We start from the raw sequence: 72089 nt of genomic DNA, 5'->3' as shown, positions 1-72089 counted from the left end.
TTGCAAGAGTATCCTGCGATATGGGGTCCTCCAATAATAGTTAGGATGTTGCGAGGTATTCTGGAGCCACTCGCATTTTGGTTTTCTCCTTTGTCATCTGCTTGGGGATGACTTTCCTCGCCCTTCTTATACTTGTCGAACTTTCCTCTCCGAATTAGCTCCTCGATTTCATCCTGCAAGACCCAACATTCTAAGGTAGTATGACCAATGTCCTTGTGGTACTTACAGAATTTTTTGGGGTCTCTTCTGTCGCGATTTCCCCTGATGGGGGGCGGCTTCTTGAAGACTCCGTTTCTTTCTTCGATTGCGTAGATATGGTCTCGGGGGACTGCGAGTTCAGTATAGTTGACGAAACGAGGTCCACCTTTCCTTTTCGGCGAGGATTCCTTCATTGGAGGAGACTTGGCCAACTTCAGACTTCGCTGTCTCCGCGGGCTACGTCTCCTTGGGCTTCAGCCCCTGGAGTTCTTCCCTCGAGGACTGCGAGATCGTGAACGCAGTATTGGTGATTGGCGTTTGTCTTTTCCCTTCTCTAACTCTGCCAGAGAATTCTCGATTCTCTTGTGGGGTTCGGCCATGGCGAAGAATTCGACTAAGGATTCGGGCCTTCGAGCTTGTAACTCCTTCCAAAAGTCGGTCCTCGGCAAGATACCTGTTATCAGCATGCAAACAAGCGAAGACTCGGGAGCCTTCTCGACTTTTGTTACTTCTGCATTAAACCGTTTAAAATAGTCTTGTAAAGACTCACCAGGTTCTTGTTTGATGTTGGCCAAAGTCGTATAAGGTGGCCTATAGGTCATTGTGGCCTGGAAATGTGTGAGGAATAAGTCGACGAAGGTTTCCCATGTCGATATCGACGCCTCAGGCAATTGGGTAAACCAATCGTGGGTGTTCTCCTCGAGTGTTGCCGCAAGAATGCGGCATTTTGCGAGCTGTGGTACCTGATCCACTTCCATTATAGTATTGAATTTTTCAAGATAATCTATTAGGTTAGAAGTACCTTTATACTTGAGGGATTCGGATAGACGAAACCCCTTTGGAAGTTGAGCTTGTCGCACTTCTGTAGTGAAGGGCGAGGAACCATGCAACTTGTATATGGGCTTCCGTTGCTGCTCGAGCATTTTCAAAGCCTGCAGAAGCATGCTCTGGTCGATCCCTCCAATCGCAGGAGTCGGGGCTGCTACGACCGCGGGAGTCGCAACTACTGCGGCGAGATTTGCCGGGACATTGATCCCAGTGGTTGCGATCGGCGCGGTAGGCAGGTTATTGTAAGTGTTGACACCCTGATCGTCCGCATGGGGATCATGGAGTGTCTCTATATTATGAGGGGCGCGAGAATGCGCTCTAAAAACTGCGTTGAGGTGATCACGCAGATCACCCCGATGTACCTGGTAATGTCCTCCCTGTTGCGTCTGTACAGAGCTGGACCTTGTATATCTACTTGGTGTACGACCGTGCGATGACGAAGAGGCTGATTCTGCGTCGTTGTCTCTTGATGGTCGACTGCGAGGATTGCCTCGTTCAGGGTCTTCATCAACATGCGTGCTTTGGTTTGGATAGCTTGCGGATTGATCCCTCGACGTTGGATGGTTCAGGTCCAAACCTTCAGGGTTGGTTCTCCGTTCCCTGCGTACATGATTAGTATGACGTCTAGAATTTGTTACCTGAGGGTTATCTGCGCGAGTAGTAGGAACTCGAGGGGGGCGTTGGGCCCAGTTTTGTCCATCTACTTCGGCCTGTAGCGCGCACAGTTGATCCTGAATCGCAGTATATTGATCAGTGGTGAGTTGGATGATTCCCTCGGATACCACTGCCGAAGTGACAGGGGGAAAATGCATGGTTGCTGGTGGTGTGGATGTGTCCCCGACTTGAGGGTCAGTCGTTTCTGGGAACAAGTTGAGAGGTCTGATATTGCCTCTCCCAACTCCGCCGTTAATGACGTCCACAGGTGGCATTCCAGTTCCAGATTACGGTACGTTCATCGTCCCAATGTTGATGGACCCGTTGTTAGCTCCTCCGTTTGTGTGATTTCCAGCCATGATGGTATTTTTTCTTCGAAATGAATAAAATCTTAGTCGTTTCCCACAAACGGCGCCAAATGTTGTCGAGTGAATTTCGCAACACCAAATTATGTAATATTATTAGTAACAAGAAGAAATTTACGTGGAAAGACAAATGCGAGTATTCAACCTAGAGTGGCGAGTACTCGACTGGGGATGAGAAATAATCAACGAAAGCTGGAAAATAATAACAAGACAGAGAATTATAGTGGTTCAGTCAGATTATGGTCTTCTTAGTCCACTATAGCAAGAGATTCGTAGGTGTCATTTCATGGTGGATCACCCCTTTATATACAAAGCAGGTGTCCAATCGGTTACACAAGGATCACATTCATTGTTAATACATATTGAATTGCAATAATTAAACCCAAGCAACGTTAACATTAATAAATGAATGACAGTTACTAAGTCCATTAACGGATGCGTCTTCCGCATCTGCGAGTTGACTGTTCATGTTCCGTTGTTGAGCTCGCAGGGTTATCATTACGTTTGGGATGTCTGCGTCCTTAGGTAATCGCCTCTTGTAGACATCGCATGTCGAGCTGATAGAACCTAGACATGCGAGTCTATATCGGTTTATCAAGGCTATTGGGTCGTCGGGACCAAATCACATTATAGAGAGTTGATCTCTATGCTTTTACAGAAGTATAGAGAGGATACTCGTATATGTCCCGACACATGCGAGTTGGATCCATCCTCTCATCTTGCATAATGCGAGTTACAGTTATGCGATCCGACTTTGGTCGTACTCGTAGTATCTCGCTGGCTTTATCCTGGGCGAGGTTTAAACTTCGAGGAGTCTCTCATGGACATTTCAGCTTCCATTGGAAATCTGAATATACGTGTCCTCTAAATAGGAGTCTTGTCTAGAGTTTCTAGGTGAGAGAAATCTCACTATAACAATTGTGTTGGTGATTAGTTGGTTTTATCAATTTATGGAATTTTAACTCAAAGCTATGGTTTTTAAGGAAATAATGGAATCTGTTGCTGCACTTGTTGTTGATGCTTGCTGTTGTTTTCAGAAGTTATTTTATGCATATTTAGGTAGATTTGAGCTGGTTTGGATGCATGTTTGTTAGATTTAACCAAGTTTGAGTTTTGAACTCAAAGCTTGGAGCTTTAATGGTGGATTTTGATTTTATGCATGAAGCTTTGTTTGGTTGCTTGAAATATGTTTATTGGGGTCTAATTAGCAGGTCTGGAAAGTTTGGTTGAGTTTGGAAACGTTTTGGTTGGGGATTTGATCTTTGTTGGTTTTCTGGGTAAAACCGGCTAACCTGTTTTACACTGCCTGTAAAACCGGTTACCCGGATTTTGCAGTAGGGTGTGAAACCGGTTTTTCTCAACTTGTCGTTTCATGCTAGTTTCGGGTTTTTGGGCAGTTTGTTCCCTACTAGTTTGGGGTATTTTTGTATTAAGTTACAGTAGGTTAAGATTGGTTTTAAAACCTTTGTCCCGGTTGTGATTTATTGTGTCACTTATCGGTGTTGTGATTGTTACGGTTTAGGAGCCTGTAATTCGCCGAGCAGATCGTTCCACTCAGGTTGACCGGCACACCTAAATTCGGAATTGAGGTAAGATTAGTATAATAGTATGCATATATATTACATGTTAAGCGTGCATGTTAGGAAGCCTGTTAGATTACATTAGATATGTATGTTGGCTTCGTACCATCTGACCATATCACATCGGTTAGGCTAGAGTATGACTAGCAGCTGGAGTATGACGAGTGAACCGAGTATAGACTGATTCTAGGGTTATTTGACTGTGTCACATCGGTTAGGCTAGAGTATGACTAGTGAACCGAGTATAGGTTGATACTGTAACACATCGGTACAGGCTAGAGTATGACTAGCAGCTGGAGTATGACCAGTGTACTGAGTATAGGCTGTTACTTGTCAATAGTACCGTCGTACGAACGTTCGGGACTCAGTATTGTGTGGGACACGACAGATAGGGTTATGGTCAGGGGTATGGGCGTCTGATCATAACCCGGGATTTATGTATGTTTTATGATATATGCTTTTCTTACTGAGTTTGTCGACTCACAGTGCTATGTTTATGTGTAGGTAAGGGCAAGGCCAAGGCTGAGGAACCGTGAGTACGAGCCGGTGAAGATTGTACATGTCGGGGCGGTTAGGCCTGGAGTGCACGATCCTCGGGCCATCAGCGCTTTTGTAGTTAGTCGCTAGGCGACAAGTATTTTGTATTAGACAGTAAAACTTTTGTAAAGTATTTTGTAATCGGGATCCCGAGTATTTTTGTATGAAATATTTTATAAGTTTAATTAAAAAGAAAAAATTTTAATTCATCACAATTTCCATAAACCTCGTTGATTAGCAACGAGCTGCCCAGTACGTTTAAAAATCACGTAATACGCCTATGCTAGTTAGGGTGTTATACTATAGATTCCATATCTATGATCAGCGCTCCCACTCAATTGAACTACCATGTCCTTAATCTGTATGTCACGAGAAGATCCAATTGGTCGACTTTAACGAAAAAATTGAAGAACATAAATAATACAACTAAGTTGAACCTAACCATATCAGGATTAAGATCCATAGACTTAAGATCAACCATTGATATTGACTTAGAATGATATAACGGTAACTTTATGATATCTTATCTAAGATCAATATCGGTCTCTTCCAATGCATACTCCATACATCCGATACTGGTAAACTTTGCCAATGCCTTGGAAAGGACATAAAACTTATCCAAGGTGTAAGTATACCCTATCGCTGATTATCATGTCAGTCTAAATCCACTAAACTGACAAATCATGGGAATTAAACTTTTGAACATATAATCATGATTATATTCCATTGTGCTTAAGACACTATAATCATGAACAAATATATATTTATATATGTTTTGGACTTAATAGAATTTATACATTAAACATAATCATGAAATAAATCATGTGAACCATGCAACATAAAATGCAATTTTTGATCTTTATTAATTAGTAAATCTGATTATATTGAAATGAGTTTTATTTAGGGCACCAAACCCAATAAACTCCCACTTACACTAATATTAAACAAAAAGTGCATTTTTCAAATAATATCAACACCTTGATATCCAGATCAAGTGTAGTATGTAGTATTCTCTCCGTAATAGGATCTGACAGGTTGTATTAAATACAACCTTTCCTCCACCATTACATTTCGTTAATCACAAAATCTTTGATATTGTGAAATTCCTCTCTATATATCTACTCCTCTAAGGATACTGAATTCTTTACTTTTTGGCAACTACTTCTGTGTTAGTCAGGAAGTAACACTAGTAGTTAATAAATTATTGGTACAATGCCAAAAACTGTATAGAACTTTCCATAGACTGAATAAGTGTCTTTCCTACAACTTTAACATTCAGTCTCATTGGTAGAGTTAGAGACTTCAGATCGGTTTTTACACTTCTCCAAAATCACTGCTCCACCACAGAGTAATCAACATCTCATCAGTAGACTTTCTAGCATCAATACAAGTCTAGAAACTTGATTTGGTGTAGTCTAAGAGTATCAAATACCACCCTTATCGACTAACATACAATTCCTCTTCTTGATCTTAAGATTCACTTGATTATCTTCCAATGTTCCTTTCCTGGATTAATTTGATACCTACTCATTACTCCCACTAAACAGTAGGTGTCTGGTCTAATGCATTGCAAAGTATATCTAAGACCTCTCACTGTTGATCCTAAGGAATTCTTTCATTGACCTTTATCTTTTCTGGAATAGTTGAAATTTTTCTTTAGATAAGTAAAATCTATGTCTAGAAGTCAAAAAGCTTCTATAGAGTGTCATTAGAAAAATGCTCCAGCATCTTACAAAAGTAAGTTGCTTGCACTGGAGTAAGTAAATTACCAGGTATACCACAAGCTATAGGTTTAGATAATCTCAAACTTTTAACACTAGGAACAGGAAGTTTTGCTAAGTCCACTGAATAGACTTACTATCAAAATTTCATTTCTTGTCCTTGTAACAGAAAACCTTTGATTACTCCATATGAATGGTTTTAACCATAGTTCTCTTGGCTTTGCTTCTAAGTTCCTTATTATGACTATCCATTACATGTATAAACTAACAATGGATTTTGTCACTAGTGTCTTTCAAGTCATAACAGGGTGAGTTCCTTGAAACCCTCCCACTACGATAAGGTATCGTGACTACCTGTCTAAGAACACTAAATGGTATTGTCCTCATCGGTTGTGTCAATACAACAGAGGCAGTGGGACCATCTTATATAGAATAAGATGATAGAACACTTTGGAATCAAGAAAAAAACATATCTCCTATACTCTGCTACTTTGTTTTCAGACTTAGTCATTTTCTTAGAAAAGCAGTATTTGTTGAAACAAACACTTACTTATCTTAATGATCATGGGATGGTCCACCCCTAATCACTTAGAATAGCTATCAAACATGAAAATCTCAGTTAACAGTTCTATCTTTCTTAAGGTCACGATCAGGACATCCATGAATCTAGTAATGGTTTACACTAAGTACACAACCATTCCATCATTCTGAAATTTTCCTATCACTAGGGTATATCCCTAGAAGGACTCAGGCAGCTACTAGTAACTAATCATAAACCTTATACTATCATCAATATGCAAATCAAATTTTTGGGGAGGTAAGTTTGGATACAATTCAAAAATTCAACTTAATGATCTTTGAACTGCATATCCAATTATTTCTCTACACCTATCAGTTCGCAAGATCTTTAACCACTTAACTTAATGTTTTTCAACATTGCTAGAAATTCATGAAATTTCTCAAACATTTCAAATTTCTTTGCTTAAGGTAAAATTTAGAGTGACCGTCTAAAGAATTCAACGATAACTCATATTCACCCCTGAATGTACATCCATATATCAAATATAGATGATCCTACTTTCAAGTAGATATAGGCATATTTTCTCTTTGCAGAGAATGATCTTGTCAAAACCACTTTGAACAAGATGCAAATTCCATAGATATCTTAGAATGTGGTTGTGGTCTTTTGATGAAAAAGTTTTAGTCATAATAAAGAGTTCTTAGAATAGTCCAAGTGGATCCTGGTCACATAATACTAAACTCATATTCCATACATTAACATATAGTTTGAATCCATTGACAGAAAATGGATATTAATAACTTGTGAAAGTCATGCTGTATTGTCCAATGTATTCTAGGAAACTGAAATTTAAAATTTCTATTTGAAATCTAAAATTTAAAGTCAAAGACTTAAATTTATACCAGATATACATGAGTAATTATTCTATCTTGGACCACCACTACTAATCTAACTCTAAGTTTAGATTGCCTAAAGTAAACACATACAAGTAGGAGATTTCTAAGATCGAGGATTTATATCATTTCAGGATAGAATATCAAGAATATAGTCATCTGCACCATTCAATTTCATAGAAGAAAGTAGAGTGACATCATAAGCAGATGATTTATAAACAATTTATCCAATGATATACTATTAAGCAAATTCAAAATGAAAAAGCTAAGAGGAAAATTAAAGGATAATTTCGATTTAAAATAAGAATCCAACGATGTCCCGGTAGGCGAGAGTCAAAGTTATTCTTATTTTATAAATCTCTTCATTGTTTCATATTGTAAATACTAGTCTAAGTTGTCATCTTTGGATGTACAACTAGATGTTGCATTTACAAATACTTATCTATCGAGATCTAACACTATTATGTTGTCTAATGGATGACAATCCTTTGAGATTTGTCGCATTAAAAATAACAAGGTAAGTTATACCAACAATGAAGATTCGAAATTATAGTACAATTAATAACAAAAAATAACATGGTTCAATATAAATTTATACACAATTCAGAAATTATTAAGTATTTAGCAAGTAACAAAGACATGTGAAAATATTAAACTATCATATCTTAATTAATTTCTAAGGTTTCCAACAAACTAATACAGTGTCTCGGTAGGCGAGAGTCAAAGTAATCATTCATTGAATAGAGTAGTCAACTCATCTAAAATAGACACCATTCTAGCAACCTTTTATTCGATCAAAATAAGAATCCAATATTATCCCAGTAGACGAGAATCAAGATTATTCTTATTTTATGAGCTTCCACCATTGTTTCATACTTCGTAAATTTATCGTTACGATGTCAAATGCTTCAACGAATAACCATCCATAAGGGGGACGAAGCGTCTCGAGGTTATATTGAAAACAATTAACCATGTAGGATCAACAATGGAGATCGAATATTCTTATAACTAAAGCTCATTATTTTAAAGTGTTGTATTTTCATTTGATACTTATTTTAACATATATTTATTAAAATTACAAATTTAGATAAATCTAAATATAAATTTTAATTTAATATTTATAAAATTATACTATAGGAAGATCTGAAAGATAAAATTTATTTTTCATTCTTAGTATTAATGTTTCCATTAAATATTATGAAAATTACTTAATTTCAGTTGGTCCAAATTAATTAAATTAATTTTCAACTCAAATTTAATTTTCTATAAATATATATGATAGAATTCGAAATCCAATGTATTAAAGCAATAAATTTTCGAAATTACACTTAAAATAAAATAAAATAAACTTTGAAAAAATAATATAATTTATGTTGCTCTAAAATTAAATAAATTAATTTTCAACATAAATATAATTTTTCTATTTAATTAAATATTTTAAGAAAAATATCAAATATTTAAGTGTCTAGAACAAATCAACTTAAATATTAATTTTCTATTTAATTAAATATATCTAGAAAAATACCAAAAGTCTACCTAAAAAATATCTATCTAGATAATTCATAAACTAATTACTTATTTTCTAATTAAAATATATTTTAGTCTGTTTATTTTAAATAAATTATTAATGAAAATTACTTGATTTAAGTTGATCTAAAATTAATTAACAAATTAATTTTTAACTTTAATCTAATTTTCAAAATTGAATTTTTTTGAAATATCTACATTTAAAGAAATATATTTCGAAATTGTATGTGGGAAATGATTATTAAAATAAAATAAAATATATTTTAAAAATTATTCTAATTTAAGTTGATCTGAGATTGAAAAATTTCCAGCTTAAACATAATTTTCTATTTAATCAAATTCATTAAAATATAAATAATTAAGTATCTAGAATAAAATCAACTTAATTATTAATTCTAATTTAATATCAAAGAAAAATATTCTAATTTAAGTTGGTCTAAAATTAATTAACAAATTAATTTTGAACTTAAATATATTTTCTAATTTAATTAAATTTCATGAAATAGAAACAAATAATTAAGTATCTTGAATAAAATCAACTTAATTATTAATTCTATTTAAGTTCTAAGAAAAATATCCTAATTTAAGTTGGTCTAAAATTAATTAACATTAATTTTCAACTTAAATATATTAATCTGTTTAATTAAATATTAGAAAAATGTAAATTAGTTACTAGAAATTATTATCTAGAAAATTTCATTAAAATAAGTGTATTTACCTAAATTAATTTTAAAATAATCCAATGAAAAATTAATTTTATTTATTTTAAAATTAATTATGCTGCTAATTCAATTTTAATTATGTTAAACTAATATAATTAGCCTAATACAATTATTTAAATAAGGCAAATGAACATTCACAATTGGGGTTGTTCATGATGTGAGGGAGGCCTGGGTTCAGTATGTCGTATCCACTACTAATGGCCCCCTAACTCTCATAGAAGGCCCAAAGGAGAGGAATTTAACCTTTCATTAAATAATTGTTATTCATTGAATAAGCCCAATACTAATTGGGCCTAAATAAACTTATCAAAAGTGATATTTTATTTTAGCAACCTAGTCCATTTAAATATCTAGAAATAAATGGGCTTCCTATATGCAACTAAGCCCAAAAGCAAACATATAGGCTCACACAGGTCAAATTGATTTGGATGGGTCCTATCATGTTTCTAGATTTACACAGGTGAAAGAAGTACAAAATTTACATGTTACAAATTATTTATAAGATCTATTGATAATTGGACTATGATTAAAATCAGATCATTGGATCTGTCAACAAGTTAATAATAGCAATTTAGATCAAATAAATAACAAGTTTGTTAAAAAAATTTGAATAAACAATATAAATAAAACAAACAATGTCCATGTAACAAATGTGAAATAAGATATTAATATAATTAAATTATTATTTTAACTAACCAACCAAATTTTAAAAATTTACGGTGTTAAAAAAACCTTAAATATCTCATCAAAATTTAAAATTCAAAAATGAAGCTAACTTTAAAATATCTAAGTTTTATTTGAATTATTTTATCAAATTAAATTTAATATCTAATAAGATAAATGATTTGAAAATAACTAAATAGATATTTTCAATATCATTTTCTAATCTTATAATTTAATAAAATTAAAATATTAAAATAAATTAATTTTAAAATAGATATGGTTAGGTAATTATTATTTTAGGAATAAAATAATAAACAAATAATGATTATCCTAATCATATGTCAAAATATCTAAAATTAAGAATTTTTCAAATTTCTACAAATATATCTAGATTATTTAAATATTTAAAATACTATTTATAAATTTCTAATTAGTAAAATGATATAAAATATCATTTTTCTAACTTATAATTTATAAATAATTAAATATTTAACTAAATAACCAATTTTAAATTTGAAAATATTATAGTTAGAATATTTATAAAAATATCTAAGTTAATTTCAAATTTATTAATTATTTAATTTGTCTTATAAGATAATTTTAATATAATATTTTAAATTAAAAGGATAAAGTTATCTTTTAATTTAAAATATGGCTATTAAAATATCTAATCTTATAATAAAATAATATATAAAATATTAAAGAAATTAACAAATTTTTAAAATCTGACCATAATTTAAGAATAAAATAATCAATTTTTAATTTAAACCTCAAAATATCAAAGAATTAATATTAATCTATTAAAAATTATATATTATTAATTTAAAATTGATATTTAAGTTTAAATATATTAAAAATAATATTTTATTTTGAAATTAGGATTTGAAAATCAGAAAAATTCAAAATTTGGGAAAAAATCCCACAAAAATTAGATTTTTGGGTGTGCTGCCTAGGAGGGCTACACGTACAGCCACAATAGGCTGCAAACAGCCCTGTCCGCGCGCGCATGGTGAGTGTTCCAGGGTCATATGGGCAGCAATCCTCGGCGCATGCACGATCTCCCTCGGGGTGCATGCAGCCTCTCATGTCTGAAGACACGGGCATGACACGCCTTCAGACAAGGGATTGTCCCCCATTCCATGCGCGTATTGGTGTCTTGTCCGAACACCTGGTGCGTGCGAGCACCATGCTCGACACCTTGGACCAAATTTTTTCAAACTTTCACAAATTTCTCAATTTTTATCGAAATCAAGTTCCGTAAAAACAAAAATCGCTTAATTTTTCACAAGGAATCTAAATATAATATTTTCAGAATGAAAATAAAATTATTTTCATGGAAAAATTTCGTAAATCATAAACATTCATCAAATAACACATAAGCCAATATGAACACATCCAAATCAATACAATAACAATATTCATGGTTTAAATCCATATTTCATAAAAGTAAATCATTACCATGGCTCTCAGGCCAGTTGTTGGGAATATTTTACTAGAATCTAAATTTACTAACAAGTATGTTGAATTAACATCCCAAATATGAATTCTCTAAAATAATGAAAATAAACACATAAGGGTTTAAGAAAATATTATATTGATTGCACCGGAATATAATGATTCCTTTCGTTCAAGATCTCTAGCCCTTGATTCCTTTCTGTAGCAGAGCATTATTAAAATCTGAACCTAGATCTCTTTCTCTCCTTCGTGTTTGGCTACCAGCGTCTTACTCAGTATGATTGAGTACTTGACTTGCTATGGGTGGGCATGACACTCATTCACTATGGGTTTCGAATATGAAGAACAATGAAGGAGGTTGAAATCACTAAGGAAGGAACTCTCTCATCTAGGTTAGTTGAATAGTCAAGTTGACATTAGTTGACAAATTGTCGAGCAAGAGGATGAGATGAGAGCATCGTGTTCCTTTTATAGTGTTTCAACTAGGGCTTAAGGCTGAATTATATGGATTAAAAAAGAATAAAATATTGGGTAAAAATTCACATCATGGCCATACACTATAGTGGACCAGCTTCTAGTTAGAATTTTGCCACATTATTTCTACCACTTATTCTTCTTTTTAATAATGCCATATTTTCCAATTCACTCCTATAAATGCAAAAACTATTTATTTAATAATTATAATTAATTACTAAATATAATTATCATCTATGTAATTTATTAATTAGATCATACAAAGTCTCTTAAATAACAAATTGACCCCAAAACCTATTTCCTTCACAATTAAGCCATTGCTTAGTGAAAATTCATAAATAAGACATAGTCTAATTTAAGAATTATAATTGATTAAATAAAATTAATTAACTGAGTCTGCAAGCAGTATTATCTCAACTAGTGAGGGGACTATGGGCCTATATAACTGAGCTTTCAATAAGTAGATCTAGAATTCACCAAGTAAATTCTCAACTTATTAATTCTGCCTTGCTCCACTATAGATTTGGAATTGAATAGTACTCTCAATTATATAGAACACTCTATATGTACCACGATATAGGTACGTTATGATTATCCATTGTTACAATCCTAATAGTCAAAGATCCTCTATAGATGGTCTACACTGAATAGGGACAAATTTACCGTTCTACCCTTCAATGTATTTTATCCTTAAAACACTTAGCTACCTATAAATGATACTTCAGTAAACTAATATAATTACTGAAATGAGGCCTCAATCATTTATCTCTATTCAGTCAAGCTCGAAGGAGTTTCACTTCTAAATACCTATAGAAGCTATAGATTCCATATCTATGATCAGCGCTCCCACTCAATTGAACTACCATGTCCATAATTTGTATGTCACTAGAAGATCTAATTGGTCGACTTTAACGAACAAATTGAAGAACATAAATAATACAACTAAGTTGAACCTAACCGTATCAGGATTAAGATCCATAGACCTAAGATCAACCATTGATATTGACTTAGAAAGATATAACGGTAAGTTTATGATATCTTATCTAAGATCAATATCGGTCTCTTCCAATGTATACTCTATACATCCGATACTGGTAAACTTTGCCAATGCCTTGGAAAGAACATAACACTTATCTAAGGTGTAAGTATACCTTATCGCTGATTATCATGTATGTCTAAATCCACTAAACTAAAAAATCATGGGAATTAAACTTTTGAACATATAATCATGATTATATTCCACTGTGCTGACGACACTATAATCATGAACAAATATATATTTATATATGTTCCGGACTTAATAGAATTTATATATTAAACATAATCATGAAATAAATCATGTGAACCATGCAACATAAAATGTAATTTTTGATCTTTATTAATTAGTAAATCTGATTATATTGAAATGGGTTTTTATTTCGGGCACAAAACCCAATACCTTCCCTGAAGCTGATGCTTGGTACATAAAAATTCAATATCACTCTCGCATGATCGTTGTTTTTCGTCCAAGAAAGATCACTGGGGGTACAATACGTCTTCAACCATCCTTCCTGGATTGGAAGGACTACTTGAAGATTATCATACCCTCCGTGATGCTTTCCCTTTGATCCTTCAAGCGAAGTCTAAGCTTGAATTTTTATACAACTTTAGCCTTCTTCCCGAAAGCTGAAGCTTGTTACATAAAAATTAAACGTGACTCTTCAATGCACGTTGTTTTTTGTGCAAGAAAGATCACTAGGGGTACGGTACGTCTTCAACCTTCCTTCCCAGATCGGAAGGACTGCTTGAAGTCTATCCTACCTTTCGTGATGCTTTCCTTTTAATCCTTTCAAGCAAATTCTAAGCTTGAATTTTCATACAACTTCAGCCTTCCTTCCAGAAAGCCGAAGCTTGTTACAACAAAATTCAACATGACTCTCACATGCATGCTGTTTTTTGTTCAAGAAAGATCACTAGGGGTACGGTACTTCTTCAACCCTCCTTCCTGGATTGGAAGGAATGCTTAAAGTTTATCCTACCCTCCATGATGCTTTCGCTTTGATCCTTTCAAGCGAAGTCTAAGCTTCAATTTTTATACAACTTCATCCTTCCTTCCCAAAAGCCAAAGCTTGTTATATAAAAATTCAACATGACTCTCGCATGCACATTGTTTTTCGTGCAAGAAAGCTCACTGGGGGTACGGTTCGTCTTAAACCCTCCTCCTTAGATTGGAAGGACTGCTTGAAGTCTATCCAACCCTTTGTGATGCTTTCCCTTTGATCCTTTCAAGCAATGTCTAAGTTTGAATTTTTATACAACTTCAACCTTCCTTCCCAAAAGCCGAAGCTTGTTACATAAAAATTCAACATGACTCTCGCATGCCCGTTGTTTTTCGTGCAAGAAAGAATACTGGGGGTACAATACGTCTCAAACCCTCCTTCTCGGATTAGAGGGACTGCTTGAAGTCTATCCTACCCTTCATGATGCTTTCCCTTTGATCCTTTCAAGCAATGTCTAAGCTTGAATTTTTATACAACTTCAGCCTTCCTTCTTAGAAGTCGAAGCTTGTTACATAAAAATTCAACATGACTCTTGCATGCACGTTGTTTTTTGTGCAAGAAAGATCACCAGGGGTGCGATACATCTTCAACCCTCCTTCCTGGATTGGAAGGACTGCTTGAAGTCTATCCTACTCTCTGTGATGCTTTCCCTTTTATCCTTTAAAGCAAAGTCTAAGCTTGAATTTTCATACAATTTCAGCCTTCTTGCAAACTGAAGCTTGTTACATAAAAGTTCAACATGACTCTCGCATGCACGTTGTTTTTTGTGAAAGAAAGGTCACTGGGGGTACGGTACCTCTTCAACCCTCCTTTCCAGATTGGAAGGACTGCTTTAAATCTATCTTACCCGCCGTGATGCTTTCCCTTTGATCCTTTCAAGTGAAGTCTAAGCTTAAATTTTAATAGAACTTCAGCCTTCCTTCCCAGAAGCCGAAGCTTGTTACATAAAAATTTAACATGACTCTCATGACACGTTTTTTTTCGTGCAAAAAAGATCACTGGGGGTACAGTACGTCTTCAATCCTCCTTCCCGGATTTGAAGGACTGCTTGAAGTCTATCCTACTCTCGTAAACCCAATGATACTTTACCCTGCGGCATTTGCAAGCAAATTTAATGTTTGAAATGTTTGGTTTTATGCCCTAAATAAAACTCTATTTCAATGTAATCTCTAATATTTAAATATCAATAAAGAGACAGAAGTATTTTCATCACTTATTTAATGTGTCATTTGGTTCGTGTTATCATTTATGTATTTATTTCATTTATAAATTCATCCAAACCCTTATCACATTAATATTCTTATTTGTTGTGTCGTCAACATAGTGTAAAGTAATCAAGATTGTGTGATTAAATATACATTCCTAGATTTATCAGTACACATGGTTTAACTGATATGATAATCTACAACATAGTTTACTTGCACCTTGGATAAGTGCTGTGTCCTTTCCAGGGCATTGGTTAAAGTAAAGCTTGGGTTGGATGCATGAAGTATGCATCGGAAGGGACCGATATTGAACTTTGAATCAGATATGATAAATTTACCGTAATATCTATTCAATTCAATATCACCTAGTTGATCCTAGATCAAATGATCTTAATTCTGACATGGTTAGGTTCGATCTCAAGAGTATTATACATGTTCTTTGATTTGTTAGTTAAGCCTACTTTTTGGTCAGGGTGATACGTACATTTTGGGAACATGGTAGTGCAATTGAGTGGGAGCGCTAAACATAGATATGGAATCTATAGCTTCTATCAGGACATAGAAGTGAAATGATGATTTCCTTCGAGCTTGGCTAAACAGAGATAAATGGTTGAGTACTCATTTCAGTGATTATATTTAGTTCACTGAAATATCATTTATAGGTGGCTAAGTGTTTTAAGAATAAAATACATTGAAGGGTGTAACGGTAGATTAATCCCTATACAATGTAAATTATCTATAGAAGATCATTGATTATTGGGATTATAACAATGGATAACTAATAGCGTATCTATATCGTGGAACATATAAAGCGTTCTATATAACTGAGAGTGCAATTCCAAGTTCTATGGTGGATGCAACAAGGAATTAATAAGTCAATGAATTTACTTGGTAAATTCCAGATCTGCTTATTGGAAGCTCAGATATATAGGCCCATGGTCCCCATACTAGTTGAGACAATACTATTTGTAAGACTCAGTTAATTGATTTTGATTAATAAATTATAATTCTAAAATTAGACTATGTCTAGTTTACGAATTTTCACTAAGCAAGGGCTATATTGTGAAGAAAAGAGTTTCTAGGGTTTATTTGTTAGTTAAGATACTTTGATAAGTCTAATTAATAAATATATTAAATGACAATATTATTTAATAATTAATTTTTAGCTATTAAATAATTTGTTTTGGCATTTAAGTGGTTAAATTGAAAATTGGTATTTTTGAGAAAATAAGAAGGAAAATGAGAAAAATGGCAAAAGTGCAAAGTGGGGCCCAATACCGATCCATGGCCGGCCACTGCACAAGGATTTTTACCATTTACTTTTCTATTATTTTAATGCTAATTAAATCTAACCTAACCCTAAGTGGTTTCCTTAGGGAAAAAGATGATGCATCTCATTCCTTCTGTTAAAATTTGAGCCTCTCTTCCTATACCTAGCCGAAACCACTCTCTCTCTCTTCCTCTCTTCTAAAACAATCCCTATAGTGAAAGAGTGAGTGCCCACACACATCAAGTGGTACTCAATCATAGTGTGTCAGGCTGTGAAGAATCCAGTTTCAAGAGAAGGAGATTCGGACTCAGATCTTGTTGATGCTCTGCTACAGAAAGGATACAAGGGTTAGAGATCTGAGTCGAAGGAGACATTATATTCCGCTGCAACCACTGTAAGGTTTCTAATACTTTATATGTGTTTATTTCATATCGTTTTAGAAGTTCATATTTAGGATGTTAATAACATGTTAGTAAATCTAGATCCTGGTAAAATAATTCCAACATGAAGTCCTTGCTTACTCTTAGTCTTTCTTAGTGAAAGTCGAAAGTTGGCTGCTATGGGATTCGACATGATCTTTGCCTAAAAAAACCCCTACGCTACTTCAAGATGATGACAATGTAAGTTAAATTCTTTACTAATTCATTCATATAGTATTTTAAATGTGTGTCTAATCTAATAGAATGAGATGCATTATGAATGAAAGGAAAGGCATGCAGTAAAGATGGTATAGTTTACTTTAATGTGGTTTTGAGTATTTTTTTTATTTTTATTGATGAATTGATGCTCGAACACTTAAAGGCCTAATTGTTCATCTTTGTTTTTCAACAGTCACAATTTCACATGTCTTTTACTTTCACCATTTAAATATTTACAATACTTGTCTGTTTTAGTTCATAGATTGCAACCTTGATTATTTGGGGGTATTTTCGTTTTTCTTATTTAGTGTATCATTTTTTTTGATGAATTAGTGAAGTTGTATTGCTCACAAATAAGATTTTTACAAACTAATTGCACCCCTCAAAGGCCAAGAATAACTATACAATTATCATCTATCAATATCTATCAATCTTACTCTTATTTACAATCTTTTTTACAACTTTTGAAACCATTCTTTGTCTTTTTCTTTCACACGTTTTGGCCAACAAAGTGAAATACGTTGCTTCACTGTATTCTTGACTTGTTGAATCAAAAGCTCTGAATGTACCTGTTCTTGGCTCCAAATTTTAGCATTTCGGGCTCTCCATAGTATGTACACTAAACCAGTAATGCAGGCAGCATAGGTTTGCTTCCGGAACTTGCTCATTTTTGCTCTTCTTATCCACCTAATTAATCTAGGCATAGCAGTATCTTGTATCATTTTTAACAAGATATAAAAATTAGAAAATTATATACACTTTTTAAAAATTCTCACAGGTTGCTAAGTAATTATTTTTATTATTATTTGATTCATATCTTATATATCTTTTTGAGTATTATATTTTAATTTCTTACTTTGTATGTGTCTGATCTTTTCTCTATTTGTAGTGTATAAAACACCTTTACAACATGGTTGACACTCTCACTAATAACTTCAGACAGGTAAATTTTACACCCACATTTATTTTGCATACATTTTTTTGCCATCTCATAATAGTTTTAAGAATGGATTATATAACTATATTTGCTTTGCATGTTTTTTTTCTTCTCATCTCATAATAATTACTTTAATTATATAATATTTTAACTCTTTTGAAAATTTAGGCCACAAAGCAATGACCTGAAATACAAACTAATACCTCATATTAAAAGGGGTCAAACTAATTGGACAGCCAATCGTAGTTGAAAAAACTCCTCCACGCCAATTGAAAAACTCTATCAAATATCAGAATTTGCTTCTAATTGATCCACAAGTAAAAACCTATTAATATATTTTTATTTTAGTTAATGCCTATTAATATTTATTGACCTATATTATATATATAATTTTTGTAGGGAACCCATATCGAAGCAACTATTTATCAAGCTGATATTCAAGCCCTGCATCAGACATTGCACATGACAAAAGCATACACAATTTCTAATGCTAATGTCAAAGATTGCAAACTGGACTACAAAAAATATAGAGATCTCCAATGGGTCATAACTGGAAAAACTAAAATTAAAGAGCACCAAGAAAATTTTGATGATCTGTTAATGTCTACTTACAACTTTGTGCCTTTTAGTAATGTACAACAGTATATTGATCTTCCATCTAAAAAAATTAGTAAGTTTCCACACTTAGCTCCCTTTTTTACAATATTACACACTTTTACTAATTATAATTTTGGTTCTTCTTAGATTTGATGGCTGCTGTCATAGACATTCATCCTAAACGTGAAATACACAATCGTCATGGAAAAGCTACAATCCTAGAACTTGTTCTTGTGGATAATGAGTAAATTATTTCAAATTTTTTTTATTATATAATATTAATATATTACTTTATTAAATTTTATTATTTACTTTGTAGGTTTAACATAGCTACACTTATAATGTGGAATAATTTTGTTGACAACGAATGTGCTGCAATCTCAAGCATCATTCATAAGAAACCAATTATGATTGGAACACGCCTCAAAGTGGTTTGCTACAATGGTAATCATATAATTATTACTTTTTTAAGCAAAAAAGTTCAAATCAAATTATTCTAAAACAAATTTAATCTTGTAGGCATGTCAATATCCACAAAAACTCAAGCTGCTTTATAATTGAACCTCAGTTGGAAGTTTCTAAAGATCTTCGTGCCTGGTAAGATATAAATCTATCATATGCTTTCCTAATGCTTTCATATAATCACTATTACCTTACTAATGTATTTTTTTATGTTTTAAAAATTAGGATAACTCGAAACAACTGCATCCTCAATGAGAGGATCACTCAAAAAGCATATCTTCTTTCTGCAACAAATCTTTCACCTCCTTCTTCTGATCAAATTACTGATATAAGCAAGATACATGACATGTTAAACATGGTAAACTCCTTTTAACTTCTCCTTTTTTATTATTTTTATTTTGTTCTTTTATTATTTTCTCAATCAGATAACATTACAATGCAATCTTCCATTTCAGCAAACAAGTTTCTGGGTCAAAGCAATTTCTAAAGTCACAAATTATGCCCAACCATTTTGGTATATGGCATGTCCCCTTTGTAACAGAATCATTGGATCTGAATATGGGGAAACTTTTCACTGTCTATATTACAAAAATAATGAACTCAAAGCAGTTCCTAGGTAATTAAATGACTTAATCATTTTCTTAAGTTTTTTTCTTTTTAAATTACATTTTTACTAACACTTATATCTTGTAGATGCAGAATAGATGTTCAACTTACTGATTCATCAGCCCCGCTTACAACAACTGTATTTGGGGAAATTGCAGAAACATTGTTCTCATGTAACACAACAACACTGATGAATACCAAAATTAAGGCTTTCCCACTCAATTCACAAATATATTTTTACTTAAGATAAAATAATCAACTTAGTCTTTCAAACATTCTCTTAATAATAAATTAAGTTGTTATTTTATAAGCAAGTGACAGCATTCCTAACGAATTTCCCGAACTCCATGAGAACAAACAGATACTAGCTTACATCAAGGCAGTAAAACAAGACTCCACTGAACGATGGAAATACAACATCACTTCATTCCTTGATACAATTCCACTCTCAAATGAAGAATTAATCTCTAATGCTTCAACTTCCCATCCTAATCCAACTCCACTTGTGACTCTTCCTGAAAAGAAACACAAAGTTACAACTCACGATGAAAAGAATAAATATGAAGCTACTAACGAAGATAGAAACAACCACAAGGCTTCTAATGAAGATCAGATGCAGTAGAAAGCTTGGGTGTGCATCTCTTCTAAATAGGCTTGCTTTTTTGTTGCTCTTTTGAAAATTATTTTGAAAGTTCCATGATGGAATACATATGTAAATAGGCCACTTGTTGGAACACTATATCATAGGCTTCCAGTTTTGAAAGCTCCATCACTACTAGATGCAGGGAAAAAGCCACAACCAAGAGAAGGGTGATAAATATATATAAATATTTATAAAATAAAGTATATACATAAATAAAAAAAATTAATGATAAATAAACATATACAATATATATAGAAGTTGATAACTTTCATCACTAAAGTAGAAGTTGAGATTTCAGATCTCCTTCTCCTCTAGTTAAGTGTTAAATTATGTTGAAATTATTTTATTCATATAAATTTTTTATAAATAAAAAATTTACCACATTTAAAATTTAATGTGTGCCTTAAGTAGAATTGTAGTAATATTTCTATTTTGATAATATAGAGAAGAAATTTGAATAATAGAATACTTTTTATTTTATTTTAACATTTTATTATAGATAATTTTCGACAAAAGAAAAAAATTATTTTAAATTTTAGCATTGAATATAAATATGTACTACAAAAATTTTATTTGATACTAAATTAAAATTTGGCCTCTTTAGCATTCAAGTCCTGGCTCCGCCCCTGACTAGATGGAATGAATATGTAAATAAATAGGCCACACCTTGGGAACACTTAAACAATCTTTTGAGTTCCATTACAACTTGAAATGAACGTAAACCACAACATTAAAAGCTACTATTATATTGCAACATTAAAAAGTTTTATCACCGTAAATTACTATGAAGTAAATTATTATATTAATGTCAATATTTTACGTCTTATATGATATCCACGTGGTAAAGCCTCACTAGTATAGTATATAAAAGAGCTTTGCTATTAGGCACCAGTGGTGCCTAGTAGGGGTGTTCATCCGATCCAATCCGCACTTTTTTGGTCAAACAACATCCAATCCACACTAAGTGCGGATTTCATATTTTGGATCCAATCCGATCCGCATAAGAGTTTAAATCCAATCCAATCCAATCTGCAATAGTGCGGATTGGATCGGTTATTTTGGATCGGTTACTTTTTTAATAATAAATTATTTAATATTTCATAGAAAAAAAAAATTAAAAAAAGACTATTGTTTCTTAATCTCCAATACTAATCTATTTCCATCTCTATTTATATACAAATTAAACCAATATACATATATATCAATATATATACTTATCTTTAGATTTACACTACAATATATATATGTATCTAATTACTAAAATAAATAAGCTAGTATATATATTTAAACTTTATGTGTATGTGTCTATGTGAATAAGAATTATTTTTCTTGTGTTTTTTTATTACAAAATAAATAAAATGCACCAACTCAATATATTACTAAAAAAGATTACGAAATTAGAAGTTTGTGTCTTTTTTTAATTAAAATGTATTACATATTATAATTTTTTAAAAATATATATAATTAAGTGCGGATTGGATTGGATCGGTTACTTTTTGAAGTCAAACAACATCCAATCCGCACAAGTGCGGATTTTAGATTTTTTAATCCAATCCAATCCGCACAAGTGCGGATATCCGCATTTTGCGGATTTGATTGGATTGGATCGTGCGGATTGGATTGGATCGGATACTTTGTGAACACCCCTAGTGCCTAGCACCTCCTTGACATGTCACGTTGCAATTGGCTAGCGATACTCACTACAAAAAATCTTACTTTTAGTCACAACAAAATTTGTGACCAAAGATAAAAAGTTGTGGCTAATTATAAATTATAATTATTGTGTTGTGACTAAAAGGTCCGTGACTAAAAGTATTAGTCACAAAAATTACAATTTGTTGTGACTAAATGTATTTTTAGTCACAATACTTGTTGTGACTAAAACTAAATTAGTGACAGCTTGTAACTAAATATTATGTTTTAGTCACACGTAACATTTTGTTGTAACTAAAAGTCACATTTAATCACAAAAAAATTATGTTGTAACTAAAAAGTTGTCACTAAAAGTAGCAGTTTTTTGTAGTGACTCCCTAAAAATTATTATATTAAACTATGTCGGACCCGATACTTAATTGAACCAATAGCGATATTAACACGTATATAAGAGAGAACTAGGCACCACTAGTGGCCTTTAGCATTTCTCTATTTTATAAATGGTATATTGTGGGGATCGAGGGCTTAGGAATATTAATTGCAATAAGGAGGGAGTGAATCGAAGTTAATTGGTCTCCACAAGTTTCCGCCCCACTAATACTCAGACTGATACTAATACTAAGACTCATACTCATTCTCTATATATCTTCCTTTCTTCACATCAAAGTCTCCTCTGTATTTCAATTATATACATATATACATTCATGTAAACTCCCCTATATATACACCAAAACTTAAACATCCCCACCAACCAAATTAAGTACTACTCATCATTCTATATATATAGTTCTCTATTAATTTCTTCACAACTTCACTATATATATAATAAATAATTATGTCAGACTGGGGCCCAGTGTTCGTGGCAGTGGTGCTGTTCGTGCTGTTAACCCCAGGACTGCTATTCCAAGTTCCAGGGCGCCATGGGTGTGTGGAGTTCGGCAACTTCCAGACCAGTGGAGCTTCCATTCTCATTCATTCTCTTCTTTACTTCGCTCTCGTTTGCATCTTCTTTCTCGCTGTCAAACTTCATCTCTACATCAGCTAGTACTCTCTTACATTTATATATTAATTGTACTAGCAGCTAGTACTACTACAGTAGTTCCATTATTCCAACTGTTTTTGTAACCATACCATAATAAATGTTGAAAATGGCTTATTAAGAATTAGTCCAACATGAGATTAATTCTAAGCTCTTTTCATACTAGATTATTGGCTTTTGTTTCGTTTCTTCAGATCGATGTATTTGCTTCCTTAATTTTTATTAGTCAAGTAATGTAATCATTGAACCATTGAATCTTAATTATATATTAATCAACCATTTTTTCCTTTTACTAATACTAATTTATATCTGAATATATATATATCAATATGTTTTACTTATTATATAAATGTATAAAGTTTATTTGGTTTGATATATTTGAAAGTGATTTATCAAGATAAAGATGATCATTAAGATTTTGGAGCACTGGAAACCTCTAACTTATCACTCACTGTCTTTAGCTCTTCCATGTGTATGGATAAACCGATTAATTGCTCTCCTTGAAAAAGCTGTGGACGTAATTCATCAATCGATGTATATATATAAACGAGTACCCACAAATTATAATATATAGATGTGTATTTAATCTTAACTACATAAAGTATAAAGTACTTTAAAAGTATTTAGATAATTTAAATTGTGTAATGCTTTAATATATGTAGAATATCTATTCTATATAAAATGTGGCTATATAACATAATTTTTAGTTTATGAGAAACTAGGCAATATAACCGCTCTTCGCGCGGTTATTATTTTAATTTTATTAGTAAAATAATAATAGAAAATTAAAATTTATTGTATATAAATAATAACTAATAAGTTAAGAAAAATATTTTTCAATGTATAGTAATAATGAAATTACATTATATAATTGCATATTATTATTGTTGTTGCTCTTTATTTTGTCCAAAATACGTGGACCAACCTGACTGTGACACGTGGATTAAAGAAGCAAGACTTTGGGATAATTCGACTAAGTCCCCTTGATTAATAGGATCAGCATTTAACATGCCTCCCGGAGAAGGCATGAGTGTCTCACATACTCCCGGAGAGCAAGGCTATAACAAAGCACCTCCGGGAGGTATCAAATCCTATCTGAACAGTTACCTCGCATTTAATGCCGCATGGGAGAAGGCGTATTGAAACTGCCATAAGTATTAAAATCTGACGGCGTAACCGCCCTTCTGCAGCTATTACCCTATGATTAATGAGCCTACTGACGACTACTTTATGAGAAATCACACCACTCAAGAAAGGATAATGGATTACATCCATCTAACCCCTAAAAAAGCCTAGGGATTAGACCATGCATTTCCTATGATGTACTCGTTGGGAATGTGTGCCTTTACTGAATATTACAGAAAGACATGTACCTCGGTTCTGGGGATCACCCCATAAAAACACTATAAATACCCCCCAAACTCATTAAGGCAGGGGTCGAGAATTCTGGGTTTCATAAGAACTAGAGAGAAAAACCACCAAGAACATTCTCTGTAATAAATACTCTCAAAAATAACAAAGACTCGTGGAGTAAGGCTCATTAATGCCCCAACCACGTAAAAATCTCGTGCATTAACTTCTTACAGCTTTCTTAAATATTATTATTATATTGGTTGCTGAAAACCTCGGTCAACATTTTGGTGCTTTCATTGAGAGCTGAAGGAAGCGTCTGGAAGTAAGCAGTAATATCACAAAACAATAATGGTGGAGACTCGCAACACGCGTCAACCCCGTCCTCCTCAAGACGCTCAAGATCCCGACGATGAGGAGGTGGCCTCAAGAGTGAACGTGGGCTCTGAGGAAGGAGAAGGAACCCACGACGACGAATACGAAGGAAACTTTGATGAGTACGACGCCTATGATGAAGGCAGTTACACAGAATTAGTACTCTTGAGATAAAAGGCCGCTAATCACGAAGCTGAAATCACGGCCCAAAAAGAGCAAAACAAAAAGATGCAAGAGGTGATACTTGCCATGCAAAAAGCCATGGAGGCAGCAGGAATCCACGTGCATCATAAAGCCATCCCTGCTGGACTTGGAGAAACACCAGGAGAATCCTCGCCAAGTGCCCAAAAGTAGAAATCTAGGAAACCTAGCCCTATAAGGTATCCCTCTGAAGGAAACCAGCAGAAAAACCCTACTTCCACTGCTGGGAAAAAGAAAAAAGTGCAGGATCCGCGAAAAGTCCGCTTAGATTTCTCGAAAAGGAAAGGTCCGCAAAGGGGCAAACTCCAAAAAGGGAGTCTTGGCCCTCAGGATCGAGAGGACCGAAAGATCGTTTCTGTGCACCAGGAACCCGGAGGGAGAGGAAGAAGGGGCCAAAAATACCCTCCCGTCGATTTGAGACATCAGATTAACAGAAAACACGGTGACCTCCGGGATCACCTAGACCAAAAGAAACACGTGCCCGCGATCTCCACGGGAACACTAAATGAAGGAATCATGGCTGAGCTTGCCATACTCCGGAAAGACATTGCTCGAGTCTCCCGGAGACAAAAAGGTGATGACTCCGACTCTGACTGTGAAGACCGGGAGCCATGTGCCAGGCACATCTTGGAAGCGGAGCTCCCCAAAAATTTCAAGATGCCCGAAATGGCAGCTTATACCGGGAACTCGGACCCTAGCGATCACCTGTCACGGTTCAACCTAGTAATGACGGTCATGAGAGTCAGCAATGACGCCAAGTGCTTATGCTTCCCGCTAACATTGAGCGGGTCCGCGGAAGAATGGTTCAAGAGACTGGAGCAAGGATCCGTGGATTGCTGGAATAAGCTGCAAACCAGCTTCCGGAGACAGTTTGTCGCTGCAAGGAAAGTTAATCTGGAGGTCAGCGCCTTGACTAACATCAAGCAACTGCCTACAGAAACATTGAAGAACTTCATAAAGAGGTTTAAGGAAGAAGCCTCAAAGACCAAGAAAGTTGATGACGGACAACAGCTTGCTCTTCTTCAAGCAGGGATCCGTACAGGGACTCCGTTCTGGAACGAGTTACAGCAAGAAGGAGCCTCTAGCCTTCAAGATTTCCATAAAAGAGTCCAAAAATACATCAACCTAGAAGAGGCCCAAATAGTGGCCTATGGGGGATACTACCCTACCGGGATAGCGGGGTATGTACCCGGAGCTCAGCTCCGGGGAACTTTACAAGCAGCTGTTCCACCAATGAGCGGCATACAATTTTCCGCTACCCTAGGATATAGTCAGGGTCAGGCCTTAGCCCCTGCATCTTCTCATTTTGGGAATCCTTCTGGGATAAGTGGACAAGTCCCATCTCACTCCGCTCTGACTGCAAGCTTAGCAGGCCCCTCTCAAGGCTCTCGGAGCAAGAGGTTCTCAAAAAGCAGTAACCGGACAGAGGATAAGCGACAAAATAGGGGGTACACTCCCTAGTACACCCAGTATACGGAGTTAACAGACTCCCAGGAGCGTGTGTATTTCGCTACTAGGTAAAATACGCATTACCGGAGACCGCCTCCTCTGTACAGGGATAGCTCCCAGAGGGATCCCAACAAAAGGTGAGAGTATCACAACGACATTGGACATAGCACCAATGAATGCAAAAACCTCAAGGACGAAATTGAAAACTTGATCCGATTGGGGCATCCTTACGAATGGATCAAGAACCGGTTGCCTTATCTCAATCCGGTTCAGGCAGCAAGACCTTTGCCCCAAGGAGCACCAGGGGGTGCAGCCGGAGCATTGGCACCAGTCGCTCCCCCAGGAGAAACCCAGCAAATTCCTGGCCTGCCACCGAGACCCAACGAAAGAGTAGCCACGATCTCCGAAGGACCCGACATCGGAAGAACTACCTGAAAGGAACTGAAACGTTATGCAGGGGCCGTAAAGCACAATGAGGTTTGGGAGGTTACTCAACTCCCAGCTCAAAGGCCCCAGCTAATGGATCAGCCCATTACGCTCACAGAAGAGGACGCTAAGACAGTGCATTTCCCTCATCATGACCCCTTGGTCATAGAGACTCCCGTCGCCAACAAGATTGTGGCTAAAATCCTAATTGACAACGGGAGTTCTGTGAATTTATTATTCAAAGAAGCCTTCACGACAATAGGCCTCACGGACCGGGATCTTTCACCAAGCGGTTCCCAGCTCACAGGGTTCAATGGAACAACACTTATCCCAATGGGAAAAGTGAGGCTCCCAGTCACCTTGTGCCCAGACACACCCGAAAGCACCTTTAAATATTGCACATTTATGGTGGTGGACTGCCCAACGGCCTACAATGCAATCCTCGGCCGGCCGACCCTGGTGGATTTCGGTGCAGTCACATCGATTAGGCACTTGTGTCTGAAATTCCCTACTCAGGAGGCTGGGATAGGAACCGTAAGAGGAAACCAGGGAGAAGCCAGGCTGTGTTACAACGTTGCTGCCCACCTACCCGTTCTAATGGTACGTGAAGTTATTGAGCCAGGAATGGCGAAAGAAGATGAGTTGGATCCCCATGTGGGATCCGAAAAAATTATAGAACCCATGGAGGATGTCGAGGAAGTAACGGTGTGTGACCTCGACCCCACCAAGGTGCTCCGGCTAGGAAAAAGTCTAGAGCCGGAGGAGAAAGAAAAAATAATAAAGACGCTAAAGGCTGCCACGGATGTTTTTGCTTGGTGTCAAGAGGACATGACCGGTATAAGCCCCCACGTCATAACCCACGTCCTTAACGTCAACCCGGACATGCCACCGATTTAACAGAAAAGACGCCCCCTCGACTTGGTAAAGACAGAAGCCCTAGAGAAAGAGGTGGATAAATTACTAACCAGTGGCATGATCCGAGACGTTTATTACCCAGAATGGCTGGCTAATCTGGTGTTGGTACCAAAAGCAATGGGACATGGTGGGTTTGTATAGATTTTACTAATCTAAACAAAGCCTGCCCAAAAGACTGTTTTCCCTTGCCAAGAATCGACTAGATGGTGGATGCCACCTCCAGATTCAAGCTATTGTCCTTCATGGACGCATACACCGGTTACAACCAGATTAAGATGCACATCGCGGACCAAGAGTGCACTAGCTTCAGGACCGATAAGGGGGTATACTGTTACCTGGTCATGCCTTTTGGACTAAAGAATGCTGGCGCAACTTACCAGAGAATGGTGAACTGGATGTTTAAAGGCCTTCTGGGATGAAATATAGAGGTATACGTGGACGGCATGCTAGTCAAATCGAAGGCATCGGATGACCTAGAAGAATGCTTCGAAGTGGTCCGGAGATACGGAATGAAACTTAACCCGAAGAAGTGCACTTTTGGGGTCAAACTAGGAAAGTTTCTGGGCTTCATTGTCAGCCAGTGGGGGATAGAGGCAAATCCAGAGAAAATCCAAGCTCTCCTAAGCATGCCTTCCTCCAAGAAACACAAAGATGTGTAGTGCTTAACCGAAAAGGTTACTGCCCTGAGCCGTTTTATCTCCCGATCCACAGACAAATGCATTCCCTTCTTCAACATCTTGAAGAAATGTCAGAAATTTGAATGGTCCGACGAGTGCGAGGAGGCATTCAAAAAACTAAAGGAGCACATGGCTAAACCACCAATCCTATCGAAACCCGTTCTCTGAGAGGACTTGTTCCTACACTTGGCTCTCTCCGAGAATGCGGTCAGCGCGACCTTAGTACGGGAAGAGGAAAAGACTCAGCATCCCGTGTACTATGTCAGCAAGCGCATGATAGGGGCAGAGACACGATACCCGGTGATCGAGAAATTAGTTTTTTGCCTCCTTATGGCCTGGAGAAAGCTGAGAGCTTACTTCCAAGCTCACCCAATCAAAGTATTAACCAACCACCCACTCTGGAAAGTCCTACAAAAACCAGAGGCATCTGGAAGACTTCTGAAATGGGCCATGGAGCTAAGCCAATTTGATCTACACTACATTCCTCGCACTTCCATAAAAGGGCAGGCGCTAGCAGACTTCATCACGGAGTGCCACGAAGCAGAAGATAACGCTAACATACCCACACCGCCAGTCCCGGCATGGAAGGTATTTGTGGATGGCACCTCCAACGAGAATGGGTCCGGAGCAAGGGTCGCGATGATATCCCCGAACGGACGTCGACTCCAAGCAGCCCTACAGTTTGAATTTACAGCTTCTAACAATGAGGCCGAATACGAAGCCCTGATAGCAGGACTAAGATTGGCAAAAACCGTGGGGGCCAAAAGAGTAGAAGTCTACAACGATTCGCAACTGGTATTAAACCAGGTGTCTAGAGAATATCAGACGCGCAGAGAAAAGATGGCTGCATATGTCGCAATAGTCCGGGAACTGCTCCACGAGTTCACGGACTATAAAGTAGGAAGAATCCCCAGGGAAAAGAACGCTCATGCAGACTGTTTAGCTAAGTTAGCTTCAGACAGTGAAATTGAGAAACTGGAGGTGGTACCTGTCGAACGCCTGGCGGAGCCAAGCATCAAAGTCAAAAATACCATAGCAACAGCTGAGTAAGAGCCCAGCTGGATGGTCCCCATCATCGAATACATAACGAAAGGTGAGTTGCCCCAAGAGAAGGCACTATCCAGAATGATACAATATCAAGCGCACCGTTATGTGATGATGGACAAAATTCTCTATCGAAGAGGACTCAACATGCCTTATTTAAGGTGTGTATCGGACCCTGAAGCTAAGCAAATTATGCTAGAGGTCCATGAGGGGTGCTGTGGAGATCATACAGGAGGCCCAAGTCTCTCAAAGTTATATTGAGACAAGGGTACTTCTGGCCAACAATGAAAAAACATTGGATAGACTACGTCCAGAAATGTGATTCGTGCCAAAGGTTCACTAACATACCTAGAGCTCCTCTCAACGAAATTACCCTGATGACTAGTCCCTGGCCCTTTGCGGTATGGGGAATAGGTCTTATTGGGTCCCTACCAACAGGAAAGGGATGAGTAAAGTATGCAATAGTAGCAATAGACTACTTCACAAAGTGGACGGAGGCTGAGCCAATGAAGACTATAACTGCTAAAAAAGCCCTAGACTTTGTTATCAAAAATATAGTGTGTCGATACGGCTTGCCTCAAAAAATAGTCTCAGACAATGGGAAGTCGTTTGACTGCGAAGAATTCACCGACTTCTGCAAATAACATGGAGTTGTTAAAAGCTTCTCCCACAAACAAACAGACAAGCAGAAGCAGTCAAAAAAATCCTAAAGGTCACCCTACAGAAAAAGCTGCTGGCCTGCAAAAACAATTGGCCTGAAGAATTGCCAAGAGTGTTATGGGCCTACCGGACAACCCCAAGAACCACAATCGGCCACTCGCCATTTTCAATGGCGTACGGTTGTGAGGCAATGGTCCCGGTAGAAACGTTATTCCCATCCCATAGGAGAACAACTTACGATCCAACAACAAACAAGACTTTATTACAAGAAGCGTTGGATCAGATTGAGGAACTCTGGGATAAGTCTCAAATACGAATGGCAGCTTATCAAAAGAAGGTGACTAAGTACTTTAACTCAAACGTTAAAAGTAGAAAATTCACTATTGGTGATATGGTCTTAAGAAGAGTCTTCCGAGCCACTCAGGAACCCGAGGTGGGGGTACTTGGGCCAAATTGGGAAGGACCATATAAAATCGAGGATGAGATTGGCTCCGGGACCTACAAGCTAAAAAGAATGGATGGAACCATGGTACCAAGGGACTGGAACGCTGATCATCTCCAAAAGTATTACAAATAGTCAAAAAATGTAAACTTAGGCTTTGTTAAGAAAATTTGTACCAAAAAGTATATGCAACCTCTAAATTTATAAATAAAGCTGAGTGCCTTAAAAACAATGTTTTCATGCCACTCAGGGGGTAGTAAGGCATACCACACAGACAAATATAAAACAAGCCAAAAGAAAAAGTTTAGCAAAATCAAGCAGCATATGTATCTAAGCAAAATATATATTTAAATGTAAAAGATGTCCTGACCCAAAAGCAGGTCCTAAAAAAATATTAAGGGCCTAGGGACAGGCCTTAAAAACTGTCTCCCCTTAAACGATAATAATTACATTTTCTGAAAGAAAGGAAAAGAGACTGTAAATGTAAAGGTAAAGAGAAAAACAATTGTAGTGGTGAAATGGTTGAACTGGTCGGCCTAATCAATGCGGGGAGGAAAACGAGGGCCCTGGCGTTCCTCGAGGAAGGCGTCAAGCCTTTTCTTCTTCTCCCAGAAGCGAACGAGGATTTCCTCAGGCTTGGGATAAAAGTCAAGCTTGATGTTCTGGCCATTGGACTGCCGGCCATGTAAACGCCATCGTCAAAACGCTTGACGCAGTGCTTGCAGACGACGGGAGTCAGGAGCTCATCCTTTTGGCCTTTTTCAAGGCTTGGTGCTTAAAGTCCCTAAGCTCTCTCACTTCCACGGTCAGGTTGGCCTTCGACAGCAAGTCCGCCTGGTGCAGCTCCTCCAAGGATTTTAACTTAGCGGCCATCTCATCCATAGCCTCCCTAGCTTCCCGCAACTCGCGCTTGGCCTTGGCTGTTGGGTTTTATGCCCTAAATAAAACTCTATTTCAATGTAATCCAGATTATTCAATATCAATAAAGTAACAGAAGTATTTTTCATTCATTTGTGTATGTTTTGGTTCACTTTATCAATTATTTGTCTATTTGATTTATAAATTCATCCAAACCCCTTTCACATACTTGATCATGTTTATTGTGTTGTCAACACAATGGAAAGTAAACATGACTATGTGAATAAAAGATTCCTAAATTTATCAGAACACTGGGTTTTACTGATATGACAATCTACAACAGAGTTTACTTGCATTTGGAGAAATGCTATGTTCTTTCCAGAACATTGGTTAAAGTAAAGCTCAGGTTGGATGCATGGAGTATGCATTAGAATGGACCGATATTGAACTTTGAAATAGATTTATAAAACTTACCGTAATATCTATTCAATTCAATATCACTAAGTTGATCCTAGATCAAATGATCTAAATCCTGATATGGTTAGGCTCAATCTCAAGAGTGTTATTCGTGTTCTTTGATTTGTTAGTTAAGCCTACTTTTGGGTCAGGGTGATGCGTACATTTTGGGAACACGGTAGTGCAATTGAGTGGGAGCGCTAACATAAATATAGAATCTATAGCTTCTATCTGGTGAATAGTAAGAAAAGGATGATTTCCTTCGAGCTAAACCAAACGAGATAAATGGTGGAGTACTCATTTCACTTAGCTGAAATATCATTTATACAGGGTTAAGTGTTTTAAGGATAAAATAATTGTAGGGTGTTACGGTAATTAAGTCCCTTTACGATGTAAATCATCCATATAGAGGATCATTGATCACATTAGGATTATAACAATGGATAACTAATGATGTGTCTATATGGTGGGACATATAGAGCATTCCATATACTGAGAGTGCAATTCTAAGTTCTATGCGTGGATTCAACGAAGAATTAATAAGTTAGTTGTAACGCCCGTACTTTTATAAAAATATTAGTTTTATTTACAAGCGTTAAACGCGGAAAATCGTAATGTCGCATTTTTATTTAATACTTGAAAATGTTCACAACTGGCCAGTTTTCGTAAAAAAAAAAACATAATAATTAATAACTAAAATAATTGCGACATAAGTTTAATAACATAAATAAAGAAACAGAGCGCCCTAGACCGCCCGCAGTTATATGGCCCTCATCGAGTTCACACACACAAGCGTCCAAAGTTCCACTCGCCACCGGCATACTAGACTTTTAATTACTTTGGTCTGCACATGGTAATTTAATAAGGGTGAGCTACTAAACTCAGTAAGGAAATGTGTGTCAGGTAGTCACATAAATAAAAATAAATCTTAATTAAAATGCACATGCACATATTTAGGCAGATAGCAAAAAAAAAAAAAATAAACTTAATCATATCACTAGTCACTGATAACTAGGTTCTAGGCTAAATCACATAATAATGATTACGCCCGAGTCCAATTTTGGCAAATAAACTCGAGCTATTGGACTAAATGGCGAAGGGCTGGGTTCAGTAAAATCGTACCCACTACTAAATGGCCCCCTATCTACCATATAGACCCAACAGTCAAGTATTTAACCATTATCTTCTCGGTCAAACCATGTCACATTATAATCTACCTAATTTAAATAATGTCAAACTACCATACATTATTTAAATAACATAACAATCATAATTCAATAATGTGAATCTTATAAACACACTATTTACATACATACTTAAATAACATGAATCTTATAAACATATTATTTAAATATATACCTTAGCAATGGCCATGCTCTAATACTGTAAACATACATAAATAACATGAATCTTATAAACATATTATTTAAATATATATTATACAGTACAATAAATAACAAACAATAAAGAGTCAGGCAGAAGACCTTAGTTAACTTCCCTTTTACTATTTCCACTCTTCCTATGAATGTTATTACATACAGAAAACTTATGTTTTTTTCTACTTAATTTCCTTACCTCGAATGTGGAGATCCTAGCTTGATTGCAAAAGTGATCCTTGAGAACCAAAAATTATTGTATGAACAACCTAAATTTCATAATTATTAATTAGAACATATCAGAATGGTATATATAAAAATATATATATATTTATATGAAACCTTATATTTGAATTTAGAAACCCAAAATTATAAAATGATATACCTTAGCTTCCAATAAGATCTAGTTGAACACTAAAACTTGAACGTAAAATGATGGTGATGTGATGCCAATAATGAAGGATATATATTTATATATTTATGAGAGGATGATGGTGGTCATAATAAAAGAGGATGTTGATGTTGTGCCTTGGCTCTTGGAGAATAAGTGATTGGCTATGGAAGAAGGGAAAAGATGAAATAATTGGAGTGCCGATGGTTTAGCTTTAAGGGAAAAAAATAGGTTAATAGAAAATATTGATGGTAGCTTTGATTAGAGAGCACAATAAGATTGAGAGAGATTATGAGAGCGTTTTATCTAAAGCTTATCTTTTAAGTGAATGAGGAAAGAGGTGAGCTCAAACCCTCTACTTATAGGCCTTAAATACTAAACTACACCTCACTCATAATCATACCATCACATACTAACTAACTAAGGTTAAAATTTAAAATTACTTAATAAGTGGATTAATCATATAATGACACATAGTCTCCAAGACTCATTCTTCATGCGATAACAGTTGGAGAATGATTCAAAGTCACGTCCAAGACCCCATATGCACACATAGCTTTATTCTTTTTTTTTTTTTTTCAAATTATTTACTCATTTGAACTATAACCTCCTCCACTAAAACCTCCTTACACCCCACGTGTAGAGTTAGTTCCATTTTTTTATAAACCTAGGTAATATCAACTATTTACCATCTCCTCATTAATAATATGTATATATATACCCTAAATGTGATACATACCCCATTTTGGAATGCCACACGTCCAAATAATAAATTGGCATGCAAGGCTCCTAAGCTTTTAACACAATCCCATGTGTTATATCTCATCACCAAAACTTTTACACCTTATGCTATATGTATAAATATATGCAACATTCTCTAAAATCATTAACCATCCCCATAAATAATTAATCATAATAATGATATTAACTAAACTTATTTCCTAATTCTACAAGTCTAGTATGGAATGAACTAGGCAGCTCATACTAATTTACTCAAGTCTAAATTTATCAAATAAATACTATTTTTTAAAAAAAACTTTTAAAATACCGTATTCTATGAAATAATTATTTTCACATCGAGATATCTAGACTAACATACTAAAAAGTAATAACAAATACTTTGGTTATTACAATCTACCCTCCTTAAAGGAATTTCGTCCTCGAAATTTACTTACTTGAGAATAACTCGGGGTACTGATTCTGCATGTCCCTTTCCAACTCCCATGTCGCTTCTCTGTCAGAACTATCACTCCACAGGATTTTGACTAAGGGTATAGTCTTATTTCGTAAGACCTTTATTCCTTTTTCTATCACGCGCACAGGGCGTGCCATATAACTCATGTCCTGCTGCAAGTTCAAGTTCTCGTATTTAAGCACATGTGTCGGATCAGGTACATACTTCCGTAACATGGATATATGGAAAACATTGCGCGTTTCTGCTAATGTTGGCGGTAGGGCCAAACGGTAAGCTACCTGACCAACTCTGTCCAGTATTTCAAAAGGACCTATAAATCTTGGGCTTAACTTTCCCCTTTTTTCGAAGCGCATAATCCCCTTCATAGGTGATACCTTCAAGAACACTAAGTCCCCTACGGAAAACTCAACCTCCCGTCTTTTCAAATCTGCATAACTTTTCTGTCTACTTTGGGCGGTGAGCATCCTTTGCCGTATCTTTTCAACTGCTTCTGAAGCTTCTTTTACTGCTTCTGGACCTAAGTAGCGTCTTTCTCCTACTTCATCCCAATGAAGCGGTGATCTACATTTTCGTCCATACAACATCTCATATGGCGCCATTTTGATTGTGGCTTGATAGCTATTATTGTAGGAGAACTCCATTAGAGGTAAATATTTACTCCACGAGCCAGTGAAGTCCAGTGCACAGCTCGAAGCATATCCTCGAGTATTTGGATGGTGCGTTCAGATTGTCCATCTGTTTGGGGATGAAATGTTGTACTTAATTTCAATCGCGTCCCCATTGCCTTATGTAGACTCTCCCAGAACTTGGAGGTGAATACTGAACCTCTATCAGAGACTATCGTCTTTGGAACTCCATGCAACCTCAATATCTCCTGTACGTACAAGTCAGCGTACTGCTCTGCGTTGTAAGTAGACTTTACTGGGACAAAGTGTGCTGACTTTGTAAGTCTATCTATAATTACCCAAATTGAGTCGTGTTGCTTGGTTGTTCGGGGTAGTCCTGTCACAAAATCCATGGCTATATCTTCCCACTTCCATTCAGGGATTTCCAGGGGTTGCAACATCCCTGCTGGTCTCTGATGTTCAGCCTTAACTTGTTGACATGTGAGGCATCTAGCTACAAATTCAGCTACATCCTTCTTCATCCCTGGCCACCAATACAAGGTTTTTAAGTCATTGTACATTTTGGTTGACCCTGGATGCATTGAGTAGGGTGTAGTGTGTGCTTCCATCATGATCTTTCTTTTAAGCTCTACGTCATTGGCTACACACACTCTTCCCTTATATCTCAGCATGTTGTCTGTACCTTCAGAGAAATCCTCTGCCTCCTTCTCTGGCAAGCCTGCTCTCTTCTTCTGTAAGAACTCATCAAGAATCTGTGCATCTTTTGGTTCTTGTAGCAGCGTTGAGACAATGGTTAGGTTGGCTAGTTTTGGAGTAATGATCTCTATACCACTTCTTTGGAGTTCTTGTTGTAGTGGCCTTTCTATTTTTGCCAGTATTGCCAAGCTGGCATAACTGCGTCTACTTAGCGCGTCTGCTACTACGTTGGCCTTCCCCGGGTGGTAGTGGATTTCACAATCATAGTCCTTAACAAGCTCTAGCCATCGCCTCTGCCTCATGTTGAGTTCCTTTTGCGTAAAGAAGTACTTCAGGCTCTTGTGGTCGGTATAAATTTCACATTTCTCCCCGTAGAGGTAGTGCCTCCATATTTTTAGCGCAAAAACTACTGCTGCCAACTCCAGATCGTGTGTTGGGTACCTCTGTTCATACTCCTTAAGTTGTCTTGAGGCATACGCTACTACTTTGTCATTTTGCATCAACACACATCCCAGCCCTTGTTTTGATGCATCGCAGTACACCACAAACTTATCCCTGTTATTGGGAACACATAATACAGGGGCTGTTATTAGTTTGTCCTTAAGTGTTTGGAAGCTACCCTCACACTTTTCTGACCAGACAAACTTCTGCGTCTTTCGAGTCAAGTTGGTTAGAGGAGTTGCGATCTTGGAAAATCCTTCAACGAAGCGTCTATAGTAACCAGCTAGACCCAAGAAGCTTCTTACTTCACTTGCAGTCTTAGGTGTTGGCCAGCTCTTGACCGCTTCGATCTTTGTAGGATCCACCTCGACTCCATCTTTGGAAACTATATGGCCTAGGAATGCCACCTTCTCTAACCAGAATTCACATTTCTTGAATTTGGCATATAGTTGGTTCTCCTTAAGTCGGCTTAGAGTCATCCTCAGGTGTTCCTCATGTTCCTCCACGGTTTTGGAGTAGATAAGAATGTCATCAATGAATACAACAACAAACTTATCTAGGTACTCCTTGAACACCCTATTCATCATATCCATGAAGGCTGCTGGGGCGTTAGTTAGTCCGAAAGACATTACTAAGAACTCATAGTGTCCATACCGTGTTCTGAATGCTTTCTTGGGTATGTCTTCCTTCCGGACCTTCAGCTGGTGATACCCAGATCTTAGATCTATCTTTGAGAACACAGCCGAGCCTTGCAATTGATCAAAGAGATCGTCAATCCTTGGCAAAGGATACTTATTCTTGATGGTCACCTTGTTGAGCTCACGGTAGTCTACACACATCCTCATACTTCCATCTTTCTTCTTGACAAAGAGTACCGGCGCACCCCAAGGTGAGTAACTTGGTCTAATGAACCCTTTGTCTAAGAGCTCCTGTAGTTGTATTTTAAGCTCTTTTAACTCATTAGGTGCCATTCTGTAGGGAGCCTTTGAAATTGGATTAGTCCCTGGGGCTAATTCGATGATGAACTCCACCTCTCTGTCTGGAGGTAGTCCCGGTAGATCTTCTGGAAAGACCTCTGGAAATTCACAGACTATGTGCACATTCTCCACATTTAGTTGCATCTCTTTTGCTCGATCCACTACGCTGGCCAAGAATGCCATGCATCCCGCCTTCATTAGCTGACTAGCTTTTAGGGAAGAGATTAATGGAGTCCTAAGGGCTAGCTTGTCGCCCTTGAAAATAAACCGATCCCCAGCCTTTGTTTCAAAAACGATCAGTTTCTTTCGGCAATTGATTGTCGCACCGTGACTAGATAGCCAATCCATCCCAAGTATAACATCATATTCCTTCATTTCCAGCTCTATTAGGTCGCCCATGAGTTCTTTGCTTTCGATTATGATAGGTACATCTCGCATTCTTCTTGTTGATAGCATGGTTTCTCCCGAGGGTAATTCCGTCACAATACCACATCTAAGTAGGTCACATGGCTTATCTATACTATCAATTAACCTAGTAGCTATATAAGAATGAGTAGCTCCAGAATCAAAGAGAACATTACAAGGCAATCCGTAAATAGAAACCTGACCTGAGACAACAGTGTTGCTTGTGGCCGCTTCTCCTCTGGTGAGAGCAAACACTCGAGCAGGAGTGGCTTGGTTCTCCTTCTTTTGTCCCTTTGGGCAATTTTTCTTCAGATGGCCTGGCTGCCCGCAATTGTAGCATACCCCTGACCTCATCTTACACTCCCCAAGATGTTTTCTATTGCATGTGGGGCAAATTGGGAATTCTACATAGGACCTTTTCACCCCATTGTTGTTATTTTGGACCACTGCTTTCCCCTTTTTATCACGATCATTACTGTGATTTCCCTCGTGTTTTCTCTTATTCTCTTGACTTCCTCCATTGTTTCTTCGGGCTTCCCACTTAGCAGCATTCTCTTTTTTATATCATTTTCGAGCAACTCAGCTTCGAGAGCTTTTTCTAACACCTCAGCATAAACTGTGTTGGTACCCACCATGATTTTCACATCTTTTTTTATCATGGGGTTCATCCCCTTCAAGAACCTTTTGACCCGAAGGGCCTCGGTTGGTACGATCTCTTGTGCAAACTTTGCCAGACGGTCAAATTGCCTAGCATACTCCGTGACAGTGAGATTGTTCTGCCTCAGATTCATAAACTCATCTTCTTTTGCAGCCAGTATGGCGGCACTGTAGTACTTCCTGTTGAACACATCAACAAAGTCCAACCAGGTCATAGTTGTTATGTTGCGACTCTGTCTTACTACTTCCCACCAGATCCGTGCATCCTTTTTAAGTAGGCTAGCAGCACAGGATACTCTTTCCCTATCATTGAGGTCCATATATTCCAATATGGACTCCACTGAGCGCAACCATTCCTCAGCTTCAAGTGAGTCCGAGCTCCCATTGAATATTGGTGGTTGTTGTTTCCTGAATCGCTCGTACACAGGTTCAAAACGTTGTATTGGTTCTGGATTCACTGCAGCTGGTTGAAGAGCTAGGTGTCTAACGGGTGGACTTTGATTCCGGCGTAACTCCTCATTCTGAGCTCGTAGCCTTGCAATTTCTTGAGTTAGCTCCTCACGTATACGAGCGTTTTCTCGGAGTATCTCAGCTTGAGCATTGGGAGGTGCTTGTTGTTGTTCGAGTGCTACTTCATCTACCGGTGCTACCGATGCTCCTTGTCTACCTCCCCTACCGCTTTGGCCTCCACGTCGACCTCCGCGTCGACCATCACCTCTGCCTCCGCCCCTTGCGGGTGCTGGAGCTGCATCCACGTGGATGTTTCTATTGCCGTTGATTCGAACTGATCTTCTTGGAGACATTATTTCCTAATGTTCCTTGTTTGTTTCTAAGAATTTCTAAAAGAAGATAAACTTAAATAAGATATCACTATTTTAAAAAAAAATGCCCATACTTACATAACTAGTTCACAAATAATTTCTATTTATTCAAAGATAAAATAAATTATCACATAAAATAATAAGACACACATTTTTTTTTCAAGAGTCATATGGTGCTATCTAACATCAAGTTCTAAAATTTTACCCAAAAATTTTATTTTAAACTAACTTGAAATATATTTATATGTATTAAAAAAAAATTATTTCATATGGGTAGTACCTAAACTTGGATATTGGTACTAAGATTTTTTTTTTAAAGTAAAATGCCAATTTAGAAATTACAAAAAAAAAAAAAAATACACATAAAATGCAAGCATATATAATGGACTTACTTGGTGGCAAGTAGAAACTTTTTGGCTGATGTGTGTAACTCGTGAGAACGTTCGGGACCGATATAACTGTGGCTCTGATACCAAACTGTAACGCTCGTACTTTTATAAAAATATTAGTTTTATTTACAAGCGTTAAATGAGGAAAATCATAATGTCGCATTTTTATTTAATACTTAAAAATATTCACAACTGGCCAGTTTTCGTACAAAAGACATAATAAATAAGAACTAAAATAATTGCGACATAAATTTAATAGCGTAAATAAATAAACAGAGTCCCCTAGACCGCCCGCAGTCATATGGTCCTCAACGAGTTCACACACACAAGCGTCCAAAGTTCCACTCGCCACCGGCATTCTAGACTTTTAGTTACTTTGGTCTTCACATGGTAATTTAATAAGGGTGAGCTACTAAACTCAGTAAGGAAATGTGTGTCAGGTAGTCACATAAATAAAAATAAATCTTAATTAAAATGCACATGCACATATTTAGGCAGATAGAAAAAAAAAATAAACTTAATCATATCACTAGTCACTGATAACTAGGTTCTAGGCTAAATCACATAATAATGATTACGCCCGAGTCCAATTTTGGCAAATAAACTCGAGCTATTGGACTAAATGGCAGAGGGCTGGGTTCAGTAAAATCGTACCCACTACTAAATGGCCCCCTATCTACCATATAGACCCAACAGTCAAGTATTTAACCATTATCTTGTCGGTCAAATCATGTCACATTATAATCTACCTAATTTAAATAATGTCAAACTACCATACATTATTTAAATAACATAACAATCATAATTAAATAATGTGAATCTTATAAACACACTATTTACATACATACTTAAATAACATGAATCTTATAAACATATTATTTAAATATATACCTTAGCAATGGCCATGCTCTAATACTGTAAACATACATAAATAACATGAATCTTATAAACATATTATTTAAATATATATTATACAGTACAATAAATAACAAACAATAAAGAATCAGGCAGAAGACCTTAGTTAACTTCCCTTTTACTATTCCCACTCTTCCTATGAATGTTATTACATACAGAAAACTTATGTTTTTTTCTACTTAATTTCCTTACCTCGAATGTGGAGATCCTAGCTTGATTGCAAAAGTGATCCTTGAGAACCAAAAATTATTTTATGAACAACCTAAATTTCATAATTATTAATTAGAACATATCACAATGGTATATATAAGTATATATATATATTTATATGAAACCTTAAATTTGAATTTAGAAACCCAAAATTATAAAATGATATACCTTAGCTTCCAATAAGATCTAGTTGAACACTAAAACTTGAACGTAAAATGATGGTGATGTGATGCCAATAATGAAGGATATATATTTATATATTTATGAGAGGATGATGGTGGTCATAATAAAAGAGGATGTTGATGTTGTGCCTTGGCTCTTGGAGAATAAGTGATTGGCTATGGAAGAAGGGAAAAGATGAAATAATTGGAGTGCCGATGGTTTAGCTTTAAGGGAACAAAATAGGTTAATAGAAAATATTGATGGTAGCTTTGATTAGAGAGCACAATAAGATTGAGAGAGATTATGAGAGCGTTTTATCTAAAGCTTATCTTTTAAGTGAATGAGGAAAGAGGTGAGCTCAAACCCTCTACTTATAGGCCTTAAATACTAAACTACACCTCACTCATAATCATACCATCACATACTAACTAACTAAGGTTAAAATTTAAAATTACTTAATAAGTGGATTAATCATATAATGACACATAGTCTCCAAGACTCATTCTTCATGCGATAACAGTTGGAGAATGATTCAAAGTCACGTCCAAGACCCCATATGCACACATAGCTTTATTCTTTTTTTTTTTTTTTCAAATTATTTACTCATTTGAACTATAACCTCCTCCACTAAAACCTCCTTACACCCCACGTGTAGAGTTAGTTCCATTTTTTTATAAACCTAGGTAATATCAACTATTTACCATCTCCTCATTAATAATATGTATATATATACCCTAAATGTGATACATACCCCATTTTAGAATGCCACACGTCCAAATAATAAATTGGCATGCAAGGCTCCTAAGCTTTTAACACAATTCCATGTGTTATATCTCATCACCAAAACTTTTACACCTTATGCTATATGTATAAATATATGCAACATTCTCTAAAATCATTAACCATCCCCATAAATAATTAATCATAATAATGATATTAACTAAACTTATTTCCTAATTCTACAAGTCTAGTACGGAATGAACTAGGCAGCTCATACTAATTTACTCAAGTCTAAATTTATCAAATAAATACTATTTTTTTAAAAAAACTTTTAAAATACCGTATTCTATGAAATAATTATTTTCACATCGAGATATCTAGACTAACATACTAAAAAGTAATAACAAATACTTTGGTTATTACATTAGTGAATTTCAGTAGTAAATTCTTGATCTGCTTATTGGAAGCTCGGACATATAGACCCATGGTCCCCCCACTAGTTGAGACAATATTACATGTAAGACTCATTTAATTTATTTTAATTCACTACTACAATGTTAGCGTTTAGAGGCAGTTTTTTCAACCCCATTTATAAAAAGGGAAGCTAAAGGGTGTGAAAATACCCGCTATGTTCGAAATTGACATTTAGAGGCGGTTTTTTGATAAAAACCGTAGGTATAAAATTGCATTATACCATTTAGAGGCGGTTGGAAATTAATTATTATTTTTTTTTTCTGAACTACCCTATGCCGTCGGTTCCTGCATAGGAACCGACGGCATAGGGTACACGTGTCAACAAACTGTGTACCCTATGCCGTCGGTAGGAACCGACGCCATAGGGTCGACCCTTGTATATAGGGTTCGATCATCTTCTTCCTCCCCACTTCACTCAGCCAACCCAAAAAACCAGAGAGCTTTTCTTAGCCAAAACCCTCGCCTCCACCACCTTCTCCCACCCTTATCTCCCCCATTTCTCAACCATTTGAGTCCATTTTTTTTTAAAATCCTCCATTTTCGATACTTAATAATATACACCTAAAAAGTTTTGATTTTTTACCCTCTTTGAGTGTCATCCGAACCCAAATAGTAAACTTTGGGTTTGAAATCCGGCCACCCATTTTTCTTGAGAAATTGTTGAATCTCAACCTCGTTTAAGGTATAAATATTGCTTCTATTCTTTTTGTATTATGTATATTGTTTTATTTTTTGTTTTTGTAAATTATTATTTGAGTTTTTTATTTTATTAGTAATATTATTGTGTTTTATGTGTATAGTGCCGGGATTTTTTACGGTGGTCGTCGGATTGCGGTTATTAGGTAATAATTTATACCTCAATGTATAGTATATATATGTATTTGTATATTTTATTGAATATTTGTATATAATGTGTGTATATATTGTGTGTATATAGTGTGTGTATATTTTTTTATGGAAATAAATTTTGTAATTGTATTTTATATATTTTTTGTAATATATATTTATTGTGAATAAAATGACATTGGAGTGATTTCATTAGTTTAGAAATAAAAATTTTAAAATTGAATTAGTGTGTGATATAATTTTATTTTTTTGAGATAATAGTGTGAGATATAATTGATTATATATATGTATGTATAATTTAGTAACTAAGTAACTTGTTACAATTTTTTATAACTAGTTATAAGTAATGAAATAATTAATTTTGTAATTTCGTTGTATTTCTTTATATTGTAGGGGTTCGGCATAATTTTGTGTGTAGCGTATTTGGGCTTGCAATTATAGGTATATACTTTAACTAACTTTTTCTTATTATATAATTAATTATCAATGCATGTTAGTTGAGTTTGAATATCTTAAATATTCATCCGTAGTGAAGTAGGTTCTGCGAATACATGTACTGCGGTCGGATGGGTGGATTAATTTGTATTGTGTATCTGTTTTGTTTGTTATTTTAGGCACTTGTAAAAATTTTGGGAACGTCCAATTACAGCCGTTATGCTGCCAAAATTTCGGTAGAATTAGGATAAATCTTACTAAAACCATTCATAATATTTACATAATAACCATAACTAGTTAATTATAACATAGTGATAAGAAGTTAGGTCACATAAAAAATAATAATATTCACATTTTTGTAAACTTTTTAATTTTACCAACATTCTAATTAACTAAACAACCTAATAACATGAACTAATCTAAAACGAAAATTTGAGTAATTTATAAATTAATATGAATAAATTGTGTGAGAAACTTAGTTAGTTACATTGTGTAATTAGTAACTAGCTATAATTAGTTACTAAATACATTAACAAAATAAACATATAAAATCCTTCTTTTTTTATTTTTTTTTCTTTCATTTGAGAGGTTCGATGTGGATTTTTATTTTTCAAAGAAAATAAAGAGCAAAAGTTAATTAAAAGGGGAAAATATTAGTTAATACCCTTATTGCTTTACCAAAAACTTTTCCCCTCAACTTTTTTTATTAAAAATATTTAACATTTCACCAACATTCTAATCAACAAAACAACCTAATAATATGAACTAATCTAAAACGAGAATTTGAGTAATTTATAAATTAATATGAATAAATTGTGAGAAACTTAGTTAGTTACATTGTGTAATTAGTAACTAGCTATAATTAGTTACTAAATACTGAATTTTTTTGGATAGGATTTTTGTTATGGATAAATCATGGATGCGTGAGGAGAGAGACACACTGCGATTTCAAGTAGGGTTCGATGCATTTTTAGAGTTTGCCTTAAAGAATTCTAAAAATCACGATCGTATTCATTGTCCGTGTATAGATTGTTGTAATGTATCTAAAGGGAATATTACAATGATTAAGGACCATGTGTATTTACGAGGTTTCAATAGAAGTTATACTAATTGGTATTATCATGGCGAACATTTACCTAATGATCCATATCCATTAGGAAAGCGGGGGGTAGATGATATCGAGGGTAATGATTTCGATGATTATCCATTGGACTTGCTTAACGAAGCACAGGAGGAATTTCTTAATGATCCTGAGAAATTCGATAATTTTCTTAGTGATGCTGATAAACCTCTGTTCGATGGTTGTAAAAAACTAAGATTACCAACAATGGTAAAGTTTTACAACATAAAAGCAGAAAATGGAGTGAGCGATAAATGTTTTACTCAATTTTTAGCTGCTTTTAAAGATATCTTACCATTTGCCAACTGCTTCCCGGAATCTACTTATGAAGTGAAAAAAACGTTAAATTCTATAGGATTGAAGTATGAAAAAATTCATGCATGTCCGAACGATTGCATTTTATATCTTAAGGAATATGCAGACATGAATTATTTTCCGACTTGCGGTTTATCCCGCCATAAAGTAAACAAGAGTAAGGAGAATAGGAAACTTATCCCCCAAAAAGTGATGTGGTACATGCCTTTGATTCCGCGACTGAAACGATTATATCGTAGTGCAGAACATTCTGAAAATTTGATTTGGCATGAGACCAAGAGATTGAAAGATGGAAAACTCAGACATCCTGCAGATTCCCAAGCTTGGAAAAAAGTAAACTACATAAATCCTGAATTCAAATCTGAACCAAGACACATTCGTCTCGGTCTGTCTACGGATGGAGTAAATCCACATAGATCTCTAAGTAGTCGTCATAGTTCATGGCCTGTCTTCCTAGTTATGTGCAATCTTCCTCCCTGGTTAGTGATGAAGAGGAAATTTAACATGCTTTCTTTAATGATATCAGGCCCGCAACAACCTGGACATAATATCGATGTATATTTGGAACCATTGATTGACGATTTAATAGAATTGTATGAGAACGGGGTTCAGGTCTATGATGGTTTTAAAAAAGAATTTTTTTAATCTGAAAGCTGTGTTGTTGTGGACTGTCAGTGATTTCCCTGCTTATAGTAATTTATCAGGCTTAAGCACAAAAGGTTACGAAGGTTGTCCGATTTGTTGCACTAACACATCGGATCGTCGCTTGGCAAATGGACACAAGATGTGTTATATGGGTCACAGACGGTACTTGCCTGCAAATCATCCTGATAGACGGAAGAAGAAAGCATTCGATGGTACTGAAGAGGGTGATATGGCTCCTTTGCCACTGTCTGGGGAACAAATTCTCCAACAAGTTCAACTTGTAGTTTTAAGTATGGAAAGACGCAAAAAAATAAAAAAAACTAATGGCTGTTTTCAAAGAAAGTCAATCTTCTTTCGTCTTCCATATTGGAAAAGTCTACTAGTTCGACATTGTTTGGATGTCATGCATATTGAAAAAAATGTGTGTGAGAGTATTATTGGTACCTTACTTGATATTCCCGGCAAAACTAAGGACGGTCTAAATAGTCGTTTAGATCTCGTTGAAATGGGTATACGACAATCTCTGGCACCTGAGAAGAAAGGTGAACGATTATATTTGCCTCCTGCTTGTTTCACTTTGTCCAAAAAAGAGAAACAAACAGTTTGCAAATCACTTGCAAATATGAAAGTACCCGATGGTTACTCGTCTAACATCAAAAACTTGGTGAATGAGACTGAATTGAAACTAATGGGTCTGAAATCACATGATTGTCATGCGTTAATGCAACATCTACTTCCAATTGCCATTAGATCAGTCTTGCCAAAAAATGTTCGAGAGTGTTTGACACATGTTTGCATTTTCTTTAATAGGTTGTGCGGGAAGGAATTAGAATTGGATAAGTTAGATGCATTACATGAACATGTAGTCAAAACATTGTGCAACCTGGAAAAGATTTTTCCGCCATCTTTTTTCGACATCATGATCCATTTAATGGTTCATCTAGTGAGAGAAGCAAGGCTGTGTGGGCCGGTGTGGGCGAGATGGATGTATCCATTTGAAAGAAATATGAAGGTACTTAAAAGTTATGTGCGTAACCACTATCGGCCAGAAGCATGTATGGTTGAGTGCTACATATCTGAAGAGGCTGTGGAATTTTGTTCAGAGTACATGGCTGGAGTTGAGGCAATAGGAATTAGCAAACCAAGAACTGAGCCAGATGATGTTGATAGAGGATTAAGGGGGAAAGGGACAATGGTGACAGTGTCCAAGCTTGAACTAGATCAAGCTCAATTAGTCGTGATGAACAATAACGCAGAGGTTCAACCATATATAACGTAAGTACCTTTTGTTTGATTAACATTACTTAAGTCACGATGAACAATAACTTAATTTACCTTACTTGTTTTACAGTGACCATATGGAGCTGTTACAATCAATGGTTCCAAGAAATCAAAAAAATAAACAAAAATGGGTTGCAGACCAACATCGTCAAACTTTCATTGGGTGGTTAAGGAATACCATTATATCAAAGTTGAACGAACCGAATCATGGAGTATCTGATGTGTTGAGTCGTATTGCCCTTGGACCAACTTTTGCGGTTGCAAAACATGAAGCGTACATTGTAAGGGGTAAACGTTTTCATACAAAGTCAAGAGATGATGCTCGAGAGGTTCAAAATAGTGGTATACGTATCGTCGCAGAAACTATGCACTTTGCAAGTGCAAAAGATAGAAACCCTGTTTTAGGTACTATGACGTATTACGGGGTCATTGAAGATATGGAAGCTCAATTATTTTGCGTTCCGAATTCCACTTTTTAAATGTTCTTGGGTTGACAACAACGTTGGAGTAAAAACTGCCCGGATTATGGTTTCGGAAATCCTGCAAGAGGACGCTGAAATCCCAGTCCCAATTGAAGAGTGCAGATATGTTAGGGACGTATACCAGATGTTCCTTCCTTGGCCTAAACACTTAATTTTAACAACCGAGGTAACTTCTCAACTCAAATTAATTATTAATGATTAGTGGAGTTTGAAAATCTTCAATATTCATCCGTAGTGAAGTAGGTTCTGCGAATATATGTGTTGCGGTGGGATGGATGAACAAACTACTGTTATATATGTGTTATTTGTCGTTATACAGCCATGTTCAAAATTTTTGGGGTCATTCAATTACAACCGTTATGCTGCCAAAATTTCGGTAGAATTTGGATAAAATTTGATATATATATTATGTTCTGTTTTGTTTAGGGTCCACTCGCTCAACCGCCCTCAAGACGTGATGCGTCAAAGGGGAAAGCTCCGATGCTTTCTCCACAAGGCCGTGATGCACGGGAAGATGACTTGTTCACGGAAGAGAAGATGGCGTTGATCCCTAATTCGCTAAAATGGATGATTCATGAATTCCTGAGGCTCAAAGATAAACGTGATATAATCACAATTCCTGTCCCCCGAGGATTCATTGCACCGCGTACCCAGATCACGTTATCTGGAGAGGATTTGCAACAGGTTGCTACGTGTGACTACATCGGCAACCAGGGAATGCTGTTTGGAATGATGTATACTCTTCTTCAATCTAATTAACCTTATATCAAATTATAGTTAAATTATTATAAGACACTAACAATTTTTTTGGCAGGCACATATGGGAGAGCATCAACGGTCTGAGAAAAATTTTCAAGTTTTACGACCCAGAGCTTCTCATAGTGCATGGGATCAACGATGAAGAAAAGAGTCAGTCTTTTGACGATGCGGCAAGACGATTGGCTAATTGGTTATCATTAATGAACAACAATCACCAAATGTTCTTTATTCCTTGGAATATCGGGTAAACTTTATTAAATTCTTTAGTGCTAATTGTTCATTTCTATATTATGTCTTCAAATTATTTTTATACTATCTTACTTATATTCCAATATAATTTTCTAGGATGCATTGGACGCTAGTGGTGGTTACGCCAAGGAAAATTATCCATTTAAACCCTATAAGTGGCCGCCCAATTCCCGAAGTAATAGAACAAATGATCGGAAGGTAATAATTTAATGACTTCTTATGTAACGAATTTAAATTAACTAACGAATTGAAATGCTAATATAATTTTCTCAAACAGGGCATTCATGTATATAGGGAACGCACATGACTATCTTGGCCCGTGGCAAGGAATTAACCAAGCAAACTGTCCAAGACAACCTAAAAGCCAAGAATGCGGTTTTTATGTTTTGAAATGTATCACTGACATCGTCGCACGTGCCAACCCCAGCCGTTACATACAAGATCAAAAAGCTGTAAGTTTTAATTATTGATTATAGTATATAAATTCTATAATAACAAATATATAATATACATATACATAAACTAATATAAATTTTTAATTTTTTTAACAGTTTGGGGGTAAGAAGCAATACGATCCAAAAACAGAATTGTTACCACTACAGCGAAAGTGGATCGAACAATTGATGGTGGTGATTCACGGTGACGATTGAGGTTGAAAGGTCGAAGAATTTTTCTTCATTATGTAATTTTTATAGATTAACTTGTAGTTAGATTTATTAACTTATTAATATTTTTAACAAATTTTACATTAGTGTTTGTGTAATATTTAATTACTTTTATGAAATTAAATTATGTTTTTACCCAAATTTTAATAATATTTAATTTAAAATGTAATTAATATATAATTAAATTAAATAAATATGTAATTTAAAATTTAAATAAATATGTAATTTAAATGAAATAAAATAATATATAAATTAATAAATATATAATTAAAATGTAATTAAAATTATATAATTAAATTAAAAAAAATGAAAAAAACTGAAATTCACGTACCTATGGCATCGGTTGCTACGCCACATATGGCGTCGGTTATTGGCTATGAACCGACGCCATATGTACCCCTATGGCGTCGGTTCCCAGCTAATAACCGACGCCATAGGGGTACATATGGCGTCGGTTCCCAGCTAATAACCGACGCCATAGGGGTACATATGGCGTCGGTTCATATAAACCCTTTAGCGTCGCCCTGATCAGCGTCGGTAGCGAATTTCGCGAAAACCGACGCTGAAAGGGCTTAAAAACCGCCTCTAAAGGGGGTTTTTGTAGTAGTGATTAATCAATTATAATTCTCAAGTTAGACTGTGTCTATTTGAGAATTTATCACTTATTAAGGGTAAAACAGTAAATAGAGATTTTGAAGGGCATATTTATTAATTAGGAAACTTTAATTAGTTTTATTATTAATAAATAAATGACAATATATTATTTGATAATCAATTTTAATTATTAAATAATTAGATTTGACATTTATGTGGTTGAACAAAGGAATTGGTAGTTTTTGACAAAACAGGAAACTAGCAATGTAGGAAAAAGAAAGTTGGAAAAGTGGCAAGCCTTGTTTCCACAATGCCTAGGCCGGCCACCTTACTTACCTTTTCACATTGATTTTTCAATTTTTAAAATGCCAATTAATTCAACCATAACCCTAGGTGGTCTTCTATAAATAGAAGGTAAAGGCTTCAGTTTTTGAACAACACTTTGAAAGAATTTTCTCTCACACAAAAACTCTCTCAAGCCGCCACCCTCTCTCTCTCTACCTTCTCTGTTTTCGAAATTCTATGAGTGATAGAGTAGCGCCCACACACATTAAGTAATACCTCAATCATAGTGAGGAAGGCTGTGTAGAATTCAGATTCAACAAAGAAGAACATTCGGGCTCAGATCTTGATTATACTCTGCGACAGAAAGGAATCAAGGGTTAGAGATCTGAGTGGGAGGAGACATATATTCCGCTGCACCCAATGTAAGATTTCTCTTACTTTTATGTGTTTAATTTTCCATTGTTTTAGAAGTTCATATTTAGATTGTTAATTCAACATACTTGTGAGTAGATCTAAGATCCTGGTAAAATAATTCCAACATTGGCCGCAGCCTCGCCCTCCGCCTTCAGCTCCTCCCGATGCCTCGCCTCCGCCTGAGCCTCCCTCTGCTGGGCCTCCTCCCAGAATGCCCTCCTCTCAGCTGATAAGTCCCACAGAATCTTCACAGCCTCGTCCATGCCCCTAAATTCGGACATGACGAACCCGTGATCAATCAGGGTCTTTAAGAAGCGACCGGTCTCTGTAGTAATTTGAAAAAAGAAACAAGAATGAAATCAGATGCCTCGAGATGAGATATAAGCGAAAAGAAAGGAATGAGTCACAAAAACTCACCGCAGCCACGACAGCGCTGATGTCCTGAACCTGGTAAACAGAGTTCACTCAGGCACAAGCCGCGTATCTCTTGATCGGGAATTGAGTCAGATGGGAGACAAACTGGCTGGTCATCTCGAAGGCGAAGGGGGGCGAGAGTAGGACCGACGAAGCGGTTGAACCAGTCCGTCAGGGGATCCATGTTCAGGTCCCAAGGATTTTTGAAGGCGTCCTCACGCAAGGTGTTCTGTTGCTCCTCCCGCAGGATCTTCTTCAAGGCTTCCACCTCAGCATGTCCCCGGCTAAACTCGTCTAGGGTGTAGTTATGTATGGCGATGCGGAGCATTTGCCTCTCTTCGTCTGCAGGGACCGGGGTGAGAACAATGCCATGCGGCACGGTGTACTCCTCCGCTTTAGAAGGGATCCCCGAGTCAGTGCTAACAGCCGGAGCGTCCCTCCTCCTGGGCCTCTTGGAAGACTCGGCCTCAACCATCTTACCCTTCCGCTTATGCTCCAGGGAAGCTGCAATCTCGCCCTCCTCCTCCTCAACTTCCCCTTCCTCGTCTACCAAGACTGTTGTGCCTAAGGGGGCACTGGACGACGACCTCCTGGGGGTCACCAGTTGGGATGAGGCCTGAGGCAGAGAAGGATCCGGGCTGTAGGCCTCAGCAAGGGTCGCCAGGAGATCTTCCATTGGCTTGGCTGCTGCAACAAAGAAATAAATAAAGTGTTAGAATAACTATAAGAAGGCATGCGCCCAACAACAAAGCGATAAAGCTAATCCTACCCCAACTCTCTAATTCAACCCTAGGAAAGTCTTGAACTACAGTGTTGGCTTCGTCATCCCCAAGAAAGCTGTCCGAGGGGAGAAACTAGCTGGAGGACAAGTGGGCTGAATGATCAAGGGCAATGGGTGCAGGAGGTCCAGAGCCCATCCGGGATCGACCCAAGAAATTGCCCAAGTGGGAAAAATAGTAGTCTTTTGCATGATCCCCCCACCGAGTGGAAGGCATCCTAAACTTACAAAGGCGCTCATCAAATCCTACGGGCCTACATTGGGTATACTCTTGGACAGAGGGGACATGGTGAATTATTAAAGGAGACTTACCGGAACCTGAAGTATTGGCATCTGGAGCACCAGTGTTAGGAATCGGGGCCGAAGGCTTAGGCCTGGAGGGCCTCCGATCCGTGCTCGCTTCCAGGCGAAGGGTCCTCCGGGCTGCAGCCTGGAACTTAATGTAGGCCAGCTCCTGTTCCCTCCTGAAGAGGTACTTCTTGTACCGGTCCTCCGCCGAAGTGATTATGTCCACCCGGAGCGCCCTTTCCGCAGCGGGAATCCTGACATTTGAGCAGATGACCTTAGAAAGGTTAAAGTTGAAAGTACAACTTGTTGACTTTAAAGATCCAAATTACCAAGTTGATTATCTTTAGATTGATTGATTTCAAGATATGAATTATAGACTTGAATCGATAATAAAGCAGTAAATCACACAAAGATTTACAAGCTTCATCTGCACTGAGAACACATCTCAGCCGACTAGTGCTTGGGTTCCCCGAACCAGGGTAAATTCATCTACTAATTCTCAATAGGTTCGTATTACAATCTCCAATTCTCTCTAAAGGAATCAAATACAACCTTAACAGCAATTAGTATTGAATTACCAACAACAATCAAGAATCCTGATTGTTAGTGCACAATCCCTTGTGCAGCAACTGAGTTCTTCTTCAACATTTCTTCAACCTGAAATCCCTTCAGATCTGATGATGAAGATGACACTGAACTCCCTTCAGATAGAACTCAGCAACTCCAGGCTCAGATCATTCCGCCATTGATGACCATCTTCAAGCTAACGATCTGACCTGTATACACAACAACAAGAAGCAAGATACAACACTATCTCCACGAACAACTGAATTAACAAACTATACGATTTAATGGATAAACTTTTTACTAACTGAAACCGACTATTTATATATCCACAAACTAGTCCACCTGGCACTAACTAACACTTAACAGAAACTGACTTAACAGAACGCTAGTGCAGATATAACAGACTAAAAACACCAGACACGACTAGACATTGAATAGAACAAAACTGTCACAAAATAATGACAATAACATTCTCCCCCTTGACAGGTTATGTTCAATGACTAACAAAAAAAAAAAAACTAAAGACCACAAAAGAAACAGGAATTCCAGAATTAATGATCCAAATATAAATGTCTTTAGGAATATAAACAGAGCCACCATAAAACAAAACGAATTACAAATATCTCCCCCTTCATTGAATATGAGCTGTTGGATCCTGTTCTGTGCCAGACTCCCCCTGGGAAGGTGGCCCAGTCGACACCAAAGGTGTTGTAGAGATTACTGGAGGCGAGTGAGCTGGAGGATTCAGATCAGGTTGGCCTGAACTGGTGACAGGGTCAAATGCTGAAGGCTCCCCCTGCACATGTGCATTACTTCCAGACATATCAGATGATGCGCCAAACGAATCTCGATGAAACTCAGGCAAAGAGATGTCAAGCAGAGAATCCCCAGGAAAATGGTGCAAAAGAGTCGACTTGATAGAGCGAACCATTTGATACATGGAGGCCTCAAAGGCAAGCTAACGCTTTTTATCCTTCTTATAACGTTTGGCAAAAGATTGAAACTCAGAAAACATTTGTACCTGCCAGCTGGAATCCGAAAGCCCTTTGAACATAGGAGACTTGCCTTTACTCACTTTTGATACTGAGGGAGTGGTTGATGAGGGCTTCCTATTGACCATAGAGAGAAAGATCTTACTGAGAACAGGATTTTGAACTTGATAGTCATGCGTTGTAAGAGGAGGGTGAGCAGCCATAAGAACTCGTTGAACAAGGCTTGGAAATGGTAGCTTGTTACGAGTGCCAGTAGTTTCTGAGGCTTCAAATATCCTTTCAAATATGAGCGATGGCAGATCAATGGACACATGAGTTCCTACAGCATACAAGAACTTGCCAATCTCAAGTGTAACAGATGACAAATGAGAATTAGGGAACCAATTGTACAAGGCTACTCGATGAAGAACCCTATAGAATGGAGTCAGATGAGTGACCAAGATTTCCCGTTTCTCCCAAATATAGTCATCCCTGCCAGTTAGCACTCTACCCATCAAAGTTTGATCTGGATTGAAGTGTTTCCCATATGTTGGTTTCCTGATGGACTCAACTTTCAATAAGCATGCAATAATGGATGGACCAAATGGAACTCTATGACCCATAACAAGCTAGGTTGGCATAGAATTCTCGAACTAAGATGGGATGAGGAGCAGACAAGTTAGTGACCGTGTTTTCCCATTTCCTGAGTTTTAAAAACTGACGCAGTTTAGGAAAATCATCTAAGATAACCACTTGTTCGAACCAAAGCTCACGACTACCAAACCACCGTTGATAAACAGAGGCTTTAGAGGCATCAACAAAGCATTGTACAGATGCTAGGTCGACAGTTGATATAGGTGCTTTGGGAAGTTTGGATTTTTTAGAACCTCTAGACGATTGTTTGGGAGATGAATCTGTAGAGGCAACTGGAATGGGTTTTTTCTTGGATTTCTTTTCAGGTGGTTGATACGTGGTGTCACATGAGGACTTTCGTTTGGGTTGAACACGTTCACTGGTTGGGGTAGGAATAGAAACCTTAGATGGAGGACGAGGAGGTCCTACGGGTTTTGAGGGAGGCTGATGACTCGACGAAGAACGAGTGACTCGTTTAGACATAGGTGAGGAAGGTGACGACAGAGAAGGTCTAACCTTTTTAGACAGGGGAGGAGCCTTACCTAGAAACGTACGAGGTTTCTGACTGACCGGGGGTGAGGGCGGAGATGGAGTCGACTCAGGACTTGGGTGATGAGCAGAACCACCAACCTCCGACTGGTAGAGGACAATGTCACGACAGGGATTAGGCAGTGTAGTCTCGACTATAGGAGCCACTGTAGGATCAACAGTCGTTGCCATGGATGGAACAAACATAGCAACAGGGGGTACTGCAATGGGGGTGGTATTCTCCATTTTAGAGAGAAAAATGGTTGAATGTTGCAGGGCGTAGGGTTTCTCAGAGGAAAGTGAAAGAGTGAGATTGATCACTTTCCGTAGGCCTTAAGTATAGGCACCCTGACACAACTGACAAGGCAAAAATAATGATGATTTTTTTTTTTAAATTTGATCTTTGCCAAAGAAAACGTACGCGCCCAAATTGAATATTTGCCACCACATAATACGGCACACAAAACGAAACAAACCAACGTCATCAGGTAATGAGAGTAATATAGAGACCAGAAATATGTAAATATGCCAACAATATTTGCACACAGCCCACACTTAGACAAATCCGATAATAAAAAAAACTTAGGGATACTCAAATTTTAGAAAAAAAAACGGTATCAACTGATTAATGAATATAGCTTCTGAGTAAAAAAAATTGCACACCTTGAGCAACAGATCATTACCCCACACCCATCCACAATGATACTCATGAGAGCATTAAAACTTGAATCTCCATACGTGTGTGAGCAGTGATCTCATGTGATCCAAGAAGAGTGAAGATCAGCTGGACCACTCTCTCAACTAAGCAAAAACTGATATGAGAAAAAGAACTAATGTTTTTTGTTTTTTTTTTAATATAAAGCCTTTTTTTTTTTATAACACTCTTGCTCTTGCTTTAGTACCCAGACATGGCTTTCACTCTCTTCCAGAGATGTAGCCGTCCTCTTTGATCACCAAGAACTAATAGAGAAGGAGCATACTACTTAGTAGTGAAAGGTTTAAGAGAGCTCTTCCCATTGCATCTGGAAGAGGTAGTCTTCTTATCTGGGGATGATTCAAGCTCACTATCATTCGAAGTAGCATATAGTAGATGGGGATAGACAGAACAGCCCATTGCTCAAGAGACTTTGAAACACAAGAATACTCATAGCCAAAATATATTGATCAGATGACACTAAGAACAGTTTAGATAGTATAGAGACCAATACATGTTCTTAAGTGAGTAAAAGTTTGAGTATCTAAAGCTTTAGTGAAAAGATCTGCTAATCGATTAGTTGTGGGCACATGAGATATTGACAACATATTTGACTCAACTAGATCTCGGATAAAGTGATACTTGATGTCGATGTGTTTAGTCCGAGAGTGCTGCACAGGGTTCTTAGAGATGTTTATGGCGCTTGTACTGTCACAGAAAATGGTCAGTGTGTGTTGAGGATATCCATAATCAGTGAGCATTTTATTCAGCCATATTAATTGAGTGCAGCAGCTGCCAGCTGCAATATATTTTGCTTCTGCAGTGGAAAGTGAGATGGACTGTTGGTTTTTGCTATACCACGAAACTAGGTTATTCCCAATGTAAAAGCAACCCCCTGAAGTGCTTTTCCTATCATCTAGACACCCTGCCCAATCAGAGTCACTATATCCTACCAAAGAAGTATTGGTGTCACAACTATACCAAAGACCATAGTTAACTGTCCCAACTAGATATTTGAAAATTCTTTTGACTGCAGAGAGATGGGACTGTTTAGGATTGGCTTGATACCTGGCACATAAACCTACACTGAAGGATATATCAGGACGACTCGCTGTGAGATACAGTAAGCCACCTATCGTACTTCTGTATAGAGTGGGGTCTATAGGGTCACCAGACTCATCTCGTGACAATTTGGATGTGCTGCCTATTGGTGTATGTGCATGCTTGACCTGTGAGAATCCAAACTTATCTAACATAGACTTGACATATTTGGACTGTGATATGAATGTGCCATGATCTAGTTGTTTTATTTGGAGTCCTAGAAAGAAATTAAGGTCACCTATTAAACTCATTTCAAACTCATTAGTCATTAAGGTGACAAATGTATGGACTTCACTATCACAAGTTGAGCCAAAAACGATGTCATCAACATATATTTGGGCAACAAAAATTCCTTTTTCAATATGTTTAATGAATAGAGTGCTATCTGCAGTACCTCAGATGAAGCCATGAGAGATGAGAAATGAGGTGAGTCGATCATACCAAGCACGTGGAGCCTGTTTCAGTCCATATAAGGCTTTATTGAGCTTGTACACATGGTGTGGATGATGTGGATTTTCAAATCCCTGTGGTTGTTTGACATAGACTTCCTCTTGAATTACCCCATTGAGAAAAGCACTCTTGACGTCCATTTGGAAGAGTTTGATCTTCAAGAAGCATGCAATGATGAGTAGCAGTCGTATAGATTCTAATCGTGCCACTGGTGCAAAGGTTTCATCAAAGTCGATTCCTTCTACCTCACTATATCCTTGAGCCACAAGCCGAGCTTTATTTCCAGTCACTGTCCCAAATTCATTAGACTTGTTTTTAAAAAGCCATTTTGTCCCTATAACATTCGCACCATTTGGCCGAGGGACCATTATCCAGACACCAAGTCTTTTAAAATTTCCCATTTCATCCTGCATTGCAGCCAACCAGAACTCATCCAGCAGAGCATCTCAGACACTTTTGGGCTCAATTTGTGATAGATAGCATGCAAAGGCTAACAAGTTCTGCAGTTTTCGTCTAGTGACCACGGTGTTATTCGGATTTCCTATGACAGTGGCCTGAGGATGAGCTTTCTCAACCCAAGATGGGGGTCCATTTTTATACAATTTGGCTTGTTGGGGTTCTTTGGTCAGGGCACTATCAACTTCATTTCCTCTTCCTGGGTCACTGGCAGTTGCTTGATTGTCACCTGATACACATGGTTCTGTATTTAGAGACTCTGTAGGAGTGTCAGGATACACTTGAGGCGGTCTAGTGATGACTGGTCTAGGGCCAGAGAGGACAGGTGCATCATCCTCGACCCACACTTCTTCATGTCCTTCTAAGTCATCAAATTTCACGTTCATTGATTCGACCACAGAGAGAGTCCTTTTATTAAATACCCTGTAAGCACGACTGTTGGTGGAGTACCCCAGAAATGTCCCTTCATCACTCCTGGGATCAAACTTGGCCAAGTGATCACGATCATTCAGAACATAACATGTACATCCGAAAATGTGCATGTGGCTCACATTTGGAGGTCTTCCTTTCCATAGCAGGCAGTATTGACAGCTTAAGCCCAAAATCGTTTTGAAATATCTTTGGCTTGCATCATGACTCGAGCCATTTCTTGGAGAGTTTTGTTTTTTCGCTCAACAACTCCATTCTGCTGAGGAGTTTTTGGGGCTGAAAATTCATGATGAATTCCCATTCCATTACAGAACTCTGAGAATATGGAATTTTCGAACTCTTTTCCATGGTCACTTCTCAGCCTAAATACTTTCCCAAGTTTGGAGTCTTTCTCAGTTTGCAGTCTTAATGTCAAGGCAGAGAACGATCCGAATGTGTCAGACTTTTCTCTAAGAAATTCAACCCAGGCAAACCGAAAGTAGTCATCCACCAAGACCATTACATATCTTTTCCCACTGATACTTTCATTCTGCATTGGCCCCATTAAGTCCACATGCATTAGTTCCCACACACGAGAAGTGAGGAGTCTATTAATTGGGGGATGAGGTGTCTTATGCTGTTTTCCAAGCTGACATGGTCCACAGACTCTCTCCTTGGACACTTTTATGTCAGGAATTTCCCTTACAGCTTGAAGCTTCACCAATCTTTGGAGATCTCTGTAGTTCAAATGCCCTAGCCTGTAGTGCCATAAGTCAGGTTTGTCCAAGAAGGTCCTGTTGCACACTATGGTATTGCATACAGCATAGCACTGGTCTACTGTTCTGTTTCCTGTTAGGATAACACACCCATCAGATGAAACTAAACATTGAGTTTTAGTGAAACTTACAGAGAGGTTGTCGTCACGCAATTGGCCGATGCTGATGAGATTGGCTTTGAGTCCTCTCACATATAGGACGTTTGTTAACTGCGCCACTCCATTCACGTTCACATCACCTCTCCCAGCAATCTGCCCTTTGTTACCACCCCTAAAAGTCATGGATCCTCCTTTTTCATCTTTGTAGTTAACTAGCAATTTCTTATTTCCAGTCATGTGACGAGAGCATCCACTGTCGAAGTACCACTGCCCTTCAACAAAGGCAGACAGGGATAGCTTTGCAACCAAACCTACACCAGGATTTGGTTTGGACTTTATTTTCCATTCTCGACGAGGTTTACGTCCATGCGACTTATTCGGTTGAGGGAAACTATTTGGACGATTGATCATTGCTTTCAAGTAGTTCTGCAATTTGTAGCACTTGGGACGAATGTGACCTCTCCTATTACAGAAATGACATGTAGGAATGAAATTGTCATTCTGTAGCAGATTTTCTGCATCAGTCCTCCTTCCTTCAAACTTGAGTTTAGTGAGTCCAGTTGGAACCTGTCTCTTCTCAGATGAGTCAGATTCGTTAATGGTGGTTGAGGTGTCAGGTAACTCATCTTCCTTCTTTGTTGAATCGACATTAGAGGGCAGAGAATTCTCAACAGACAGGTCATTCCCTTGTTTATACAACATCTTATATCCTAAGGAGGTTCAATCACAATAGGGCTTCTGGAGCTGTAGGGTTTGATTGATAGCTGCAGTGCCTGGGGGAATGAATTGTAAAGCTTGCTTGGTTCTAATTAGATCAGCTGTGAGTGTATAGATCTCATTCTCCTTTTCATCAAGAAGTCTGTTGAGGTTTTTGACAATGTCTTCTAACTTTCCTTTTTCAGTCTCCACTTGCTCTAGTGAACTCTTTAGAACACGGGTCTGTTTAGTCATGTACTCCCATTGTGCAAACATTTCTTCATAAGCATTTTGCCGACCTGTGCTATCAGCTTCTGATGAGGTGGAGACTGCATCATCTTCAGACTCAACTGGATGACAGCTTTAGGCCATGAAAGCCAGTACCTGCTTATCCTCATCTGATCCTTCACTGGCTGTGGAGTTCTTTTCTTCTTCACTGTCACTCCAGGATGCTGCAAGGGCTTTCTTCCTTTTTAGTGTGTTGGCGCACTCAGCCTGGATGTGGCCATATCCATCACACTCTCTGCACTTAATTCCTCAACCTTTTTGATCAGTAGGGGCTTGTCCTTGTTTGAAATTTACACCTTTGTTTCTCTTGAGAAAATTTTCTTTGTCAGCTGGTGAATTTTTCCTGTAGTTCTTTTTCAAGAATTTTGCATAGTTTCTCGTCAACAAGGCAACAGTTTCATCAGTAATGCCATTCAATTCTTCTAGAACTGGTTTCTTGTTTTCTTGGTGAATAAGGGCAATGCTTGCATCTGACTTTTCTTTCACCACCTCCTTCTGTTTCTTGGTTTTCTTCCACCTGGACAGTGATAGTTCATAATTTTGCAAGGACCCGATGAGTTCGTCAAGATCGAGTTCCTCAATGTTTCTCATTTCTTTGATTGAGGTAACTTTGGACATGAATCTTCTGGGGAGAACACCAAGCACCTTTCGAACCAATTTTGAATTAGAGTAAGTTTTCCCCAGAGCATACGATTCATTTGAGATATCACACAATTTTGCATGGAATTCAGCTACGGACTCATCCTCCTCCATGGTAAGATTTTCAAAGGCCTTTGCCAAGGCACGCAATCTTGATTTCTTGACAGCATCAGGTCCCTCGTTTTTAATTTTCAGCTTCTCCCATGCTTCCTTTGCAATTTCACAATTGGCTATGACCTTCAACTGATTAGTGGAGACAGCATTAAACAAAGCATGAAGGGCCTTCGAGTTGAAATTAGCTCTTTCCATTTCAACTGTGGTCCATTGGCTCATAGGTTTGGGAATAACGATTTCATTCTCCACCATCGTTGGTTTCCACCACCCTTCTTCTATGGACATCCATACTCTTTCATCTACAGCTCTCAAGAAAGCACGCATCTTGGTTTTCCAGTATGGATAGTTGGCTCCTTCCAGCATCGGAGGTCTCGAGGTGGAACCTCCTTCTCTAAACATTTCCATCCTACACAAAGAAATGAAGAACAGACACACAAACGTTCCGTAGTTCTTCGAGAGAGAACTCAGAGGTGGTTAGTGACGGCAGAATCAATCCTTAAGATTGAATCAAGAATCAAGGATCAAGAATCAGACAAGGGAAGGATCTAACACAAATTTTTAGAAAATTTCAGGCTTTGATACCAATTGAAAGTACAACTTGTTGATTTTAAAGATCCAAATTACCAAGTTGATTATCTTTAGATTGATTGATTTCAAGATATGAATTATAGACTTGAATCGATAATAAAGCAGTAAATCACACAAAGATTTACAAGCTTCATCTGCACTGAGAACACATCTCAGCCGACTAGTGCTTGGGTTCCCCGAACCAGGGTAAATTCATCTACTAATTCTCAATAGGTTCGTATTACAATCTCCAATTCTCTCTAAAGGAATCAAATACAACCTTAACAGAAATTAGTAATGAATTACCAACAACAATCAAGAATCCTGATTGTTAGTGCACAATCCCTTGTGCAGCAACTGATTTCTTCTTCAACATTTCTTCAACCTGAAATCCCTTCAGATCTGATGATGAAGATGACACTGAACTCCTTTCAGATAGAACTCAGCAACTCCAGGCTCAGATCATTCCGCCATTGATGACCATCTTCAAGCTATACGATCTGACCTGTAGACACAACAACAAGAAGCAAGATACAACACTATCTCCACGAACAACTGAATTAACAAACTATACGATTTAATGGATAAACTTTTTACTAACTGAAACCGACTATTTATATATCCACAAACTAGTCCATTTGGCACTAACTAACACTTAACAGAAACTGACTTAACAGAACGCTAGTGCAGATATAACAGAATAAAAACACCAGACACGACTAGACATTGAACAGAACAAAACTGTCACAAAATAATGACACTAACAAAAGTCATCCACCGACTGATTCTCAGATATCAGCTTGGGCTTCCAAAAATTCTCCATCGTGACCAAGTCCCCAACGTTGAGGGCCTTCATGTCATAAGTAGAGAAAGTGTTGGCCCGTTGGATGAACAACTGAGTAGGCCCAGTTCGCAGATAGGGAGGGATTCTGACCCACTCCGTAAGAAGCTCCGGACAGTCCATGGCTTGGAAGCCGGAGGAAAAGAAGAAGCGGTGGCGGTACTCCTTCACATGCTTCTGATAATTATAAGGGACCGGGCCCTCATTCAAAGGATGGGACCGAAGTCCATAAAAACCATCTTTAAATTTGTCCCCCTTTTTAGGGACGGAAACAAGTTCGTAAAAGTATAAAATCTCAGCCGGACTGGGCGAACCCCAGCTCTGGGCAGCGTACAAGATAAATAAGCCTGAAAGCATGTAGTATGCTTGAGGAGTTAATTCATACGGCGTGAGACCAACAAAAACTAAGAAATTAACAAAGTAATCTTGAAGAGGGAGCATAGCCCCGGACATAAGATGGGTCTGGCTCCAAGCTCCGAGCCCCCCATAGTTATGATTAGGTGTCTCCTCATCCTGAGGGAAGCAGTGGAAGGTCTCGGAAGCTGATGGCTTGATGCTAGCCAGCGTGACGATCTTCTCAAGCTGGTGGGCACAAGTTAGTGTGGAGTGGACCTCGTCGGCCTCCCAGCCGTTGGCACGAGAAGTAAATTTTTCCTGGGCCATGGGACCCTTCATGACCTCTTCTAGGGTGGCCAGTGGAACTGCCCCCTTCTTGGAAGACTTAGAACCGGATGCAGAGGCAGACATGTTGGTTCTGAAAAAATTAAGAAAATCCAGCAGTTAGGCCCCAAACCAAACCCTAATGTTTAAAAAGGGAATGGGGGTCCCCTAACCGCTGGAAAGAGGCCCCCTCCAGATGCTTGCCAAATAAGGAAACCCCCAAGAGACTTTTCCTGACAAGCATCGGATGCAAAAATCCCAAAGGCAGTGACATTGCAAAAAGAAAGAGAAAAAGGGAAAGAAGACAAAGCCGAGAAAGCACGAACCACTCTAAGCCCTAAAGGCGTTATTACGATAGAAAAAGGCGATTCCCAAAAGAAAACGTAGTAAAAAGAGACAAGCAAGGCACAAAAAAGGGAGATTTTATGCATTATACAAAAAACTCAAGCAAAATCATTCCCGAGAAGTTCAACATTCAACCCAGAAATTATAAACATGCAATACAAACAAGCAGTAAGTGAGTGTAAAGTATCCTGAGAACTTACATGAAGTTTGAACATTGGGAGTTGGTGTTGATCGCCGGTAAAGGGAATACTGACAACGGCGAAGGAAAAGAAGCAAGTAATCTATGGTGTCTGAAATTTTTCCTCTCTGTGGAAGCTCTGAGAAAATTTGGTGAAATGGTGAAAGTAACCATATGAAATGAGAAGGCTAGCTTTTATAGGCCTGAATGGGTGTGAGACAGCTGTGATCGACCATCATCGTACGGTCAGAATAGCAATCGATTCGTATTCTACAGATTCGATGGTTGGGACAAGCGTTCATCAAGGCGGTAGGAAACGTTTGAGTACTCGACTGACACCCATTTAACGCGCCGTATCATTAAATCGATAGGAAACGAATCGCTGCCTGCAAAAAGCAAATAACTGCAGTAATGATGGTCATAAATGCATCCCCATGCGCCCAGGGCACGTGCCAGGAAGTTAATAAGGCAACCAGAGGCACCTAAGCAAGCCTCGTTTACTTTCTACCAAACAAGGCTTGGGGGTAAATGTTACCCTTTATTTTGTCCAAAATACGTGGACCAACCTGACTGTGACACATGGATTGAAGAAGCAAGACTTTGGGATAATTTGACTAAGTCCCCTTGATCAATATGATCAGCATTTAACATGCCTCCCGGAGAAGGCATGAGGGTCTCACATACTCCCGGAGAGCAAGGCTATAACAAAGCACCTCCGGGAGGTATCAAATCCTATCTGAACAGTGACCTCGCATTTAATGTCGCATGGGAGAAGGCGTATTGAAATTGCCATAAGTATTAAAGTCTGATGGCGTAACCCCCCTTCTGCAGCTATTACGCTATGATTAATGAGCCTAGTGACGGCTACTTTATGAGAAATCACATCAGTCAAGAAAGGATAATGGATTACATCCATCTAACCCCTAAAAAAGCCTAAGGATTAGGCCATGCATTTCCTATGATGTACTCGTTGGGAATGTGTGCCTTTACTGAATATTATAGAAAGACATGCACCTCGGTTCTGGGGATCACCCCACCAAAACACTATAAATACCCCCCAAACTCATTAAGGCAGGGTTCGAGAATTCTGGGTTTCATAAGAACTAGAGAGAAAAACCACCAAGAACATTCTCTGTAATAAATACTTTCATAAATAACAAAGACTCATGGACTAAGGCTCATTAATGACCCAACCACGTAAAAATCTCGTGCATTAACTTCTTACAACTTTCTTAAATATTATTATTATATTGGTTGTCGAAAACCTCGGTCAACAATTGTTGTTATTATTATTATTATTATTATCAAAAAATAAAATCCACAAAATAAGAAAGTCTATTTTATAAGTCTATTTACCATATATATTATTAATTTTAATGATAATTATTCTATTTTTTTTATTAATTTTATTGTTAGGCTATTGGTAAAATTCTCTATCATACTTATTTATATAGTATTAGCTTAAAATTTATATGATAACGTATAGTAAATTTTAAATTTTTCTGTTAAATAAATAAATTTCTAATATAAAAATATATATTGTATAATTTAGAAAAAATCAGTTACTTAATAAAAAATAATATTAAATGCTTGGTTAATCTGTACATAGAAATTTCTGTTAAGTTTTTTAATTATATATAGATAGAAATTTAATCTATACATTTTTAATTATATAGAGAAATTTGAATATCTATACATTAATTGGGGGATAATTTCCTAATTGAATACATATGAAAATTGAAAATATGTGACAATTTTATCTAAAACCCAATACTACCCCTCCCATAACTCAACCCCATCTCTCTCTCTCTCTCTTCTCCATCTCTCTCTTCGTCTATCTCTCTCTCTCTCTCTCTCTCTCTCTCTCTCTCTCTCTCTCTCTCTCTCTCTCTCTCTCTCTCTCTCTCAACCGACCAAACCACACCCTAATCCCCCTCACCACCGCCCAAAGCGTCGGCCCCTCACCACCGCCCAAAACACCGGCCCCTCACCACTGTCCACAACACCGTAAACACGCACCGACGGAGACCCAAAGCACCATCCACCAACCGAACCCACGCCCACTCGACCGAACCCACACACGCACACACGCCATCTCGACCGAACCCATGCACGCACGTCGGGCAAACACCACCGGAGAAGAAGAAGGTCTGATGCCGCGCAAAATTTTAATTTTTTTGGGTTTTTAAGGTCGGGTCCGATGGGCCCATCGGACCCCATCGGACGGGCATCGGGCCCATCAAACGGGGCATCAGGCCCATCGGGCCCCCGACTTCAAAAACCAAAAAAAAAAAAACCATTGGACGAACATCGGGCCCATCAAACCCGACTTTAAAAACCCAAAAAAATGCCCATCGAACGGGCATCGGACCCCATCGGACCCGACCCCTAAAAAGCCCAAAAAAAATTGAAAAAAAAAAGTGTTTTTGAGAGGGGTATTTTTGGAGTTTTGGAAAGTGGTCATATATTTTTAATGTAGAAAAGTATTAGTTTAGGGAAAAAATATTAAGTATATGTAAGTATAGAAAATCAAATTTTCCATTATATATTCAGATTTTTTTTTTTTGAATGGTTAGTTAGAGTTTTTTCAATATAAATGCTTGGCTAGATTTATACAGTTTATTTAGTTAGAATATTTTGAAATTGAGCTATTTTTTTTCATAACAAAATAATATTTGATATTTTTTTAGGTTCCACGTGTATATAGTTTATTTTTTTAAAAATGTTTAACAATAGTTTCTTTTTATTTATCTTTCTCTTTGGAATGCTTAGATCTTATTAGATATTCATTATTTAGTTAATATAAATTAAAAATTAGAAGATTAGAAAAGTTAAAAAAAATAGAAAGAAAAAATTGAAAAGTTAGAGAAAAAAAAAAGGAAAAATGAGAAAAAATAGATAAAAAATAGGAAAGTTAAAATTTAGAAAGAAAAATAGATAAATTAGTTTTGAGTAAATTTAGACTTTATATTAGTTAACTTGCATAAATGATTTGGGAGTGTGAGCAAAATCTATATTTATATTTACTCAACGTGTATGAATGATTTGGTAGTGTACTGTGTGTGAGCAGACACTACAAAAAAAATATTATTTTTGGTGACAACTTTTTTGTAGTGAGAATCAGTTAAATACTTTTCAACATAAATTTATTATAATAATTATGCATATATTTAACTAATTTAATAAATATTAATTATTGCATTAAGAATTATAATAGATAGGTTACTTATAAGAACTAATAGAAACGTCAAACTAATATTTCGAAACGGAAAAATAATAAATAACATGATAATAAATAATTAAAAAGGCATGTTAGACTTGAAAAAAGTGAAAGTTTAAAAGTATATATTTTACCACAAATAAAATAATAAGAGAATTGCATATATATATATATAGAGTCATAGACTATCACATTCTACTATGTATATATCATTCTTATTATTATAATATATAAACCAGACATATATACATAAAAAAAAAAAAAAGAATAGAATCAATTATACTTGAAATATTGACGATGTGTGTAGAAAATTATGAGAAACTATTAATATTTGATGAAGAGAATTGGCTCATGAGTACGAACAAAAGAGAATAAATAAGTATATTGCTTAGGGATTTATATATATATATATATATACTAGGTGAATGTACGTGCCGAGCCACGTATTGCTAGTTTTATTTAAGATTTTGGTCTTTTTAAGATTTTGAATGTATTTTATTTTTAAAGATTACAAATTTTTTGTTTGAAAAAATTAAATATTTATATTTGAAATATTATTTAATAATGTATTAAAAATAATATTAGTGTAGTTATAAAATTGTAAATAAATTTATTATTGGAGTAGTAGATTATTCTATTATTAGTTCTTTTTTTAACATAGCATTGTAATGTAAGTTTATATCTATAAATATTCTGTAAAGTATTAATATTATATGAACATCTCCATTTATAAAGCTAAAAAGTGGGTCAATGACAGAATTGGTATATCTGCAATCACACAAACATAGAAGTGGTATTTCTGCTTCCTATGCTTATCCAGAGAAAACATTAGATAACGTGAGGTTAACTTTAATATATAAAGATTTTTCTTTTTTAAAAAATAAATAAAAAAATTATTAATATTCTCCCAAGATAGGTTTGTTAGAGAGATATGTGGCTAAGATGATTTTTTTAATTTAAAAAGAGATTATTAATATTTAAAAGATTGTTTAATTTTTTGGTTTAATTATTGGGTTTATTTGTTAACGGGAGATCAAACCTAATCGTTAAATTTAACAGAATATTCTTTTATTTTTAAGTATATTCTGTTAAACCAAGAAATGTCGTTAGATAGGCACTTTTAATATATAAAGATATATTAGATAGTTATTTTTAAAATTTAAGAATGTATAGATATTTTCACTTTTTAATAATAAAAAATAAATAAAAAGAGAAAATTAAGGATAGAAGAGAAAAATAATTAAATTATTTAGAAAAATAATATTTATAAACCTATTAAAAAATTAAAAAGTGAAAGAATTAAGGAGAAAATAGATAGATGTATTTGAAGTAATTCTAAAGCGTCATGTCACCGTCTTACACTTCTCCTTTATATATATATTGATGATTATGGGGTGACTTTTTTTTTAAATAAAAAAATAACAAATTATTAGATGTTGTGGGTCAGCATTCATGTAGTTAGTTAAACCTAAATATAATTAATCCACCTAAAGTAATTAATAATAAAATTGTTGATATTGTTTATTTTTTTATTAAAAATTATTTTCAAATTTTGATATTTAGAATTAGTTAAATTGTAAATATTATTTTAAATTAAATTTGAATGTTTTGATAGATGAGCATTTTTATTAATTTCGAAGATAAATTTAGGACGAATAATAATTTTTTTTAATTACTATTACAAATTATAATAGTAATTTTTGTTTTTATTTAAATCTTTCAAATTTCAATGATTATCACTATATTGAATATTATTAATTTTAAAATTATGATATTGAAAAAACTAAAAACTAAAATAAAATTAATATAGGTGACTTGACATGTAACATCTATCTAGTATATATATATATATTTATGGATATGCATGTCAGGAGACTTTTTTTTAGATAAATTATCAAAGCATTTATCCTTATTATGCGTATAAAAAAAATCATAAAAGAATATATTTTGTATAATTTGTTTAGTAAGTCATTTTTTAGTTTGTTATATAAATAGAATGTTGTATGAAATATTAGTAACTTAGAAGGTATTGTTAAGGTAACATTTTACGTGGTTAGTGATATTTTGTAAATATTATTATATTTAATCATATGTTATTTAATATTTAATTATACTAATAACAATATAATATATATATTTAAAGATTTTAAGTTTCACTTTGAGATGATACTTTATTGTATAGTATTATATCGAAAGTATGCCTAAAATATTATATTTTTATATAGTAAAATACATATTTAATATTCACTTATAATATAGGGTATTTTACATAAATATATATATTTTCTTAAATAATTACAAAAAATATGCAAAAAAATACAATTTTAAAAATGTACACATTTGAAAATATATTTACAAAAATTCATACAAATTCTTAATTAAATTATAATAGATATATTAATGAGTCAACTTATTATATTTAGATTTGTATAACTATTTTTATAACTAATTTATATAGTATTAATGAGTAAGCCTACTAATTACATAAAATTGTAAATTAATAATTACAAAACATAATAAGATACTAATAAGAAACAATAAAATTTGTATTTATCATATAAATACAAATCACGTCAACAACATAAATGATATATTTTTAAAATTCAAAACATATATAATCATAATTTTTTTGATTAACTATGTCCAATATCATTATTAGCTGATTTTTAAAAATCTTAATTTCCACTTATCTACAATTTATATTTTATTTTTTCTAATTAAATAATATTTGAAATTTATAAAGTTATGTTTGTTTATTTACTTTTTAATGTAAGAATTGTTTTTCAATAGATAAATTCGCTCACTAACTCATTAGAAAATAATCAACATATAGAAATAATAAAAAAAAATATATATTTATTTTAGTATAGTATAAATATTAGATATATCTATTTTTATTCTTACAATTATAATAAACATATCAATAATATAAAATATTTGGTATGTATATATGTGTTTATTTTATTTTCTATTAGTTAAACATACTGTTGCCCCTAATTTTGCCCAATATATGTGGACCAATCAGACAGGGTACACGTGGATCAAGCAATTCACAATATTTGCTAAGTCTTTAGGCCATAAGATAACATCCCGGACGTAGGTCCCGGAGAAGGCACATGGAACTCAATATGCTCCCGGAAGCTCACACAACGCTAAGGCATCTCCGCGAGGTGTCAGGTTTCCCCTGAGCAATCAAGTCGCATTAAATGCCGCATGGGAGGAAGCGTGTTGGGACTGCTACACGCAATAAAGTCTGACGACACAACCTCCAACCAGCAGCGCCACAGTAATGATCATTTAAGTCTAGCGACGGCTACACTGTGAAGAGTCACGTCAATCACAAGGCAATAAGGATATTCCACATAAAAACCCTACAGCACCTAGGGATTTGACCATGCATTACCCATGGTATATTCATTGGGAATACCCAACTTTATGGATACTTACAGATACACTTGTAAGGACAATTCTAGGGATTACCCCACCAAAAACACTATAAATACCCCCTCAAAGCTCATTAAATGGGATCGAGAATCTTGGGCTGCATATGAGCAAGTAGAGTAAATACTCACCAAGAACATTCTCTGTATTTATAAGGGTGAAATTCTCCCAAGTATAATATCTGTATTAAATACATCCATAAATAACGAAGACTCGTGGACTAAGGCTCATTAACGCCCCCAACCACGTAAAAATCCTTCTCTCATTTTCTTACAGCTCAATAATTTTATAATATTTTATTAGTTGCCGAAAATCTCGGTCAACATTTTGGTGCTTTCATTGAGAGCTGAAGAAAGCTACTGTAAACAAACACTTGACTTCACAAACATGGTGGAGACAAGAAGTACTCGTCAGCCTCGTCCTCTGGAAGACGCTCAAGACCCGAATGAGGAAGATGTAGCCTCAAGAGAAGCAGAGGAGTCCGAGGAAGAAGAAATAGTCCCCGATGATGACTACGAGGGAAACCTCGACGAGTATGCCTACGACGAAGGTAGTTACTCAGAACTGGTGCTTCTCAGACAAAAAGCTATCGATCATGAAGCTGAGATCGAAGCTCAGAAAGCGCAAAACCAGAAAATGCAAGAAGTGATGCTGGCCATGCAAAAAGCCATGGAAGCAGCTGGCATTCACGTGCACCCCAAGGCAATGACCGCTGGACTCGACAAGGAGCCAGCGACGTCTTCGCTTCATTCCCAGCAGCAGAAATCTAGGGAGCCTAGCCCTATAAGATACCCTGCTGAAGGGAATCAAACAAAAAACCCTACTTCTACCCCAGGGCGAAAGAAAAAGGTGCAGGATCCGCGAAAGGTCCGCTCAGATTTCCCTAAAGGGAAAGGTCCGCAGAGGGGCAAGCCCCAAAAAGGGAGCCTTGGCCCTCAGGATCGAGGGGACCGAAAAAGCGTTTCCGTACACCAAGAACCCGGGGGTAGAGGGAGAAGAGGACAGAGGTGTCCTCCCGTTGATCTGAGAAATCAAATCAATGGGAACCAAGGTGATCTCCGAGATCACCTTGACCAAAAAAGATACGGACCCGCGGTCTCCACGGGTACGTTGAATGAAGGAATTATGGCGGAACTCGCCATACTTCGAAAAGACATTGCTCGAGTCTCCCGGAGACAGAAAGGAGATGACTTCGACTCGGACAGCGAGGATCGAGAGCCATGTGCTAAGCACATCTTAGAGGCGGAGCTCCCTAAGAACTTTAAGATGCCCGAAATGGCAGCTTATACCGGGAACTCCGATCCTAGCGACCACTTGTCACGGTTCAACCGTGTCATGACGGTCATGAGGGTCAGCAATGACGCCAAATGTCTGTGCTTCCCACTTACCCTAAGTGGGTCCGCGGAGGAATGGTTCAAAAAATTGGAACCAAGATCCGTGGGCTGTTGGAACAAACTACAGACCAACTTCCGGAGACAGTTTGTCGCCGCAAGAAAGGTCAATCTAGAGGTCAGTGCCTTGACTAATATCAAGCAACTGCCCACCGAGACCTTGAAAAATTACATAAAGAGGTTCCGAGAGGAAGCCTCGAAAACCAAGAAAGTTGACGACGGACAACAGCTTGCACTTCTCGAAGCAGGCATCTGTACTGGGACTCCTTTCTGGAATGAGCTGCAGCAAGAAGGAGTTGCTAGCCTCCAGGATTTCCAGAAGAGAGTCCAAAAATATATCAACCTCGAAGAAGCCCAAATCGTGGCTTATGAAGGCTACTATCCCACCGGAATAGCAGGGTACATGCCCGGAGTATCACCCTCGGGTACTGCCCCAACCGCAACTCCACAAGCAAGTGGCATACAATTCTCTGCTACCCCCGGATATAGCCAGGGCCAAGCCTTGGCACCAGCATCATCCCATTTTGGCAACCCGTCCGAAGTGAATGGACAAGCTCCTTCACACTCTGCTCCGGCTGCTAGCCTGACAGGCCCTTCCCAGGGTTTGAGGAGTAAAAGATCCTCCAAAGCCAACACCCAGACGGGAGAGAAGCGCCAGAAAAAGGGGTACACCCCCAGTATACTCAATACACGGAGCTGTCGGACTCCCAAGAGCGTGTGTACTTTGTTACTAGGCAAAATACACACTACCGGAGACCACAACCGTTGTACAAAGATAGCTCCCGGAGAGATCCGAGCAAGAGATGCGAGTACCACAACAACAATGGTCATAGCACCAATGAATGTAAGAATCTCAAAGAAGAGATCGAAAATCTAATCCGATTAGGCCACCTCTACGAGTGGATCAAGAATAGGTTGCCCCA

General features: G+C 36.7%; 3 protein-coding genes across 3 annotated transcripts; 2 read left to right on the top strand and 1 right to left on the bottom strand.

Moving 5' to 3' along the window:
• Positions 1-22874: 22874 nt before the first annotated feature.
• LOC115712291 (uncharacterized) lies at positions 22875-23419 on the top strand. Its single transcript, XM_030640553.2, has one exon. It carries the CDS (start codon positions 23023-23025, stop codon positions 23230-23232), a length of 210 nt encoding a protein of 69 aa, XP_030496413.1. The 5' UTR covers positions 22875-23022; the 3' UTR covers positions 23233-23419.
• Positions 23420-38605: 15186 nt separating this feature from the next.
• LOC133036664 (uncharacterized) lies at positions 38606-42525 on the bottom strand. Its single transcript, XM_061113283.1, has 3 exons — positions 41347-42525; positions 41161-41230; positions 38606-40434 (listed from the first exon to the last, which is right to left on the bottom strand). The coding sequence occupies exon 3, from the start codon at positions 39644-39646 to the stop codon at positions 38606-38608; it is 1041 nt and encodes a 346-aa protein (XP_060969266.1). The 5' UTR covers positions 39647-40434; positions 41161-41230; positions 41347-42525.
• Positions 42526-46901: 4376 nt separating this feature from the next.
• LOC133036793 (uncharacterized) lies at positions 46902-47655 on the top strand. Its single transcript, XM_061113534.1, has 2 exons — positions 46902-47170; positions 47247-47655. The coding sequence occupies exons 1-2, from the start codon at positions 46902-46904 to the stop codon at positions 47653-47655; spliced, it is 678 nt and encodes a 225-aa protein (XP_060969517.1).
• The last annotated feature ends 24434 nt before the right edge of the window (positions 47656-72089 follow it).

Source organism: Cannabis sativa, chromosome 4 (assembly GCF_029168945.1).
Source record: "Cannabis sativa cultivar Pink pepper isolate KNU-18-1 chromosome 4, ASM2916894v1, whole genome shotgun sequence".
Classification (NCBI taxonomy): Eukaryota; Viridiplantae; Streptophyta; class Magnoliopsida; order Rosales; family Cannabaceae; genus Cannabis; species Cannabis sativa.
This window is presented reverse-complemented; position numbering and strand designations above follow the sequence as displayed.

Coding starts and splice junctions, on each gene's coding strand:
- LOC115712291 (XM_030640553.2), top strand. CDS start 23,023: ATGTCAGACTGGGGCCCAGTGTTCGTGGCAGTGGTGCTGTTCGTGCTG.
- LOC133036664 (XM_061113283.1), bottom strand. CDS start 39,646: ATGTCTCCAAGAAGATCAGTTCGAATCAACGGCAATAGAAACATCCAC.
- LOC133036793 (XM_061113534.1), top strand. CDS start 46,902: ATGAAGGTACTTAAAAGTTATGTGCGTAACCACTATCGGCCAGAAGCA. Junction 47,171..47,246: donor GAGGTTCAACCATATATAAC/GTAAGTACCTTT, acceptor CTTGTTTTACAG/TGACCATATGGAGCTGTTAC.